The sequence below is a fragment of the Phragmites australis genome, chromosome 9 (genome assembly GCF_958298935.1).
Source record: "Phragmites australis chromosome 9, lpPhrAust1.1, whole genome shotgun sequence".
NCBI classification, from domain to species: Eukaryota; Viridiplantae; Streptophyta; class Magnoliopsida; order Poales; family Poaceae; genus Phragmites; species Phragmites australis.
This window is the reverse complement of record NC_084929.1, coordinates 14,876,849-14,948,937: the sequence shown is the minus strand read 5'-3', so window position 1 is coordinate 14,948,937 and position 72,089 is coordinate 14,876,849. Positions and strand designations below refer to the sequence as shown.

General features: G+C 42.3%; 2 protein-coding genes and 1 pseudogene across 2 annotated transcripts; 2 read left to right on the top strand and 1 right to left on the bottom strand.

The window, feature by feature from the left end:
* LOC133928013 (putative pentatricopeptide repeat-containing protein At5g08310, mitochondrial) overlaps positions 1-4,447 on the top strand; it is a 6,054-nt pseudogene extending 1,607 nt beyond the window's left edge.
* Positions 4,448-22,173: 17,726 nt separating this feature from the next.
* Positions 22,174-26,176, top strand: LOC133929820 (putative MO25-like protein At5g47540). Its single transcript, XM_062376586.1, has 11 exons — positions 22,174-22,386; positions 23,208-23,375; positions 23,538-23,656; positions 23,902-23,976; positions 24,235-24,328; positions 24,523-24,582; positions 25,014-25,082; positions 25,267-25,365; positions 25,644-25,688; positions 25,781-25,883; positions 26,118-26,176. Exons 1-11 carry the CDS (start codon positions 22,174-22,176, stop codon positions 26,174-26,176), a joined length of 1,104 nt encoding a protein of 367 aa, XP_062232570.1.
* Positions 26,177-28,506: 2,330 nt separating this feature from the next.
* Positions 28,507-44,965, bottom strand: LOC133928667 (uncharacterized). The gene is made up of 6 exons (XM_062375103.1): positions 44,543-44,965; positions 31,731-31,839; positions 30,437-30,528; positions 30,084-30,342; positions 29,367-29,510; positions 28,507-28,859 (listed from the first exon to the last, which is right to left on the bottom strand). The coding sequence occupies exons 1-6, from the start codon at positions 44,887-44,889 to the stop codon at positions 28,770-28,772; spliced, it is 1,041 nt and encodes a 346-aa protein (XP_062231087.1). The 5' UTR covers positions 44,890-44,965; the 3' UTR covers positions 28,507-28,769.
* Positions 44,966-72,089: the final 27,124 nt, after the last annotated feature.

Here is a 72,089-nt window from a genome sequence, read left to right as displayed (position 1 = left end):
TCTACTATAGTAAGGTAAATTGTAAGTATGTAAATTTGAAAACATAAATAAGGTAGAGAGATAAACTCGACACAAAAAATTTTTATCCTGTGGTTTCGGTGGCACATAAGCTACCTCTAGTTCACGTTAAAGCTTCACAAAGGATATGCTCTCGGTCGTCAATTCTCTTCCGGTCACGGCTCTTAAGCTACCAAATCACCAAGACAAGGTCTCAAACACGATGAGCCATCAAGGCAATGTCTCACCACTAACATCTCTTCCGGTCATTTGTGCACCATCTTCACTTCAGAGCTTTAGTCACAAACACAAGAGCCTCCGTGTGCTCGCACAATCTTCTTGCCGCCGCTCCACAATAAGTCGGAGGGTCAATAAGTTACCGACGAGTCACAAAGACTCCAAGGTACCAGCGTACCTCTCGAAACACGGTTGGATCACTCCTTGATCCACTCTCGAGGTTGCAGCACCTAGCAACACTTCTCTCTAGGCCTATAAGCACTAATCACTCTCTAATGGTGTGCTTAATTGCTTTGGATAAACACTTTAAGCACTTTGATAGTTTGGATGTCTTCTCAAGTGTGTATGGGATTCTCTAGTCTGCAGCACCTTCAAATGGTTGAGTAGGTGAGTATTTATAGCCTCAAACTCGCCAACTAGCCATTGATCTAACGCTCAACTTTACTGTGAACACCGGATGATCCGGTGTAGACAGTGGTATATGCACCGAACCATCCGGTGTGTAAGACCTCATAAACTAGCCATTAGAACTCACTTAGAACCACTTCTGAACACCAGATTGTCCGGTGTATTCTTCACTTCCATCACCAGACTATCCGGTGAGTAAATTTGAGCCTGATCAAGCCAATCTCTTCACTTCTAAAAAATACTCTAGTGTTGTCATTCCTTCATCGCTGGACCTTCCGGTGTGTACAACACTATCTTCTGGGAATTCTCTAACACCAAATCATCCAGTGTACTTAACTTTAGTTTCCTTCGAAGATCAACCTTTCTGTTAAATACTTCAGTGTACACTGATTCTGATCACCAGACCTTCCAGCGAGTACAATCTCATTTCGACTCAGTTTTCCATCCTTCTCGAAAATGCTTCGGTCGGTACAAACTTCTCTGCACCGAACCATCTGGTGAGAACAATTTCTCTGAGACTTTTCTAATTCAATCAAATTTTATCCCGGCTTCAATGACTTCTTCATGTATTACATCCATGAGACTTACTAACATATATTCTTAACAAATATGTTAGTCCCAATGACTATATTATCATCTCTACTACTTAAAACGTTTGTTAATTTCCTTCTGTCGTGCGTGGTTTGCCCGTCCCTTTCCCTCCTGCGCGCGCCGTCCTGGGCCACAACCGTGTCCTCGGCCCGCTCTTCCGCGACTGCATCGCGCGGCACTCGTGCCCCTCTCTCGTGTTGAATCAATCCCTCCCTTCTTCTCTTCGCCAGCGCCTGAACTCGAATCTCGTCGATTCCATGCAAATACAAGGTCAAGAATTGCCAGTCAATTCTTGCGAAGATTGCGCGCTCAGTCATTGGAAACCACCGCTCAATCACCGGCCTCCCCCCGAAGCTCCAATCAGATGCCCCTCCTCCTTTGGCCTATAAAAGACACCTAGGAAATCTCCCCAAGCACCCCATCTCCCTCGATTGGAGTTCCCCCACGTTCTCGCTGCCCAAATCGCCGCCCGAGAGGTCCTAGTCATGCTCGCGCCATTGCCGCACCCGATCTTCACCTCTGGAGCTGCTCCGTCGTCACCAAAAGGCCCCAGGGCATTGTAAGCTCGTGAGAAGGCTCCCTGTGGCGATCTCGTTGACTATCGGCCATCAGAGCACCGTCGTCGGCACGCACCAACACTTGCCACCGCACTCATCCGCGCCAGCCCTCTGGGTGAAGCCCCGACGCCCACACGTCCTACAAATGGGTTCGTCGTCACCCGAGGATGCTCCTTTGCAGCTCGCTGTTGAATCCTGAGCGCGGTGGCGAGGTCTCCGCCCACGCCGATGAGCGCGGCGCTGTGGGAATCGCCGCCATCGTCTTCAAGTTGTCGGACCAAAGGTAGGACCCATCCCCGCCGTTGGATCTCACGTTTGCGGCCCAGATTAGACACCCCATACTGTTTCGCCTTGAATCGATCTCATCCGTCGGTCATCCTGCCTCGTCAGCATGCCACGACAGCGTTGCAATTTCTTTTTCTTTTTATATCTCTTTGGTGACGTCAACCTTGCACAATAAACCTTTTTCAAGTAGAGAAAAATAATTCCCGAAAATCCTAAATTCCAAAATAGGTTTTCTTTAATTATTAATTTTTTGAAAATTCTCTAATAAATTAGAAAAAGTGAATGTTTACCTCGGTAAAATAAATAAAATATTTTTTAATATTGTTAATTTATTATATAGGTTTTTCTTAATAAAAATAAATGATTTAATTTTCAATTTTTTTAGAAAACTAAAATAATTGTTTTAATGTGAAAATAGGTTTTCTAAAATGTTTTTAATTCTAGAAAATTGAGAAATAATTATGATAAATAATAAAATGAGTGTTTCTTTAGTAAAATAATTTTAAATAATCTATTTTAATTATTTTTAGTGTTTTTAATTCCGAAAATTCCTTTTTAATTCCTAAAAATTCCTAGAAAATACCATGAGCCTCCAAAAAATTCCAGGAAATTTCCTATGCCCTTCTTTAACCCTTTTCAAGCCATATACCCACCTTCGTAATTCCGATCTAATCGTTTTCTTTGCTAATAATTCACCAAAAAATGAAACATGAAGATTTTTGCACATTGCTTGAACTTATGTATCAATCAATTTTGTGTTGTCAAATTAATTGTTGTTTTATTGCAATGCATGTGTTTCACCCGTCAATTATTTTATCTCGTGAATTTTTTTTGCTCCTGTTACAACGTACGGGTATGTAACTAGTTAATTATTAAAATCACAATCTTGATCTAATAGAGTCATTTTCGCTATAATAGCTATGATGACATCCTTTGATAGCCCCATGTTAGGGCAACTTTTAGACTTGCCAGAACCAGGTGAGGTGCTGTTGTAGCCACATTGGGCATCGCCATGGCACCCAACATGTAGCCCGTAGTGGATGGGACCACCTAGTACGACACCACGGCCACCGCAAGTATAGCGGATGCCGGTCATTACTGTTCACCCGCAGGTGGTGATCGGACGGTTGGTGATGATGCTACAGCTAGTGTGCATATGTTTGATATCAGTGAAGATGTTAAGGTAAACTCAGATTCGTTTAACATTGTTGTGCGTGGCCTTTGTAAGGTTAAGAAGCTGGATGTGGCCTTATCTCTCACAAAAGATATGATTGACCTTGGTTTCAAAGGAAAGCTTTTGATGTTCAATGATTTGATACTTGAATCGTGCAATTTAGATAGACTGGATGAAGGATACGAAATATTTGACCAAATGATGAATCTTGGTTTCGAACCCTCAGAGTTCACATACCATTCATTATTTTACGGCGTTTTTAGGAGAAAGATCCAAGTGCTACTATTGATTTACTGAGGGAGATGTGGACAAATGGGCATACCCCGTGGATAAAGAACTGCACAGAGATGGTGCAACAGCTTTGCTTTAGTGGCAGGATAACAGAAGCCCTGGAGTTTTCTCGATGAAATGCTAAAAATGGGTTTCCTTCCTGACATTGTCACGTACTCTGCAGCCATGAACGGAATGTGTAAAACTCGAGAGTTAAACAATGCATTAGGGCTTTTCCGTGACATTTCTTCAAAGTATGATCTTCCTGATGTGGTGGCACACAACATCTTGATAAATGGATTTCGGAGATCAGGTACATTTGATGATGCACAAGAAATTATGGAAGAAATGTTGAACAAGGGTCTGTTTCCTTTAGTTGCAACCTTATGATTGATATTTGGTGCAAGTCTGGTAGGATTAAAAAAGCAATCGTTTTCTTAAATAAAATGAATGATGAAGAGAACCCTCCGACAGTACTTACATATACAAGCTTAATAGATGGATTCTGCAGTTCTGGAAGACCTGCCGAAGCGATTGTTTTGTGGTCAAATTGACTTGGAAAAAGGTTGTGCTATGAGATTGGATATACTGCTTTTGTAAATGGGTTGTGCAAGTGTCGCTGGGTAGAAACTGCACTGAACTACTATGAAGAGATGATGACAAAAGGTTTTGACTTAGATTTTTTTCTCTATTACATTTCATAAACTTTTTTATATCACATGGAAATGCAGTAAAGGTTGTGAGCTTTTAAAAGAAGTTTTCCAAAAAGACGAGATAGAGAGTAATGATTTGAAAATGGTAGTGTTAATAAATAAAGCAGTTGAAGAGCTATCTAAAGATGGAAGAAACTCTTCATATCAAGATACTTGTCCATAAAGGTTTACTTTCAAGGGCTCAAACCATGCACAACGAAGATGGAAGCAACTGAGATTTGTTGCTAGTATGAATGTTGGATGTTTTGCTAAATTCCTTGTCAACTGTGAGGTTCCAACTTCGGCAGGCTGTTCTTTGTTTTTGTCTACATGCTTCATGCAACTTGATGCGTGTTTGTCTGATCTTTCGAAGGTAATAAGATAAGTTGATTGATGGAGTTTTGACGTTGATGATCTAAAGGCTCTGACCAAGACAGATCGAGAACCCTCGCAACTACTACACCACTACTACATGGTTATCAATCGTGCCAAGACGTGATTCACCTCGCCAAGAAGACTTTTTCTACAATCGAATCAAGAACACAAGCAAGAACAGGTAAATGCAATCTGAATATTGCTAATTACCAATGAAGTGCTTGAGTTGGGGTTCTTCAAACCGACAAGCGGCAAAACTGTATAAAACAGAATAATCTAAGCAAAACTCAAGAGTAAACTATGACGGCTACTATGTATATATAGGAGGAACATGAGGAGGTCGACCTAGGATTATGCAGCCATGGAAAGAGGCGTGCACAACTTGGACTCCGACCCCAACACGATTACAAGACCCAACTAGGTCCAAAACGGTTGCATAACACCTTATTTCTTTGACTCTGAATAAACTATAAGGAATTTTTTGTCAAGCTCATATCCATTGGAAAGGGATCGTCATAAGCTTTCCAGAATGTCCAAGACTGCATAAAACGGACTTCATATGAGAGAGTTATGCCTATTTTGCTGATGTGTTGTCTTGCGTCTCGACCACAACCACGACTTCGATCATGACCAGAGCTCAGCATCGAGTCTGAGTAGACATGTCCTTCAAGGGTGATGTCTGTGTAAGGTTGTAGTGCTTCTCCCACGTTCTTAAGCAATAAAACATCACAAGAATTTAGTGGTAATCCATCTAAGGAAGCATGAATAGCAAGAAATGAGTTCACCTTGTGGATTAATTGTCACGCATGTGCTTTTGTAATTGGACCTTGAATGATTTGAGGAATATTAATAGTATTGATCGTATCTGAAGGAGCCATGGGCTCATCATCCTCCCCTACTTGAGTTGGAGTCGTCCTCGACTCAAGCCCATCTTGTTCTCCCAAGTATGGCTTGAAATCTAAAATGTTAAATGGGAATAACCTCAAAATCTATAGGTAGGTCTAATTTGTATGCATTGTCATTGATTTTCTTAATTATCTTAAATAGTCTATCAGCTCTAGATATCAATTTTAACTTTCTTAGTTCTAGAAACCTATCCTTCCTCAAATATAACCAAACTAAATCACCCGGTTCAAAATTTATTTCTTTCCTACCTTTACTTCCAGCAATCCTATACTTTTCAATCATACTCTCTATATTCTTTTTAGTGGTTTCATGTAACTTAAAAATAAATTCAGCATGTTTCTTAGCATCTAAATTAAGTCTTTCAAAAGTAGGCAAAGATAGTAAATCAACAAGAGCATGCGGATAAAATCCATACACTACTTGGAACGGATTTACCTTGTTGGTGGAGTGTACCGACCTATTGTAAGAAAATTCAATATGTGGTAAACACTCTTCCCACATCCTCAAATTCTTCTTTATAACTGCCCGTAACATGGTCAATAAGGTATGGTTGAAAACCTCTGTTTGACAATCGGTTTGGGGATGATACGTAGTAGAAAACAGTAGCTTCATCCCTAGTTTATTCCAAAGTGATCACCAAAAGTGACTCAAAAATTTTGTGTCACGATTCGAGACGATAGTATTAGACACTCCTTGTAGTCGAACGATTTCCTTGAAAAACAAATCAGCTATGTTTGTAGCATTATCGCTCTTGTGATAAGGTATAAAATGTGCCATTTAAAAAAAATGATCCACAATTAAAAATATGCTATCCCTCCCCCTCTTTGTCCTAGCCAATTCTAAAATAAAATCCATAGAAATATACTCCCAAAGTGCACTACGAACAGAAGGAGGCATGTAAAGACCATGTGGATTTAAGTGAGCTTTGCTTTATTGCAAGTGGTGCAATGTGACACGTAGAGCTCGACGTCACATCTCATCTTTGGCCAAATGAAATGAGTGACCAGCACATTTTCAGTCTTCTTTGCTCCAAAATGTTCCATCAATCCTCCTCCATACGCTTCCTGCAACAACAAAAGACGAACGGAGCTAGCTGGAATGCATAGCTTGTTAGCACGATAGAGCAATCTATCATTCAGCAGATATTTATTCCATATTTTCCCTTCTTTACAATGTTCAAGCACTTCTTTAAATTGTAAATTAGCAGCATACAAGTCTTTAATGGTCTCTAAACCAAAAATCTTATGATCAAGTTGAGATAACATGGTATAATACCTAGAAAGCGCATCAACAATCACATCGTCCTTTCCTTTCTTATGTTTTATAACATATGGAAAAGACTCAATAAATTCTACCCATTTAGTATGTTGTTTATTCAGTTTAGCTTGACTTCTAATATGTTTCAGTGATTCATGATCAGAATGTATAACAAATTTTTTGGGCCATAGATAATGTTGCCAAGTTTCAAGCATACGAACTAAAGCATACAATTCTTTATCATAAGTGGAATAATTCAAACTTGTCCTACTTAATTTCTCACCAAAATAAGCAACAAGTTTACCTTCTTGAATTAGCACATCTCCAATTCTAATCTCACTAGCATCACATTCTAGTTCAAAGGTCTTACCAAAATCAGGGAGTTGGAGCAATAGAGCATGTGTGAGCTTCTCTTTCAACAACTTGAATGCTTGTTCTTGTGTAGGTTCCCATTTGAAAACTACTTCTTTCTTTGTCAACTCGTTTAATGGAGCAGTAATGGTGCTGAAATCCCGAACAAATGACTGATAGAAACCTGCAAGACCATGAAAGCTTCTCACTTATGTAACAGTCTCAGGAGTTGGTCATCTCTTTATGGATTCGATTTTTGTTTCATCCACCTCTATTCCCTGTGGAGTAACAATATAGCCAAAAAAAGAGACTCGATCCGTGCAAAAGGTGCACTTTTCGAGGTTACCAAACAAACGTGCATCTCTCAAAGCGTTAAAAACAACACATAAGTGATCAAAATGTAGTTCATATGACTTGCTGTAAATCAAGATATCATCAAAGTATACCACTACAAATCTTTCAATGAAAGCACGTAAAACTTCGTTTATCAATCGCATGAAAGTACTAGGTGCATTAGTTAACCCAAAATGCATTACTAACCACTCATACAAACCAAATTTAGTTTTAAAAGCAGTTTTCCATTCATCTCCAAGTTTCATCTTAATTTGGTGGTATCCACTTCGCAAGTCAATTTTAGTGAAAATTATGGAACCACTCAACTCATCAAACATATCATCTAACCTGGGGATAGAGTGACGATATCTTATAGTAATATTATTGATGCCTCTACAATCAACACACATACGCCAACTACCATCTTTCTTATTAACCAAAAGAATGGAAACAACACAAGGACTAAGGTTTTCTCGTACATACCCACGATCCAATAGATCTTGGACTTATCGCTGAATTTCTTTAGTTTTTCCGGGTTGGTCCTATACGCAGCACGATTTGGCAAAGTTGCTCTTGGAACCAAATCAATTTGACGTTCAGTCCCTTGAATAGGTGGTAATCTCAGGGTACCTCAGGTTAAAATACATCCACAAACTCCTACAAAAGGTTAGCAATAGCAGGAGATAAGAGCTAGATATATCCTTCGGTGAAACTAAAGCATCTTTGCATATCAAAGCATAGCATGACAACTCATTATCACAAATTTCAGTAAGGTTAGATTTAGTAGCAAGCATAACACACCCTTTTAGTCTAATTCCATCGGACTCAGAAGTTGTTGTTGCTTTCTCCTTTTTGGGTGATTTTCAGATTCATTCACAAACTCCTTTCTCTTATTTTCAGCTATCTTTTGTTTATATTTCACAATTTCAGCAGGGGTTAAAGATAGAAAAGTTATTTACTTTCCTTTATGCATAAGAGTGTACTTATTACTTCTACCATGATGTGTTGCATTAGTATTAAACTCCCATAGTTATCCTAACAAAAGTGAACATGCTTGTGTGGGTACTATATCGAAATCAGCATAATCATGGTATGAACCAATAGAAAAATGCATTGTACCTATTTGCATTACCTTCACCTTACCGCTATTGTTGAACCACTAAATATGGTATGGATGAGGATGTGTTCTTGTCGGTAAAAAAAGCTTCTTGATCAAATCTGATCACCAAATTGTTGCAGCTTCGTCCATCAATAATGACGCGAACATGATAATCCTTGACTATGAGGAACATTGAAACAAATTGTGGCATTGTAGCTGTTCCGCTTGCTCCATTTGAGTGCTTAGCACTCGCTGCACAATGAGTGTCCTATAATTCTCCGTAGCAGCTGTACTCAATTCTTCCTCATTGTCGATATCCGTCTCATGTCGTCCTCATCACCTACATGGTTAGCTGCAAGTGCATATTCATCATCAACATCACTAGCACTTACATACTCACCATCTTCTGTTGCAATGTACGCTCGCTGACTTGGGCAAGGGCAATCTTTCATGACATGGCCCATTCCCTTGCATCAGTGGCATACAATCCCGGTCGATCGGCCTGTAGAAGCAACCGAAGAAGAGCTTTTGGCTGGACACTGCACACTTCCGGATTTGCTTACCTCGGGAGCGTGCGACAGTGTCGAAGGTACTGCTGAACATGCTCTACTCGAGAAAGGGGGCACCAGACCATGTAGCTGAACGTGGGGCTATTTTGACTTGTCTCGGTGTTGATTTTGAAGTGGTTGTACTTCCAAAATTGCTCCTTGGCCTCTGTTGTCGTCCCTGTAATTCTTTTTCTGCCAGACATGCAAATTAGAACAATCTAGGAACACTATTGTATTCTTTATAATCAACTATATCCTGAATTTCACACCTTAACCCTCCATAAAAAACGTGCCATTGCAGCCTCTTCATCCTCAATAACATCACAACGCAACATACTGATTTGTAGCTCCTGATAATATTCTTCTATGGATATATCATCTTGGTTTAAGCGCTACAATTTCTTACACAAATCATGTTTAAAAGAGGGTAGCACAAATATGTTATGCATAGCAACCTTTAAAGCATTCCATGTGGTAAACACTAATCCATCGATGCATACTCTATTCCACCAGATAATTACAAATTCTTTAAATTCACTAGTGGTTTGCCTAACTTTATGCACTTCAGGAACTAAATGAGCATTAAACTTCTGTTCAACCGTCATCTCCCAATCTAAATACTTTTCAGCACAATAAGCACCCGCAAAAGGTGGTATGGTAAACTTAACTTTAGCAAATGGATCATCATTAACATGTAGGTTATTTTGCTAAAAATTGTTATCTCCCATATTTTGATGGTTGAAGTTTAATCGATCTTGTTGTCTTGCATCAAAGGTGTCTTGTTCTTGCCTCAAAATTTTATCATCTGCGACAGACTCCTCTTGATGATGGTCTGCGCTATGAGGATCCATGCGCCCATGGTTTGGTGGCTGATTAACCACTTGATCAAAGCGTGTATTGAGCATGTCAATACTACCATTAAGTCATTGCAATGTAGTGTTTATCTCTGCAGGCTTCTTATCGAAGTTGTCAGTAATAGCTTGTCAATGATCATTTAACACCATTGTGAGTTCTTCCCTCAAAATACACTCCTATGCATCCGATGCTTCTCCTGCCATGGTTAGTCAAATATAGAAAAAAATGATAGATAAATTATCCATATCGACTACTAGGTGGTGGAGGAGGTAGAGTCACATACTCTCAAGCGTCTTACCACACTCTTACAAGTGTTCTTACCAATCACCACAGTTGGCACAACCGGTCACTGGTTCGTGATACTTATTGGGTACAAGTGAGGTAGTTGCAAGGGGAGAAGCTGTTCTGATCGAGAGAAGGTGTAGCTTGGACATGCAGTATTTAGTAGCAAGGAATAGTAATAATTGAAATCAGATTAGCAAAGCTGAATAAAAGTCCACAATACTCGTCACAGTTGTTGGTCCGAACGCGTTCCTAGAACTAGCTCAAAAAAGGCGAAAACTATAACAGACATAAGCACAAAGGAACAAAATTCACAATGCAAACTGATTCTCTCTTTTTTTAATTCTCACTCTTTTTTTGCACTCTTTCCTTCTTCTTCTTTTTTTTTTGCACTCTTTGCTTCTGGCTTGCTTTTCTTTTGTTTCCCTTTTTTTGCGAATGTCACACAAACTCAAAAACTCTTCTACTACTTTTTCTAAGACCAGTGAGGTATGTGGGTTACAAACTTTTTTCGGAGAGTAGGGGTATAAAGGTAATAAAAAGATACTCTCTCTCTCTCTCTGAACTTTGGCTACCTCTATTTTGGCTATGGATTGCTACTCAAACTTTGTCGCACAATGCTCGATATGAAGGGTGTATGGGGGTGTCTGAGAGAAGCTAGAAATAGATATACTGGACTGGACTGTGGAGGCAAAATTGAATGGATAGTCGGATCCGAAAGGATGGTTGAATCCAACTAGTGGTCGAATACGAAGAGGTGGTCGAAAATGACTAGTGATCGAACCCAAGTAGATGGTTGAAGCGACTAGTGGTAGAACCTGAGTAAATGATCAACTCGACTAGTGGTCGAACTCGAGTAGATGACTGAAGCGACTAGTGGTCGAACACAACGATGGTCGACTCGACTAGTGGTCAAACTCGAGTAGATGATTAAAGTGACTAGTGGTCGAACACGAATTAATGGTCGACTCGACTAATGGCCAAACTCGAGTAGATGGTTAAAGCGACTAGTGGTCGAACATGACTTGATGATCGACTCGACTAGTGATAGAACTCGAGTAGATGGTTAAAGCAATTAGTGGTCGAACACGACTTGATGGTCGACTCGACTAGTGGTTGAACTCCAGTAGATAGTTAAAGTGACTAGTGGTCGAACACGAGTTGATGATCGACTCGACTAGAGACACAATCTCGACTATAGCAAACAAGGCCAGGCTGGGATACCCGACGACTATAACAGCGAAGACTCGACACTAGAAATTAGAACACGATGACCAAGACCAGCAACAAAGACACCGACAATGGACTCGAACTCAACAATGCGAAAACTAAAAATAAAATTGCAAAAAGGCACAAAGTGGTTTGGACAGCGGAAAACTAAGATCTAAATCTTTTTTGTGGGGCAATTTTCTAGACTATAAGTAATGGAACTCGACAAAACAAAAGGGATAACTGAGATTACCTAACGGGCAATCGAGGCTCTGATATCACTTGATGCGCATTTGCCCGATCTTCCGAAGGTAATAAGATAAGTCGATTGGTGGAGTTTCGACATTGATGATCCAAAGGCTCTCACCAAGACAGATCGAGAACTCTCGCAACCACTACACCACTACTCTATGGTTATCAATCGTGCCAAGGCGTGGTTGACCTCGCTAAGAAGGCCTTTCCTGCAAGTAAATCGAGAACACAAGAAAGAATAGGTAGATGCAATTTGAATATTGCTAATTACCAATGAAGTGCTCGAGTTGGGGTTCTACAAACCGAACAAGCAGCGAAACTATATAAAACAGAATAATTTCAGCAAAACCCAAGAATAAACTATGATGGCTACTGTGTATATATAGGAGGGGTATGAGAAGATCGACCTAGGATTGTGCAGCTGTGGAAAGAGGTGTGCACAATCTGGACTCCGACCCAACACGATTACAAGACCCAACTAGATCCAAAATGGTGGTGTAGCATCTTATTTCTTTGGCTCTGACCAAACTATAAGGAATATTTGGTCGAGCTCATATCCATTGGAAAGGGCTTGTCGTAAGCATTCCAGAATGTCCAAGATTGCCTAAAACGGACTTTATATTAGAGAGTTATGCCTATTTTATTGACATGTTGTCCTGCATCTCGACCACGATCACGACTTCGACCACGACCAGAGCTCAGCCTCGAGTCTGAGTAGACTTGACCTTCGAGGGTGACGTCCAGGTAAGGTTGTGGTGTTTCTCCTACATTTCTAAGCAATTAAACATCACAAGAATTTAGTAGTAATCCATCCAAGGAAGCATGAACAGCAAGGAACGAGTTCACCTGGTGGTTTAATTATCGCGCACGTGCTCTTGTAATGATTTGAGAAATATTAATAGTATTGATCATATCGGAAGGAGCCATGAGCTCATCACAACTACTTTTGGTGGGATGACATTTCTTGATCTACCTTCAAGGTATGCTTGATCTAAAAACACTTCTCTGGTATCAATCCTCATTTTATATCTGTAAAGTAAACAAATTGCTTGACAAATTATAAATATGATTTTTATTGATGCATCATATATGTGTTGTTGGGGCTTGTAAAATGGTTAATAGGATACTTACTAACTTCTCTCCCTATGCCTCATCACTGATGAGCTTACTCTACACCATAATATAAAACAAAAATATCTAGATAAGTAGATGTCTTAAATCTTATAGGTGTTCTTATGATCGTGTTTCTCAATTGGATGGATACCTTTTGGTTAGATTGGACACATGTTAGATTTCTGTTTTAGGTCCAATTGTGTCTAGTTTTAGGGTTGATTTGTTTTAGCTTGGGAGTTTGAAAAGCAACTATTAGATTGTAGATTTTAAAAAGCTGGATTGTAAAAATCTAAGGGTTATTTGGCATCCTAAATTCAGCAGTTGCTTGGATATTTGCTTTGGTTGCGTAATGTCCGTAATACCCCTAGTTTTTCGAAGTGCATATTTATGTCTATTTAACCTTTTCTTTCATTATTTTTCATATTTGATCCTAATTATACGATAATTGAGTTGTGCGGTGTGTATGTATTTGTAACTACAACATTTTGGACTTGTAGCAAGGTGAGAAATACAAATTTTTGTAATAAAAACCATCTAAAATAGCAAATGAGTAATCTACCCTCTCATATCTTACCCTGCAGTTAGTGAAAAGAAGGCACATCATGTGAGGGTTACCGTGCTAATTTCAATGTTGGGGTGGCGGCTAAAGGGGACACGACATGGGCGGGTGTAGGGGTAGCAGGGAGGGGGTGGCGACTGCGACTGGTGGGAGGAGGGGTGTTGGCAACGGAGAGGGGTGGCAGGGATGGGGCGGCGCCAGGAGGTGCAGAGACACCTGGGAGGGGGCAGCGGTCAGGAGGAGACCAAATAGAATAGAAGGACAGGGAGGAAAAAAAGAACGGTTTGGAAATAGTAATGGTATTGGTTGGTGGAAACTTCTATTTTTCCTACAGTCACAATCTGTAAAAAGCTGGTGGGAGGCAGCTTGTGGATTGTGGTAAAAAATGAGGTTAGATTTTGAAAGACTGATTGTATAATCTATTCAATTTTTAGCTTCAGCTTTTAAAAGTTGTTTTTTAAATCTCAAGCCAAAACAAATAGGCTCTTAGATGAGCCTAATAAGTTTTGGAACTAGTGGTATGACAATAAATATTACAAAAGCGATGACAAATGCCAAAACCATAATTGACACCGTGGCAAAAACCTAATTTTTCCTTTGAAATACCATATGGATCTTTACATGCTACTACCCATTTTTACTTCGGTTTGGATTGGTCTTTGACAGGTTAAAATTGAGATGGTTGTGTTTGTCTTGTGTGGATACCTTTCGCTTGCATTAGACAGTGTTAGATTCCTTGTTTAGCTCCATTTGTGTCCAACAATTCGGGTTCTAATTTGAAATCATATGAAACTCTACATGCTACTACCCTTTTTTATCCCGGTTTGGATTGATCTTTAGCAAGTAAGAATTGAGATGGTGTAGACTCATGACCCAATTTTGTAGTTTAGCCTGTTGTTTCATTTCCCTTGATGTAGTTCTTGTTTCTAAATTGCAATGAATATGTCTCAAGTATGTGCATAGTGTGTTTTAGTACTTGGATTGAAACCAGTTGGGTGGTCTGTGTTTAATCACTTTTGCCCTCTGTGTGCTTACATTCAAGGCTGATTCACTCTTTTTTGTAGATTATGAAATACGCCTAGAATAGTACGCTTCATTCTTTCTCTTCTAATTACATTATAATCATAAATGCAAAATACAAAGTCACCCATGTTACTCCAGAAACAGAATTGATTTTTAGTACCTTATGGTTCTTTCTTTATATTTGACACTGCCAATATTTGCCTGAAGTGTCCTCTTGCTGTACTTGTGGGGCCTATTATGCTAGATCAGGAGTCAGCTTACAATAATTCAACCATCATACCAGTTCCGTGCATTCTATTTCTTTAAATAAGGTTTTTGACAATGCATTCGTGAGGAAATATGTGTTATGTGTGACCGGTCATACGCACGCCGCAATAGGAAGGAGGGAGCGGTGGCAAGACCAGCAGTAGTAGATCAAGATTAGGAGATAAGTTTCCTTTCAATAAGAGATAAGGTTTAGTAGGTATCAGTTTTATGTGGTTCGGAGATTTAGTTTGGGTTAGTTTCCAATTCACCAAGAGATAAATTAGGTAAGTTGGGATTTAGAGTTAGATTTGTATTGTATCCTCATCCCTATATAAGGAGAGACAATATTCATAATAAAGCAAGCAATTAGAAGTCATATCTCCCTCTGTTACTGATTATACGACACATATGAGATAATAGTTGTTCATTTACACTCTGCTACACATATTAGCAAGTTTTTACTTCTTGTTATGAAATTTTGCTTCTTCAAATAGTTAAGTAGCTTGACTGAATAACTAGATTTGCCTGAGAACGAGCAAATAAATAACTTGGATACTAGAATTACATTACTGTCAGTTGTTCCTTTGCATGAAACACAAGCATGATCCTGTAAAAAAGGAAATAAGCATACATAATTTAGGATATTTGTGGCATATCATTTCACAAAAAATGCACAATATATGAGTATATAAATGTTGTACATATGTCATTTCAGCTCCATAGCTATAACACGCTATTAACATCCATCTACCACTAAAACAAAAAAAGGTAAACCATCACTACAAAACTTATATGAAAAATCACTATTGCACATCATTTGTTAAAAAGACGTTATGGTAAGAGGCAAATTTGCTAGAAGGAAGCATATTTTGCTTTTTACACATACCTAATTTGCCTTGGATTCACTATTATTTGCCTGACAGTGAATGCAAGCAGCAGCAAAAAAGTTCTGAGTCTTGGGGTAGATTGTTGGTCTAATTTACTTCCTGTAGGGCAGTAGCCAATAGGGGATGTTCCAAATGCAGAAAATGCAACAATTCATATAGCAGATATGCTAAGATATAAACATTAGAATGTTAATTTAATTTATTTATATAATGAACAATAAGGTGGTTTATTGATTTGAGTGCTTGATGCAGTTTACTTCATATTTGAATATCAGGTTGCTTCTCGGTTTTTGAAAATATACTTCTATATAATATTACATTTTGCTTCTACATTTTGAAAATATGCTTCTCTTACATATATCAAAATATTGAAGGTCTCATCATGCAAGAAAATGGTAACTTATTGAAGTTAATAAAAATGCTTTATGAGACTAAACCATATAGAATTTAGGCTATCACTAACTCAATATAGATTAGTATGGAATTGAATTGGTATTGATCATCATAGTGCTGGTGCACATGGCTTTCTTCATTTAAGTGGGAGAAAAAGTAAAAACTTCCAAGGTTTGACACAACCATACAGATTAATCTAAATGACTCATGAATATAACCAGATAAAACAATGTCGACAATTCACATGATCATCGTTTTACTCGTAAAATTTAGATGCATCAAATCTCTAGGGGGAGGGGATGCTTCTAACCTATACAAAAAAGCTTAACATTAAAATAGAACTTGCCTCAATCATTATCAAATATTGTTTAAGCTTTGCATTTATAAAAAAATGCTTACCTCAAAACTCAATCATAGAAGAATTGCTTATGATGAGTAAAAAATTGCACGTGAAAAGATACAATATTGATTTTCGAGATAAAAAAGGCAAACAAATGTTTATTGAAACCATATTATGTTTTTTGAGATACAATACTGCAGGAAAATCAAACTCATATTTACAACTATTTCCCTAGTTAATAAATTAAAACTGTATTATGTTTATTGAAAAATTACTTCCAGTTTTCATCGATACGCAATAAGAACATAGAAATACCTCTAATGTGCTTACAAATGCTTATTAATGTGCAACAATATGCTCATCAAAATGCAATAAGGTCATAGAAATTAAGTAAATATATTATATATTATCAGTCCTAGTAGCAACATCACATCAATACTATAAGGAACATCGATGGTTTGGAAAGAACCAGGATAAAATGATTAATTAAAGCATCCAAATACCAAAATAACCCTAACCAAAGCATCTAGTACTAGTGTCACATTGACTGTTCAGAAAGTACTAGCCTACCAGTATTGATCATACCAATAAATTAGAGATAACTAAAGCACAAGGGGGGCTGAAACAGGTATGTAACTTTTATTGATACCCGTTAAACTTAGCAATACAATTGGTCTACTACCCATCTCTCCTTAACCATGAACAGCTCAACATCCAACATAAGAGGAAGCAGTGACAAAATCAGACACCAAATTAAAAGCATGTGCAAACTCAACATTACCTACTTTGCTCTTGGCGTACAATCACTAGAGCTCTGATCTCCTTTTTGTAAGGATCCAACCTGTCCTACAATTTCACATTAGAATCAAAACACCACACCTCCATTGCATGCGAAAACAAGCATCACAATCACATTAGTAAAATGAACATATGTAGGTCTCTCACCTTTCTCCCATCTCAATCCAAACCCTAAGATCATTAAAAAAATGTGCAATCAAAATCACCTACCATGACAAAAAACAACCATAAAAAACTCCATTAGATGAGCCACACGCGCATAAAAAAATCACCATGATAAAGAAAATCCTTGCTATGCTCACCTTGGTGCCCCATCTTTTGCATCTTCTCATTGCTTTTCCTCACGTGACCACCAGCTCCATTCATCTCTGCTCCACTGGATCTAGCAAAATTCTAACACGATTACCAAGTTAATTGATTTGCAAGCTAGATGAAGAAACATAATTTTTTTTGCCAGGATTATAAAGTTGAGGGTTGTCTACTCTAGAATCAAATTGGCCATCACCATTTCTTATAGTCCAGGCCACACCATTCTTATAGTCTAGGCTAGCTAATCTAGAACAGGTGCAACACTAACACACCATGAACTGACTAGGGTAGTTTTTCTTATGTAATATGTGGCACGTTTACTACCATTTCCCCTCAAACATGAACAATGGAACATATCCAAAAACAAGATCCAACAATGTGGACCAAAACATTCCACACGGGACACAGAAATTATATAAAGCTGACCAGTAGAAACGGCTCAAACCAGTCCAAATCATATCTTGAGCCACCAGAGGAGTTGGAGAAAAAAAAATGATGCGTACCGTAGTGTGCCCAGAGCTGGTGCACTCGCAGATGAGGAGGGGGAGGGAGGGGTTGTGGGCCTTGATGTCCTCGTAGTTGTTCTTCATGAACTCCATGCGGATGACCAGATCACCGAGACCACCACATCAGAAGAAGTAGCTTTAGGGATAGAGAGAGAGAGTTGGATGGGGAAAGAGTGGTGAGGTTGGTACCAGGCAGCGGCGCTGGCAGGGGAGGACTAGCAGAAGAGGACGCGGATCTCCTTCACGCTTCGAGACAGGCTCGTTGTAGCAAAAATGGCCTTATTAGACCATGATTGTAATTTTGGTGATTAATGACAACATAGTCAATTGGACTAACATGTTTGTCAAGAATATATGTTAGTAGGTCTCATGGATGCAATACATGAAGAAGCCACCACAGTCGGGACAAAGTTACACTGAATTAGAGAAGCCCCAGGAATATTTGCCTCACTGGATGGTCCGGTGCTCTGGGTGTTTGAACTCACTGGAGTATATTTGTCAAATGGGAGAGAGGCATGAAGACCTCACCGGAAGATCCAGTGTTTGAGCAGAGTGCTCACCGGAGCAATTCTTACAGAGAAGGTGATGTGCTGAAGAATGAAGGTTAAGCTTCACTGGATAGTCCGGTGATCAGTGAGAGTTACACCAGAGCATTTTTAGAGAAAAGAAGAGAAGGCTCAACCCACCGGATGGTCCGGTGTTAAAAAGGATGAATGCACCAGAGCATTATTACCAAAGAAGGATGCAGCCAGTGGAGATCGAATGTTCAACCTATCGGATGTCCCGGTGTGAATAGAATGAACAACAGATAATACACCAAATAATGAACAGTGCAAAGAAACAGAACGAAGTTCAAGACATCGGATGGTCCGGTGATGAAGGATGTGTAACGCTGGAGCATTATTTTCAGAGAGAGTTGCATTAGCTCAGTTGGCTGAAGTCAACTCACCGGATAGTCCGGTGATGAAGTGATGTGCACCGGATGCATACACCAAAGCAATTTACACAGAGAAGGAAATACTCGGATGGCTCAGAATAACTCATCGGATAGTCTGGTGATGAAGATGAAGTATACACCGGTGTGTTCGGTATTCACAGAGGCTTGAGTGGGGTTCCAATAGCTAGTTTATGAGAGTGTACTCACTGGATGATCCGGTGTTAGTACTATTGTTCTCACCGGATCATCCGGTATTAACAACTTTTCAGAGCTGTTAGGGTTAACGACTAGTGCACGAGTTTGAGGCTATAAATACCCACCCACTCAGTTATTTGAAGGTGTTGGAGTCCAGAGAAGTTCATGTACACCTGAGAAGACATCCAAGCTATCAAAGTGCTTAAAGTGATTATCCAAGGTGGTTAAGCACAATATTAGAGAGTGTTTAGTGCTTATAGGCCTAGAGAGAGTGATGCTAGGTGATTGCTGCCTAGAGAGTGGATTAAGGGGTGATCCAATCTTGTACCAAGTAGTACGTCGGCACCTTGAAGTCTTAGTGACTCGCTGGAAACTTGTTGACCCTCTGACTTGGTGTGGAGCGGCGGCAAGGCGATTGTGCAGGGATGTAGAGACCTTTTCCTTGGTGGTTCAAGCTCCGAAGTGATCATGGTGGCAAGGAATCAGAAGAGAGGCTAGTGGTGAGATCTTGCTTTGGTGGCTTGGTGTGGTTCATCCGGGTGGAGGCCTTGTCGTTATGGCTTGGTGGCTCAAGAGCCGTGACTGGGTTCCGGTCGAGATCATATTCTTTGTGGAGCTCCAACATGGACTAGGGGTGGCATTCATGCCATCGATACCACGAGAAAAATCCTTGTGCCGAGTTTGCTCTCTCTACCCTATTTACGTTTCCATATTTACATTATTGCAATTTACCTTCTTAGATAAGTTGCAAGTGATTTGATCAGTAGAGTAGACACACTTGAAAAACCTAAAGTACATTTAGATAGAAATTGATATAGGTTTATCTTGTGTTATTTTTGGAGCCGAAATAGTTCTAAGTGTCCTAATTCACCCCCCCCCCTCTTAGGATGTCACCAATACTTTCAATTGGTATCAAAGCTAGGGTTCACATCTATCTCTATAGTTTGTGTTAGAACTTCACACCATTCACAAGGTTTCGCCAATTCAAGTGGCATTTAAGCCTTAGTATCACTGTGTTTGGTTAGGCTTTACTGCTTAATGAGTTGTGACGTTCGGGGTTGTGATGAATTCCTATAGTGCTATACTTTTCGATGGCACAAACTTCCCCTGATGAAAAAGTCTAATGACTTGTTATTTGCAAGCCCAAGGGTTAGATGTTTGGAGAGTCATCATGGAAGATATGAGACCTTGCATCACCAACAAGGAGAGGTAATTATTGGTAAAGAGTATCCTTTTATCATCTATATGTGTTGATGCATTTAATCGTGTTCATTCTTTCACCAATGCACATGATATTTGGACTAGTTTCATTGAAATACATGAAGGCACAAAGAATGTGCATAATGAGAAATATCATATGCATGTTACTAAGCTCAATGGCATCAAGCAACTACCCCATTAAAGTGCTAATGATATGTATTCTCCTTTGAACATTCTTATTAATGAGATCAATGAGTTAGATTTGACGTAAATTAAAGATGATCAAGTGGTGAGAAGAATATTTCAAGCTCTTCTTCCAAAGTACAAGTTGATAGTCTTCATCATCTATGATAACAATGACATCAAGAAGATGATTCCAAGTTAAGTGCTCAATAAGATCACCACCTATGAGGTGACAATGAACATGGGGGTGAAAGCTTCTTCCTCATCCAACATCAAGAACCTTGCTCTTACAAACAAGTAAACTCAATACCAACATATTCACCTCTGCGCATACCCCCAATTACGATCCCAAATGCAGTATAATTGCGATCTACAAGATATGTCAGTTACTACAAATATGTATGGTAGCAACTTGGTAACCTTCTCTAGTCGTAGTTATGTATATTTTGTTATGTGATCGTAACTTGTTCACCTCTGCACATATCCCAAGTTACGATCCCAAAAGAAATATAGCTGCGATCCATAAGATCGGTCAGTTACTATAAATATATATAGTCGTAACTCGGTACCTTCTTCGATCGTAACTCAGTAACTTCTCTGGTCATAATTATGCACTTTTTTGTCATGCGATCGAACTTGTTCACCTCTACGCACACCCCCAGTTATGATTCCAAATATAGTATAGTTACGATCCACAAGATATGTCAGTTACAACCCCAGTTACAAACTGCCAAGCGTACAATACAATGCCTCTAGTTGTAGAATACTCACTCTTATACTGGCATACAGTTCATGCCATTGACTGGAGTGATTAAGAACTGTCACAAAGCACCATAGTTACCACTACCAAGACATCAACCTAGCTAGCATAGCTAATTTACCAAGTACACAGCGAAACAAACAAATCGCATGAAATAATCATACATACTAGCAGCATTAGCATAGCTACCAGCTTCATAGGGTGCAGTCGTAGAAGAGGAAGAAGCAGCACATCACGTAGACGAGCGTGACAATGCCCCAAGCGCGACATCCAAGAGGAGCGGGACGTCCGGGACGAGCTCGGGCCACCACCGCATCGCAACCCCTAGTCTGTTCTGTGCCTAGACGCAAAATAAACTTGCTGATATATATATATTATAGATCCGCCCCTGGGAGAATGTAGTGACTAGATGATATGGCATGAGAAGATCTGAGTGCAGTGGCATGGGAGAGAGTAGAGAGATGGCCACGCTGGCACGCCACATAGCCATGGATATGCTAAATAGTGATATTTGAACCTCAAGTGGACCTAGATGTACAAATTAATAATTTAGGGACCTATGTGACGCTCCGAACAAGTTTAAAGACTGTTGGTACACTTTACTCTAAACAAGACACAATCAGAGAAAAATCATGCTGCTACAAGAATCAATAAAAGATAGTATTATGTGAACCAGTCAAATATGGAAGCACACATGGAAATAAAAAGGTAAAAAGTAACAACAAAAACTAGTGTTGCAGCGCATGTTACTCAAGGGCCATGCATGGACAAGGGGGGTGCATGCAAAAGGATATGTCAAAAATAGAATGAGGCTAGCAAGGAAGCTAATCAGTTATCCAAACCTTCCTCGCCTCACCCCTATTTTGGTTTGATCCTGGACCTGCTGTGGATGAGATACAAAGGTAAATACGACATGCAGAGAATGAATTGGTGAAGACCAAAAGGATCACAGAACAACCGTGGATCATAGCCGTAGTGCAGGTCCGGTGGGGCCGACATCGCCTTTGGCGAGGGCCTCACCGGGATCCAAAATTTAGTAGGGGAAGATGACGGGGTGCCTGTGGCCATGTGCCGCCGCAGCCATTGCCACAGTAGCTGCTGCAATGGGGAGTGGCGCAGGAAGAAGAGGCTGGGGGTTGTTTCGATCGAAGACGAGGAGTCCAATGGAGGTGGTGCGGCATACAAGGGACCTGCTTAGCTACGTTGCCGAGAACTTGGAGGCTTGCAACAGCAGTCGCGATGCCAAGCGTGAACAAAAGGTGCTAAGCCTTTCGTTGCAATTGGTTGTTCCTGTGCATCTTTTCTTGATATATATCTTTCTTTTTGTCATAAAAAAATGTTGTGATGGGGGTCTTGCTCGTTGGATGGACTGCAATACGGCCTTCCATTGATATTAATTATCTCTACAGACGTTTCGTTGTTGTGATGTGGCTTCACTACTTTGTTTTTGTTCTCCCTCATTTAGTTCAGTGAGAAGATAGATGCGATTCCTTTTCCCCTTTGTATGTCTTGGTTTGACTGGGCTAGCTCATTCAATAATAAATGTCCTTTTGTTTTGCATACGTTTCACATTTTCTTGAATTTGTCCGATTGTTCGCATCAGTTGATGACAAATTTGCAACTGTTTCGTGTACTTATTATTCTGTTATTACATCTGGTGATTGAAATACCTTCTACTTTAAGATCAAAACATTTGATCATATATGTTCAAACAACTAGTATGAAATCATTGAGGGTGTGATGATCAACGAATTGCTTAATCAGTGTCTGACATTTAGTATCACCAAGAACCATGACTGAGGCCGAGGCATATGATTTGGTATGACTATCCATGATAATTCACTTGGGAATGGTGGATTTCTGGTACCAATTCGTTTTTTTACATGAATAGAAGCCAATTGCAATTTGTTTCTATGGAACATCCTAAAGGAGGTGTAACTATGTTTGGTAACAAATATTTAGATTACATGCTTCATTTCTCCACTTACAGTTAGTCTCAGTTTGTAGAACCATTTGTTATTGAAACTTTAATCCAGAACTTGTGCGTTAGAATTAAACCCACGCTTGAATTGTCTTGCAGATGGCAGATCTAAGAAAAAACATAAGGGAGATGAAATGCATTCTCTATGGCAATGGCGAGGCAGAGCCTGTCACTGAAGCTTGCACGAACTTGACCAAGGAATTCTTCAAAGAGAATACTAACACCCTGCGTTTACTAATTGTTTGCCTTCCATATTTGGACTTAGAAGTATGTCAAGGAATTCCTTGTTTATCTTTGCTAAGCAACTTATTGCTTTCCTTTTTTCCATCCAATTGCACCAATGGATAATAGCATCACATATAAGTGGAGCTACTTATCCCACACACTAATTTAGATGATGTTCTTATGCTTTTTCATCTGCTTGTTTAGACTCAAAAGGATGTTACTCAAATTGTTGCAAATTTGCAAAGGCAAAAGGTAGATTCAAGGATTATTGCCTCTGATTACTTGGATGCTAACAAAGACCTTCTAGATACTTTAATGTTTGGGTAAGTAATTAGTCAGCCAGTTAATATACACGTAGGTGTCTTCCAAGCTTCCTTCATGTATCTGTTGGTATCCTTGTTTCAAATTGTTGCTGTGTGCTTAGCATTAACTGTACTATTAAATCATGCAGGACCTCAGTTGTCTTCTTCATTCAAGGATTTGATACTTGGACATTGTTTTATTTGTATCCTTGTTGATTATTTGGGATTAACAACATAAGATTTGTTCCATTGCGACCTGTTTGCAGGTATGATAACCTGGACATTGCAATACATTATAGCACGATATTGAGGGACTGCATACGCCACCAAGTTGCTGCTTGGTATGACCATCATTTCCATTGCTCTCTCATAGATATAAATTGGACATATGTACCTAGAATTTTGTTTATCAAAATCATCTTATTTCAATTTATCTAGAACATTAAAGATCATGCATAATCCAAACTTTGATACCGTTCTTTATCATTATTATCGAAAACATAATTATTTGCACTTGTGAATACCTGTTCTCCACTTTCTAGTTTTGACTATTCTTGTCTGGGATTTCGTGCTTAGATTTATTAAATTTTATTTTGTAGGTATGTATTAGAGTCTGAACATATGAGAAAATTCTTTGATTACATACAACTTCCAGACTTCAACATAGCATCAGATGCATTCAGGACTTTTAAGGTAATTATTTACTCCTCGAACTCGACTTTTCAACTGAAAAAAAAAGTGTCACAAAAAATTTAAAACTGACTGAAGTAGATTCCGAGAATATTATATTACACTGGGCTATACACAGACATTATAGTACACTGTCTGATCAAACATTGTTGTAATGTGTGGGTGATGGCAATTGTTCTTTGTTCAACTTGTAACAGGAATTACTGACAAGGCATAAATCAAGCGCCGCTGAATTCCTTTCTAAGAATTATGATTGGGTAAAATTTTCTAGCTGATTGTTTGTATATGCAAGTTTATTGTGTGCATGCTATATTTCCTGTGATGTGAACATAAGACAATTGAATACTACTATGGCTGCATAGCTGTAGCTTGCATATTAGAAGCCTTTTCAGATCTGCAGGTGCATACATCGAATAATAGTCCATGTAGCATTAAAATAAATTTCAGCAGCTGCCATTTATCTTGTAATGTGCTAAACCAGTGTTTTTCTGTTTGAGGGAAGTAATAATACCTACGGTTGATTTGCCATGTCTCAATCTGTGGGTTGGCGTAAATCTGCACACATTGACTCATATTTAAGAAATGGCACTTTCTGATAACCTTCTACAGCCTTGTCAATACAAGACTATATCAGTTAACTTTTATTATAGAAATCCTGGATCATCTCTAATTGCAATTCATGTATCAGTTCTTTTCAGAATTTAACTCTAAATTGCTATCATCACCCAACTATATCATCCGAAGGCAAGCTACTCAGGTATGTTCCTCTTATCTTTGTTGTCCCTTGATTTACTTATTTCTTCTCGAGCATGGTAAGTATCAAATACATGCAACCTTTGGTGAACTTTTTATTATAATGGATTTTTTTTTTGCTCTACAATAACTTTGAGATGATTCCCTGGGCCTAGCTGATTTTTTTCTATGCACCCGGTATCTTTCAGCTCTTGGGAGACGTTCTTCTGGATAGGTCAAACACCACGATGATGGTGTGCTATGTTAATTCAAAGGAGAACCTTATAGTTCTAATGAACCTTCTAAGGGTGAGATATTGTTTCTGCTTCTTAACTATATGTACTGACCATTATTTGTTCAACCAAAAGCATGCACTATTTATGTCCCCCAATAGTCGTACTACTTCTCCTTTCAAAAAATAAAATAAAATAGTCGTACTACTAGATATTATTTGTGTGAATGAACTCTTTGTGTGTTATCTCATATGTGTGTTTTAGTTAGAAATGTTGTAAGACGGAAATATTTGCATTGCTACTTTGTATCAACTATGCAATTCTTTAACTTCTTATCCTATTTGTATAACCAGGAACAAAGCAAAGTTATTCAAGTAGAGGCCTTCCATGTCTTTAAAGTATAGTATCAAATCCACTATATTTTCATTTTTGTGTAAATTTATGTTTTTAATTAGAAGAAAATGCTAAACATCTTTCTTTCTTCAATCAGCTGTTTGCTGTCAATCAAAACAAGCCACGTGAAATTGTCGGCATATTGTCCGCTAACAAAAACAAGATCCTTAGATTCTTAGCAGACTTCACCCTAGACAAAGGTAAATCTATACCTTTATACATACATATATATATAAATATGTATATGTATATATATATATGTATATGTATGTATATATATGTATGTACGTATATATATGTATGTACGTATATATATGTATGTACGTATATATATGTATGTACGTATATATATGTATGTATGTATATATATATGTATATATATTCAGGATAAATCAAAATCGGTACTCTAAGAGAATTTTCTTATGTTTTACCAGAGGATAATCAGTTTGAGGTTGACAAAGCTAAGGTCATTGCAGAGATCTCTGCGCTGTAACCAACAAATTGGAAAAGTTGACATGCAGAATGATGTGTTACTATGTTGGTTTCAGAAATTTGTTGTCAAGTTGTTTCCTCCTGCTCGTTTTGGTTGCCTAAACATGATGGGCAACATGCATCCCCACTTATCAAGTCAGAGTAAATTCCTCAAACTACATGTAGTTTTGTAACTATCATCGGAAAACTATATTTAATATTTCTTTTTTTTAGACTACAAATAATTGGGTAAATATGTTTAAATGATGTCTATATGTGAGAATTCCATTAGATGGAAGGAATTTGACATATGGAACCCCTTGTTGTCGGTGTAATTGACATGTCAGACTGCACTATACGAGGCCACATTACGTGAAAAAAACTTAAAAGTGACGGATCATAATCGTCATGGGTGACGGGTGTCGCACCTATCACCCCGAATACGTCACTGATGACTAATCATAAGTGATGAGTAAAGGGGTCAAAAACTTGATCAGTCACTTATTAAGGTCATGAGTGACGGATCACAGCTATGACCCGTCACTTATGACTGATTTACGTTTTTCGCGTTTTTTGATAGAAAATAGTAAACAAAAAAATTTCACCCGAGCCATTCTAACACATGCCTATCACCACTGGCCATGGGTCACTTCTATTTTTTCAGCACTATTTTCAGTCTTTGTATCAAGCGGGAATCGAACCCACCACCTCTCCTCGCCCACGCGTTACCACCTCAACTATCACGTGTTTGTGATGGATATTAGATATTTTATCTTTTTACCTTCTCAGTTGAAAGTTCATAAGTGACGGGTCATAATCATGACCTGTCACTTATGAAGGTTATAGGTGACGTGTCGTAATCTTGACTCGTCACTAATGACTGATTTTTTATTTTATATATATAATTTGTATTATATAAAATATGTATTAATATTTACATATAAAATTTGATAGGTGACTGGTTATAATTTACCTATAAAATTGTATTAATATTTTATGAATTTATGAATATTTCATACAAACGATCGCAATTTAATAGGTGCTCCGGAGTAACTCCGGTAAAACGGGCGTAACTTTTGCATACGAACTCAAATTTCGATATTTTTTTACTCTACGCACATCTACAGAAACAGTTACATCCATTTCTCCCCCACTTTGTCGGGTTCGGTGAATTTTTTGAGGCCAAAAATGGCTTGGAAGATTGAGTTCTCGCTTCCAGAAGTTTCTGCACCGTTTTCAGAACGTGTGTTTGTGTCCATAGCCGCCACCTCTTACATCAAACTTGAGCAGAAATTATATATATTTCCTATTCTAATTCTACTGAGGTGATAAAAAATAAGAAAAAAATAAAATATAAAATATTAGTGAACTAAGTATTTATGACTATTATCATTAGTGACGGGTCAAAACATGACCCGTCACTGATGTCAGGTTATAAGTGATGGGTCAAATTGCCCAAGATGACTCATCATTTATTACTTATCATAAGTGACGGGTCACTTTAGACCAGTCATAAGTGACAGGTCACCTTGTACCACTCATAAGTGACGGGTTATATTGTGATCCGTCGCTTAACCTGACATAAGTAACAAGTCATGTTGCGGCCCGTCATTATTATCATAAGTGATGGATCATGTTACAACTCGTCTTTAATTTTATATCTTCTTTATCTGTTTTTCACATAGTACCACGTCTTACCATGTAAATTTTTGTGGTCTGATAATACTACTAAAGAAGCTACAATTAGCAAAATACGTAGTTCATGTGCTTTTCAATCGAAATGACTGGGAACTTTGAAAACATATTTAACTTTTGACTTGAAAATTTGAACAGAAGTATAAATTTGAATTGAGAATTTGACAATCTTCTTAGAAAATGGTAATCGGCCGGTCTTGTCCACTCGCCGCATCGGTTACAGGTTAGTGCTAAGGCAACCTACCCAGCCAATTACACGGACTATTTGGCTTGAAGCTTGCTTCATTGCTGCTGGTTATGTTTGTCTAGAGTTATTTGTCATGTCGCATGTGCCTATGTGAGAAGTAATTGATTTGGGCTGTGCCTGTTTGAAAGAGCTATCAACTATTTCTGTCATTTGTCATGTGAGGATAGCCTATCGTTTGATGTTCGGTCTGTTCGTAAGCTTGACTGCTTTAGTATTTTATATTTTCATGTCTGAAGCCGATAGGTACTAGCTAGACGCTAGTACACTTGAATTCGTACCAACATTTGCAATTTTCTTTTGTAGGTACATATACATGCCTATACGGATATTTCATATTTGTTGCTACTTGCTATGATGATTATTGAATGAAATATTGAAGTCGCATTTCTGCCTTTCTGGAGGGCATGCCGTAAAGTCAAATATAATATTTTCCTCATTTTCACTTACATAAATATACGGATATTTGTTAGTACCGTACAAACCCGTGTACACACTATCTAGTCGCTATTCAACGGGTGACCAACCGTATAGCGTTTGGGCGAACACTGATTGTACGTAACATTATTGACAGGGAAAGGGAAACTTCCTGTGCCTTGGATAATCTTTTCGCCTATCATGAATACAAGGGGTACATAGGTCTCATGATTCCATATAGAAGCACGTCTGAAGAGCATCAGAGCCTTGATTTTGCTGATGAGTCCATTACAATCATCACTTTACCAATCGCCTTCCTATCTCTCAGGGCAGCGAAAGCGAGATGGGCCTGTAGAAAATTGGACACCACAATTCACATTGCTCAAATAGCAGAAGTTCTAAAGCCCCAAAACAGTACATTTCAGACAATGTAAATTTGGTTGGAACCAATTTAGCAAAACACCAATATTGATGCAAGGTGACAGAAAAGTGCTAATAATCAGACGATTTCTTTGAAGCAAAAAATCTATAACATAGTTTCGGACATGGTGTTTGTATTATGTTCCAAGATGCACAGCAACACCGCATTAGCAGCATAGGCGTTACTTGCGTCGTAAATATAGTGGAGCTATTTTGACAAGCACCAACATAATACCAAAGTAATCTACATATAGAGAAGGCAAGATGGCAGTCAAAATATTTGAACCATGCTAGTAACAAGAAGTTACACCACCCTGGTTACCATAAAAAATAAAGCGGGCCATGTGATGTTAAACATGATAACTGTTCAATGTTATAAGAGCTTCCGCCGTACCGGAACCATTATGTTGTTTGAACTTGTATGAACCATGCTTACCTCACCGAGCCTGTATGCGTGTGAGATTTGAACTGTTATCAAACGCTTTGAAAGCCACAACAGGAGTTCATTGAGGGAGTCAATCAGTACCGCTGGACAATGACTTAAGTAGCTTCCCCAATACAGACCATGGATTGTCCAATTCTGAAACAGCATACCACAATTAGTTAGTGGTTTTTTATAGAAACATTAGTCCCTGGTTTCAGTATACATTAATTGCAAATAAACAGATTTACCAGCGATCAGTATCCTCATGGTTTCCCTTTAGTGTTCAAAATGCTAAGCGCTTTTCTTCAGTAGTATTTCCCAATATTGGGCATATTATATTTCTACCTATATCAACTTCTAATTCAAGAGACAGATCTTTGGATTTACCGACTATACTATTGTCCTTATTTCCTAGCAATCATTTTACTGCAAACAATATTGCTGTCAGTTTGCTACTGACTACTTGATTATTTTTCAAAAATAGCTCCAACGTAATCTTGTAGTAAGTCACATACTTTAGATGTTACTATTCAATTTAGCAAGAAAAGATTGCCACAAAAATTGCAAATTCTAGGGACGTGTGTCAGAAGGCTTTTGCTCTAAGAATGCAGTGAACATAAACAGGGTACATAGCAGTGAGCTGGCCCAAATGCTGAAAGCCAAATTTTAGTAAATACATAGACAATCAGAATCATCACATTCTTAATAGGCTTTTATGCATGAGTGCACCTTAACCAGAGCAATATTTGCTCGAATAACTGGTACATCACCACTGGCAAATCCGATGACCAGAATATGTGCACCCCAATTGAGAAGTTTCAGACTATCTTGCGTAAGTTTGCCCCCGACAGGGTCATATAAAACATCGACGCCTTTCAGGCCTCTAGCCTTTAAAAATGACTTGGTGCTTTCTATAACATTATGCTTGCTTGAGTCAATTACATGATCGGCTCCTATGGACTTGAGATATTGCATTTTCTCAGTCCCCCTGAAGTCAAAGAAATGGTATAGTTAGGAACAGAAGACTACATGGTCAAATAATATTGCAAGCAGTGAAATAGTTATCTCATCATTTAAATCACCTAGCAACTGCAATAACAACAGCACTGCAAACTTTTCCTATTTGTACAGCAGATAACCCGACACCTCCGGCAGCACCGAGAACAAGTAGCACCTGAAATCGTAGCCACAAATGAGAAGCAACTAAGTACTGGGACACATAGGTCACATAGCTGCATACTGGCCTTATTTTTTATATCTATTAAGGGTATTTACATGATTCATAAAGGTTAAGACGAGCAACATCTGCAACAAGCATCACTGCGAACATTCGTAAAACCATATCAACTAAGAGTAGGTGCTGTGGAAGGTGGTAGTTTCGTCCTTAACTACACAAGGAGAAAAGTCCCAGAAATTCCTACAAATAGGAAAAGGATACAAAACAATTAAATATGCATTATTTTATAGGACATGACCTATATTTATACATAATTAGAATGACATAATGATAATTGTAATGCATGCTGTCTCCATAGCTTCGAGACATTACAAAACTGTACAACTTGAATTGTCCATCTAGTGTCTCCAAAATTCAAAGAATAATCCCTGTATTCCAAATATGGTCTTTGACATAAGCCATCAGTGAATTATTGTGTAACCTGCAACATTTTCTGTGCATGATGATCACAACGGCACAATGCATAAAATGGAGGTGTGGTGGCCACTCAATGCATATTCAGGGAACAAAATGACCTACTCTCATAAACCAAGAAACGACTCTACAAGTGTCACATGCAGGACATAGGCGGGTTTCTGTCCACGTGAACAGTAACAGGTTTAAGAATTAAGAAATAAAGAAGGTTTTCAGATTAGGTACCAAGTAGAATTATTTGAGGAAGGAGATAGAGTCAGTTTAGGAATAGAATAGGAGTCGGTTTAGAAAAGTAATATTTGGAATACGGCATGGACTCTCCAGGCCAGCCATGTACCCGCCCTATTTATAGAGGGCGCATCCAGGAGATAAGGAAGAAAAAAAAAGAATTAACTAGTCTTCCCTAATATTCTATCTCCCCAATCTATGATCTAATCCCTCCTCTAGCAGCCGACACCACCCGGCTATCCTTCCGGCAGTATTTACATAGCAACAAGCATATTTTACCTAATGTATTAGTTAAAATCTACATGTCCCTTCTAATTCTTCCTGGAATTGTACCAGATTAAATTGATGCCTAGTACATCAAACAACATAAAAGGACAGTAGAAAGTATAATTTAATTTAGTAAAATATACAGACATATATTTCCAAGTAAGAATAACATCAAAATGTCCAAATGACATCATATCACATAGAAGAAAGAAGGTATATGGGGAGCCAACCTGGCCAGCCTTTAATTGAGCTCTGTGGACAAGGCCCAAATGTGATGTACCAAATACAACAGGTAAAGCCCCAGCAGAAACCAGGTCACATCCATCAGGCACTAAATACCTGATTCACAATAACAAGATTTAGGAACAGATCTCACCACAGCAAATAAAATGATCGATACATATATAACACAACATTTGTTTCTGTTCCGTACATAAATTCTTTACATCACACAGGTAATGACAGTACTTCAGTTTGAACCCATAAGTTTAGGCACTATGCCAGTAGTAATGCACATTAGGCATTATTCTTGACAAGAATGTGTGGATAAACAGGAAGCCTACTTTGTTGGTTTGTTAATGAAATTTCAACTAGAGTTAACAACTAAAACAAGTAGCCAGACCTCCACTACAAATTTAGTACCATCCATTTTCGAGAAAAACTCAAAAAAGTTAATGATCGTCTAAGGCAACTGGTGAATGACTCAAACAAAGTTCAACTGATGGAGTGGGCAGACAGAAAACATGCATTCTGCATCGAGCTTTACAAAAGTAGTCAATATTAATAAGTGCCAATACAAGAAAACAATAGCGAATTGCTTGGTCATTATTCCCCAACAGCAGGGTTTGGAGTATCTAAACAAAATGAGATGATCAATATATTTTTCTGCAGCATATACTTCCCTTCCAATGGCGAAGAAAGCATATTATTCCTCTTGAACTTGCCAATGTACCATCGGAATATTAGACGTAGCAAATGAAAATGCAATGTTACATTTACATGCTTGTGAGAGCGTACTCTTCCTCTCAAACTTGCTAATGTACAATTCTCTCAAACTTGCTAATGTACAATTCAGCGTAGCCTAAGAGACTGCAAACTCATATTTACATGCTCTTAAACAACAGAACAAGCATCTAACTACCACAAGTACAATGTCAACTATTCTGGTTTGTTGAAGCTAAAAGTTCCACTAAGAACCTCACGAAATGGATACTGAAAGATATTATTTGCACATTGACTACCTAACAATGGATATTGAAAGCGGCTCAAGCTTTCAAGGAGAGGGTAATTAAGGAGGGCTCTTGGGAGGAAGGAGGTGATGCAAACAATATGTGGATAAAGATGGCGACTTGCATTCGGAAGGTGGCTTCCGAGGAGTTTGGGGTGACGAGGGGAAGTAGAAGCGAAACGAAAGATACCTGGTGGTGGAACGAGGATGTCCAGAAGGCTATCAAGGAGAAGAAAGAATGTTTCAAACGCCTACACTTGGACAGGAGTGTTGACAACGTAGAGAAGTACAAGGTGGCGAAGAAGACCGCAAAGCGAGCAGTGAGTGAAGCAAGAGGTCGGGCGTATGAGGACCTCTACCAGCGGTTAAACACGAAGGAAGGGGAAAGGGACATCTATAAGATGGCCAAGATCCGTGAGAGAAAGACGAGGGATGTCAACCAAGTCAAATGCATCAAGGATGGGACAGATCGACTTCTGGTGAAGGAAGATGAGATTAAGAATAGATGACGAGAGTACTTCGACCAGCTGTTCAATGGAGGAGGTAAGAGCTCTTCCATTGAGCTGGACGACTCCTTTGATGATGCCAACAGGCGTTTTGTACGAAGGATTCAGGAGTTTGAGGTCAAGGAGGCTTTAAAAAGGATGAAAGGAGGCAAGGCTATGGGCCCTGATGGTATCCCTATTGAGGTGTGGAGATGCCTTGGAGACATAGCAATTGTATGGCTAACTAAGATTTTCAACCTCATTTTTTGGGCAAACAAAATGCCCAAAGAATGGAGGCGGAGTATATTAGTACCAATCTTCAAGAATAAGGGGGATATTCAAAGTTGTACTAATTACCGTGGGATTAAGCTGATGAGCCATACGATGAAGCTACGGGAGAGAGTCATTGAACACCACTTACGAAGAATGACAAGCTTGACCAAAAATCAGTTTGGTTTCATGCCTAGGAGGTCGACCATGGAAGCTATCTTCTTGGTACAACTTATGGAGAGATACAGGGAGCAAAAGAAGGACTTGCATATGGTGTTCATTGACTTAGAGAATGCCTACGATAAGATACCGCGGAATGTTATGTGGTGGGCCTTGGAGAAGCACAAAGTCCCAACAAAGTATATTACCCTTATCAAGGATATGTACGATAATGTTGTGACAAGTGTTCGGACAAGCGATGGTGACACCAATGATTTTCCAATTAGAATAGGACTGCACCAAGGGTCAGCTTTGAGCCCTTATCTTTTTGCTTTGGTGATGGATGAGGTCACAAGGGATATACAAGGTGATATCCCATGGTGTATGCTCTTTGCAGATGATGTGGTGCTAGTCGACGATAGTCGGACGGGGGTAAATGGAAAGTTGGAGCTGTGGTGACAGACCTTGGAGTCGAAGGGTTTTAGGCTTAGTAGAACTAAAACTGAGTACATGAGATGCGATTTTAGTACTACTAGGTACGAGGAGGATGAGGTTTGCCTTGACGGGCAGGTGATACCTCAGAAGGATACCTTTCGATATTTGGGGTCGATGCTGCAGAAGGATGGTGAAATCGATGAAGATGTGAGTCATCGAATCAAAGCCGGATGGATGAAGTGGCGCCAAGCTTCCAGCGTCCTCTGCGACAAGAGAGTACCACAGAAGCTAAAAGGCAGGTTCTATAGGTCGGCAATTAGACCTGCGATATTGTATGGTGCAGAATGTTGGCCAACTAAAAGGCAACATGTCCAACGGTTGAGTGTAGCGGAGATGCGCATGCTGAGATGGATGTGTGGCCACACAAGAAAGGATCGGGTTCGGAATGATGACATACGTGATAGAGTTGGTGTAGCACCAATTGAAGAGAAGCTTGTCCAACATCGTTTGAGATGGTTTGGACATATACAACGCAGACCCTCAGAAGCGCCTGTACATAGCGGAAGAATAAAGCGTGCGGATAATATCAAGAGAGGTCGAGGTAGTACTTGACATGGGAGGAGTCTGTAAAGAGGGTTCTGAAAGACTGGAATATCACCAAAGAACTAGCCATGGACAGGGGTGCGTGGAAGTTAGCTATCCACGTGTCAGAGCCATGACTAGACTTGCAAGATCTTATGGGTTTCATCTCTAGCCTACCCCAACTTGTTTGGGACTGAAAGGCTTTGTTGTTGTTGTTGACTACCTAACAACACAGCAACAAAAAATCCTGACAATAAGCTACAACACTTATGCAATTAGCAAGCTAACACAACTACACAACAAGGAGCCATCTTTCCATTGTGAACTTTCAGCGACATGAAAATAACCAATAGATCCAGGTTCATGTTCACTGTTGAGCCATCAATTATGGCAACTACTAACTATATGTTGGGAAAAACTAGACCAGCCTGAGTATAATGGTTGACGATCGCTATCAAAGGTCCCTCCAGAGCCTTCACCTCCGAACTCGGCAAGAGGCCCTATCCCTAGAGGCTGCGGACCCCTTCAGGCCACCTCTCCGGCACGTACGTAGCCTTCCGAAGACTCAAAGCTACAGCAAGTACCCTCAGAGCCTTCGGCCTCCGAACTCAACAGGAGGCCTTGTCCCCGGAGGCTGCGGACCACTTCGGGCTGCCCCTCCAGTGCCCATGCGGCCTTCCGAAGCCTAAAGGCACGACCGGCCTCCGGAGATAATATCAGGGAAGAAAGGACACCCCCCTCTGCAGCCGACCTGATGCGAGATGACGAACGATTAATGCCGGTGCAAGTAGTGCTTATCCTAACACCCCAACACGATGCAAGTTGTCCTAATACTCTCGACAGAGCGGCGCCGGGCCGTAATTGGCAACCGGCTCACCCCTCAGGGGGCAGGCACCAAAATAGTTACCACGGTAGATATTTATCTTCTATGTAGGGTAAAAGATAGTTATCTAGGATAAGACCTAGTAATTTGGCTAGGTCCTAGATATTTATACATCGTGATAACTTGTACATTAAGCTACGTACTACCTTATAAATAGGGGGTCATGGTCACCTGGAAGGGGGTTAGAGGGAGAGAAAGGGCACGCTCAACACAACACGGAGGAGCACAATCACAAGTCTTCATGTGATACTCCCTCTAGTCCAGTCCATATTTTTACTATCAATACATTTATGGATCCTCCTTAGAAAAAATTCTCACTATACTTGCTAGGACAAGACGAACTCTTGCTCCAACACTATACCAACTAACAAAAAGTACATCTGTTTCAGTAAAAAAGTGAATATCTGTTAGCAACCACCATTGTTGATTCCAAATAGCAACCAAATTGATAGAGTAACACTTGAGTTCAAGGTATAATATGATATAATTGGAGTTTGGGATAGGTAGCAAAGCAAGGGAATCGAAGGAGGAAGACTAGAGGTACATCAGTGAAGAAGATCAGTTGGGGATTTGGAGGAAGAAGAGAAACAGTAGATGAGAGGAAGAACAGGAAAGGAGTTTTGTTCTGTTTCCAGTTGTTTGATGCCGTTCTATGCTGACGAGCCTGGCTCTTCATACTCCTTCAACGTAGCTTAATTGGGCCCTGACTTGGCTGGGCCGCCCATCCAATACCATATCTGGGCCCTAGCATTCCATCCCCCTTTAATTTCGGCTTGTCCTCAAGCCGATGTAGTAGATCATTGATGCACAGCAAGAACTCAGTATCATGAACAAAATGTAGTGCTCCAACATCAGGATGTACCATGAGAGCTGCAACCATGCAACAAGTAGAGAAAGAGCCTTGTGAATCTCACGGTTGCCTCGTGAAGAAACCACTTCAAGCAGAGCCACTGAAGTAGTCCATAGCTGAACCCTATCTCTCTGAATCAACATTATGAAGGAATCATGCATATTGCCACCACATTTCTGCTGCCGTGACTCTTGTATTAGCTCCCAGCCTAACCATGCAGGTTGCATATTCCAAGCCATTGAAGTTGCAGGAAATAGCCCAACTGACAGAGGATTCAACATTCCCCAGGATCACCTCAAGAACAAACATTGATGTACCAATCACCTCACACTCACAAATAGGTAGCAGACAAAGTGGTACAGTCGTTGTGTTCATGTGTTCAGAAACCAAAACGGAATCAGCAAGAATATATACTTGAGCTGAATAATTTCTGAGTAACACACAATACAATTGCATATAAACTCCAAGATGCCAGTAATAATGCAAGGGATACTTTGCCTGAGTCAATGTCTGAAGTGATGACTTCCTTTCACTGCTCTGAAAAACCAATTTTTGCTGTACAATGTACACTATAGACTGGCGCTGCTCCTTGCGGTCCACAATTGATTTGCTTGTATTATCACATAGCTCCAGCAGGTAACTCAGGCACTTCCAAAGTATTTGACCACCAGAAATAACCAACCAGTCATCAAACTTACTCTGTCCAGAAGCTTGTGTTGTAGGTCATGTTGGCAGCATCCAACAGCCCCATTTCTTGTAGTACTGTCATAATAGCTTACACAGAAGATATACTATTGGACTTGAATGCTTCAAGATTGAACAGTGCCTGGAATACAATTGCATTTCCTTGTGGTGGTGACCTTGTTGACATTAGCTGCATTTTGGTAATGGAAATCGTACTAACATTGGCTGCTCTTGTGATTGCACTCCAGCTGCATGGCAGCAGAAGGATGGTCTTGGCATCTGTTGTAATCCAGCACCACCGTATCAGAACATCACCATCATGCCTGCGCTGTGCTCATCGTTTAGGAAGTCAGCCCACCATGACATATGAATAACGGCCATGGTATTGGAGTTCTGCAGCGACACACTCGATATCAAATGGCACTGGTGCCGGCCATGGTTGCCATTCGGCACACTTCAGTGGTGGTGGCCATAGAACCAACACATCACAAATGCTCCCCAACACTTCATGTGCGGCTCACCTCCTGAGTCAAAGGGGCTGGTGACCATGTCGCGGCTGCCACCAAGCAAATCCTTTCCTGGAAGCATAACAATGCCAAACACCATGGTTGCTGTCGGTGAAGCCAAAGGAGTTGTGGAGATGTTCATGGACACCGTCATGCTGATGTTGCAGTTGGAGAAGGTGCCAAGACTCCAAGGCATTTTATTGAACACTTTGTGTGACCATGTCGCCAAACTCGACAGCCCGGGGCTCATGGTGAGGTCCCTGAGCAGTGTAGAGGTAGACGTCGGAGTAGCGCCTTGACATCCATGGATGCCGGAACACAGCGAATAAACATTGTCAAACAATTTATGGCCACCTCGATATTGACGTCAATGGGTGCGGTGTCATGGACCAGTGGAGTAGCTGCGCTAAGGCCAAGATTGAGGATGGCCTCTTTGGCGATGGTGGAATTAGCAGAAGCTTAGAACAGAGCGGACAATAAGCTTGTTAGCAATAAGCCTGGATGTGTGCAGATTTCTAGCTAGCAGATTAGGAAGAATAATAGCCAATTAAAACAGTAATGGCTGTAGTTATTAGCTATTTGCACCAGGGATTTTCAGCTAGCAGATTAGAAAAAATAATAGCCAATTAAAACAGTAATGGCTGTAGTTATTAGCTGATTGACCCAGGCCATATTGTAGTGGTCAACAGTGTATAAATAGAGAAAAAACAGAAAAGGCAGTAAGCCATTGCATCACCAAAAAATACCACTGCTAGTGTACGTGTCTTAGGTTGAGTTCATGGGCTACCTGTGAGACTGTAGACCTTTCAATTGGTATCAGAGCGGGGTCATGGCGGGTGAAGATGGCCCTTCTGCAGCTCCTGCGCCTGTGGTACAGCGCGTGCTAAGAGATGTCGGAGGCGCGTACCCGCTACTCACCAAGCACAACTACGCCGAGTGGTTGGTGATAATGGAGGTGATGCTTAAAGCCCGCGGCCTCTGAGAGGCCGTGGACAAGGGCGGCGTGGACAGGGTCGACGATAGGTTGGCAATGGAGGCCATCTTTCGCGTAGTCCCGCCGGAGATGGTCACCTCCCTTGCGAAGAAGACGACGAAGGAGGCCTGGAACGCGATCAAGACGATGTGTGTCGGCTCCAAGCGCTCTCGCAAGGCGACTGCCCAGAAGGTGAGGAAGGCTACGAGGCGATCTCCTTCCGCGACGGCGAGTCAATCGACGACTTCGCCATGCGCCTCACCGGGATCGTCCACCAGTTGGAGGTACTCGGTGATCCGGTCGAAGAAGCCAAGGTCATGGCCAAGTACATGCGGGTTGTCCCGCCCAAGTTCGCGTAGGTCGCACTCTCCATCTCAACGTCCTCGACATCTCAACGCTGATGATCGAGGAGGTCACGGGACGGCTCAAGGCGACGGAGGACCGCCTCGACCCGGACCAGGTGCTGCCATCGACATTCGATGGCAAGCTGCTGCTCACGGAGGAGCAGTGGCTTGCGCGCTAGAAGGAAAGGCGAGCTAGCGAGGGGGGGTCGTGGTCTGCCAAAGGCGGCGGCAAGAATCGCCGCTCCCGTGGCTCGCGCAAGAAGGGCGCGGCTGATGGCAACACTGCCCGCAATGATGACCGTGACGCCTACCACAATTGCGGGCGTACCGGTCACTGGGCTCATGATGGCCGCCAGCCTAAGCGAGGTCAGGCGCACCTCGTGCAGGACTACGAGCCTGCGCTACTGATGGCGCAGGTTAGCGCGCTAAACGATGACACCGCGTCGGCATCGACAACAGTCCACCTCGATGAACCGCGAGCCTAGGCATTCCTCGGCGAGGTGGACGCCGGTGAACTCTAGGAGGGCTGGTACCTCGACACCGACGCCACCAGCCACATGACGGGCTGCAGCGACATCTTTGCCAAGCTTGATCGCGCGATACAGGGAACCGTATGGTTCGGCGACGGATCGCTCGTCGAGATCCACAGCTACGGCATAGTGCTGTTTGCCGAGAAGAACGGCGAGCACAAGGCGCTCTCCGATGTCTACTTCATCCTGTGCTTGAAGAACAGCATCAGCGTCGACCAACTCGATGAGTGTGGCTCGAAGGTGCTGATCGAGGATGGCGTGCTACGCATCTAGGATCGCCGACGCCATCTCATCGCCAAGGTGAACCGCGGGCAGAACCGGCTCTACATCCTATGCCTCAACGTCGCGCGCCCCATCTGTCTCACGGTGCAGCACAACGACGACTCGTGGCGCTGGCACGCCCGCTACGGCCACATCAGCTTCGACGCGCTGCACCAGCTTGGCCGCCAAGACATGGTGCGTGGTTTTCCGCGGCTAGAACACGTGGAGCAGCTCTGCGACACCTGCGTCATGACGAAGCATCGCCGAGCCCCGTTCCCAGCCAAGGCGAAGTACCACGCAGAGGGCGTCCTAGACCTCGTCCACGGCGACCTCTGTGGCCCCATCACGCCGGCGACGCCAGGCTGGCGCCGCTATTTTTTACATGTGGCTGGCGCTTCTCACAGCAAAAAAGTGATGCTGCAGCGGCCATCACAAAGTTCCAGGCTGCTATGGAGGTGGAGAGTGGGCACAAGCTCCGCGTTCCACGCACGAACAATGGTGGCGAGTTCACCTCCGTTGAATTCACGCACCACTGCGAGGACCACGGCGTGCAACGGCACTTCTCCGCGCCGTACACGTCACAGCAAAACGGCATGGTGGAGAGGAGGAACCAGACCATCCTCGCTACCGCACGCGCCCTCCTGAAACAGTGGAAGATGCCTGCTGAATTTTGGGGGGAGGCTGTGACCACGGCTGCCTACCTCCTCAACCGGACGCCGACGAAGAGTCTTGATGGCGAGACGCTATTTGAGGCGTGGCACGGGCGCAAGCCAGCAGTAAGCTACTTGCGTACATTCGGATGTCTTGATTATGTAAAGGATGGGCCTGCAGAAGCTCGACGACCGCAACACTCCGATGGTCTTCATAGGCTATGAGGATGACTCCAAGGCGTACTGCATGCTCGAGCCCTGGTCCCGGCACGGCCACATCTCCTGTGACGTCGTTTTTGACGAGGACACCGGCTGGGACTAGGAGGTGGTGCTACAAGGCGGTGGAACAGCCACACCTGACTTCCATGTGGATGCAGTGGTCAACTACATCCACCCAGACACGTTGGCTCTGTCCGCAGGCAGCGCAGAAGGCGCTTATCCTGCTGCGCCGACGCCCACAGGGGCTATCTCGTCGCCCACGCCCGTAGGGGCGTCCTCCGCAGCGGACCCACCCGCAGGTCCGCCCGTGGGCCGCACATCGACAGCGCCCGCAGGGGCGTCGGGCCCCCTTGCAAGCGGCACATCCGCACCGTTCTCGTCCTCAGAGGCAGGGGCCACGCCCATAGGGGCTTCTCCCACGGCGGCCTCGCTCCTGGAATTCGTCTCTCCTCCGCCAAACGACTCCGCCAGGCTGGATGCGTACCACGACTCCTCCCCTCTCCGTTCCCGTCGCATCGACGACGTGCTTGGAGGGGGAGAGGCATCAGGCCTTGCCAATCGCGTCGTCGATGGCGAGAAGCTGCTGCTGGCCAGCGAGGTGGGAGAGCCATGCTCCTTCGCTGAAGCAGAGCACGATCCAGCATGGCAGGCGGCCATGCGCGAGGAGATGGACTCCATCAAGCAGAACGAGACATGGTCGCTGGTGGAGCTTCCTCATGGGCATCGACCTATTGGGCTGAAGTGGTTCTTCAAGCTCAAGAAGAACGAGGCAGGAGCAGTGATCAAGCACAAGGCTCGCCTCATCGCCAAGGGCTATGTGCAGCAACCTGGCATTGACTTCGATGAGGTATTCACACCCGTTGCTCGTCTTGAGTCCATTCGGTTGTTGCTAGCTGTTGCTGCGCAAGATGGCTGGCCGGTGCATCACATGGATGTTGGGTCGGCTTTCCTCAACGGCGATTTGGGGGAGGTGTACATAGCGCAGCCGTCGGGTTTCGTCGTTGCCGGAGCAGAACAGAAGGTGCTGCCCCTGCGGAAGGCGCTCTATGGGCTGCGGCAAGCGCCGCGGGCTTGGAACGAGAAGCTGCACATGACATTGCGAGCTCTCGGGTTCGAGCAGAGCCCGCAAGAGGCGGCGATGTACAGACGTGGCCATGAAGACTCGCTGTTGATCCTCGGGGTCTATGTGGATGACTTGATCATCACTGGATCAGCCGAGGCGGAGATCAACCGCTTCAAGGAGGAGATGAAGGCGAGGTTCAGGATGAGCGACCTTGGGTTGTTCTCCTTCTACCTTGGCATCGAGGTGCACCAGAGTAACAGTGGGATCACGCTGTGCCAGGCGCATTATGCCAAGCGCATCCTAGAGATGGCGGGGATGCAAGACTGCAACCCTGCGCACACTCCCATGGAGGAGCGGCTCAAGCTGAGCCATGACAGCACGGCGGCGGAGGTGGACGACACTCAGTACCGAAGGATCATTGGAAGCCTCTATTATCTTCTCCACACGCGGCCAGACCTCGTTTTCAACGTGGGGTACGTGAGTCGCTTGATGGAGCGGCCTACGGAGGAACACATGACGGCAGTGAAGAGGATCATGCGCTATGTGGCTAGGACGTTAAGTCTCAGTTGACACTACGGGAGGATAGCGGAGGCACGGCTTGTCGGGTACACTGACAGCGACCTTGCCGGCGATGTTGACATAAGGAGTACATTCGGCAGTTTGTTCTTCTACGGCAGCAGCTTGGTGAGTTGGCACGCTCTCAAGCAAAAGGTGGTAGCACCCTCGTCCTGTGAGGCGGAGTATGATGCTGCCACTACCGCAGCCATACAGGCGGTGTGGTTGGCTCGGCTGCTCGGCGACTTCAAGGGGAGGGACGCCGACACCATCGAGCTGAAGATTGACAACAAGTCAGCCTTAGCGCTGATACAAAACCCTGTGTTCCATGAACGTAGCAAACACCTCGATGTGCGCTACCACTTCATCAAGGAGTGCCGGGAAGATGGGAGGATTAGTGCTGATTTCGTTGGCACTAAGGACCAGCTCGCTGACATTTAAACGAAGGCACTTGGGCAGGTCAGATTCCATGAGCTTCGTGCTAGGATTGGAATGGTCAACATCAATTCCAAGTCCACAAAAGGATTAGGGGGAGATTGTTAGCAATAAGCCTTGATGTGTGCAGATTTCCAGCTAGCAGATTAGGGAGAATAATAGCCAATTAAAACAGTAATGGCTGTAGTTATTAGCTGTTTGAACCAGAGATTTTCAGCTAGCAGATTAGGGAGAATAATAACCAATTCAAGCAGTAATGGCTGTAGTTATTAGCTGATTGACCCAGGCCATATTTTAGTAGTCAGCAGTGTATAAATAAAGAAAACAGAAAAGGCAGCAAGCCATTGCAGCACCAAAAAATACCACTGCTAGTGTACGTGTTTCTTGGGTGAGTTCCTGGGCTACCTGTGAGGCTGTAGGCCTTTCAAAGCTCATCGTGGTGTTGTTGCGGCTGGTTACTGGGATGGCTTCCTACTCCTAGGATAATCCATACTTGATGTCCAGTTGACAGTAGTCATCATAGATATTCTGGTCATGCAAATCCCCGTAAGCTTATGCAGCATCATGCCTTGACTGAAATACAACCCGAGCCAACATAGTCTAATCATTAAGAGAAGGAAAAGAAAAAGTAACCCATTTACAACACACACCCAAACTCACACGCACTCACCCAAGACAATTCTAGGGCATGAGCACCACAGTGAAACGACCCGAACTCCTTAGGAACAAGAGGATCTCTCCCTACACAGCCAGCAAGACCTGAAGATCCTTGGCACCAACAACACACCAAAGTACGCATTCTTCAGAAACTAATCTCAGCACCTTGTCAATAGCCGACACATCCCCGTTAAACACAATCATTACGGTGCTTCCAAATCTCCCAAGCGACTAAAATAATAAGGGAGTTGAGACCCTTCTTATACTGTTTATCAACAGCCTTTATGGCTTGGCACCACCAACTAGAAAAGACCTTGAACCCAGCTGAGGAGCAACAGATCAGAACCCAACCTGCTGAAGGATAAGAAACCATACTTGTCTTGCAAACACACAAGATACTGGCAGGTGCTGAATTGATTCATCATCTTGATCACAGTGAGGACATGCCGATTGGTGCGCGAGACTAAGTGCCTTCTCAGTGATGGGACATCAAGCCCTGTGATCACCAAGTCTACAATTCGCTTGTGGACATTTCTTCGAATAGGTTGCGGGTCCCAGTCTTGTAGTCATGATTGTTGAAACAATCCAGCCCCAAATCACACATGCTGCTCCTCTGCATCTTCCACGCCATCTCCAAGCCAAAAATCCCTCAAACTGAACGGCTCTGGTACCAATTTGTTAGCAACCACCATTGTTGATTGCCAATAGTAACCGACTTGATAAAGCAACACTTGAGTTCAGGGTACAATATGATAGAATTGGCGTTGGGGTTAGGTAGAAAAGCAAGGGAATGAAGACTAGAGCTACATCAGTGAAAAAGACCAGTAGGGGTATTGGAGCAAGAAGAGAAACAGTAGATGAGAGGAAGACCACGGAAGGAGTTTGGTTCTGTTCCCAGTTGATCGATGCCGTTCTATGCTGATGAGACTGGCTCTTCGTACTCCTCGAATGTAGCTTGATTGGGCCTTGACTTGGCTGGTGCACTCCCAGCCCTTCGTGCAACCCATCCAATGTCATATCTGGGCCCTAACAATACCATTTGTGCCCAAACGATCCCACCAATTCGCGGAAAACAACAAAAAAGAAAAATCCCCTTTCTGCACCTACCCTTCCAAGGAGGAAGAAGAAAATATCTATCTCTGGAGCCAAATCTCACGTCTTTCCTCGTCCCGTACAAAATTCAAGCTTCCGATCGGATCACCGCCACAACATACATGCAATTCGAAGCTCCTAAAAGAAAATAGAAACACAACAAATCGAGACAAGAACTCACAGTTGCTTCTCCTCGGCGACGATGAACTCCGCGAAGGACCCGAGGCCGGTGAAGGAGCAGACGCGGTCGCCGGGCCGGAGACCGCGCACGCCGGGTCCTACGGCATCGACGACGCCCGCATAGTCAGATCCGGGGACGAACGGTAGCGGCGGGCGCTCCTGGTACTTGCCTTGAACCTGGAGGAAGGTGGCGAAGTTAAGGCTGGTCGCCGCGACACGCACGCGGACGGCCGTCGGCGACGAGAGCTCCGGAATCGGGTGGTCCCTAGAGACCGCCGCGAACGGGGAGGCCTCGCCGCCGGGGGCCAGCGTGGGGTCGCCCAGCCGCCGCACCACGAGCGCCTCCATTTCTTGGCTGGGGTTTGGAGACTTTTGGACGTTTTTTTCTTTTTCTTTTGCGGATTCCTTTTGGACGTATCGGAATCAGACCAGCAAGAAGAGAGAACAGGGGACTTGAGAGTTGTTAGGTGGGCCAGGCAAAAATACAGTACCGTTATTCTTTTATTACAAGAAAAAGAAAAAATTTGAGGATTTGCCTCTTAATAAAGTGAGCTTCTCAAATTTTCCACCAAAACATGGTACTTGATAAAATAAAATGTCACTAAAAGGGGCCCGCCTTTAATCATATTTCACTTTAGATATTTAACCATATCTCTAGTCGCACTATTAGGGACCCGCCTTTAACCATATCTCTAGTCGCACTATTAGGAAGTGATAATTAATAATTAAGAATTTATTAGAAATACGGTACATCCTAAAGCAAAATCACTATCAATATGTGTCCTTCATTCGATACGGTATATTTTATAACCGTCATGAGATAAATAAGATATATGTCGATATTCCAATAAATTTATTATGTTATATACAAAAACTGATGGGAGCATGGTCTCATCTTCCGAAAGATAATGTGATATGTCGATTGGTAGAGTTTCGAGGTTGATGATTCAAATGCTCTGACTAGAACAGATCGAATTCCTTGTAACAACTACACCACTACGATATGGTTATCAACAGTGCCAAACACGGTTGACCCAGCCAAGAAAAACTTTCCTTGCATAGAAATTGAGAACACAAGCAAGAAAATAGAAGATACAATCTAAAATTTTATTGCGAATATAAATGAAGTTCACAAAGTGAGATTTCTCAAACTAAACAAGCGGTGAAACTGCAAGGTGGTAAAATAATCTAAGAAAATCCTAAGTCTAAACAATGATGGTTGTTGAATATATGAGAGGGAGACGTGAGGAGGTCGATCTAGAATTATGTAGCTGTGAGAAGGGACACACTCAACTTGGGCTTAGATCCCATCACGCTTACAAGGCTCGACACAGCCTAAAATGGTGATACATCACATTATTTCTTTGATTCTGATCGATTTTCAAGGAATCTATGGGTGGGATCAGGTATGTTGGAAAGGGCTCATTGTAAGCTTTTTAACAAGTAAAACAACATCTCTATTAGACTATGTATGCAAAAAATTATGGCTGTTTTATTTGTGTGGTGTCCATAGACATCGAATCGAACTTAGAGCTCAAATTGAGAACAACTTGGAGTTTGGTTTGACTTGTCCTTCGAGGGGTGGCATCCAGTAATGTTGTGGTGCTTCTCACATATTGCTAAGCAACAAAACATCACAAAAGTAGCATCACATCTTTTACCAAAAAAGCATGAACATCAAGGAATGAGTTCACCTTATGATATAATTGTTGTGCATGTGCTCTTATAATTGGACCTTATATGTTTTGAGGAGAAATATTAGTATTGCATGTATATGAAGGAGTGATGTTCTCATAAAAAACCATCTCTGGATTAAGAATTAGTCCTCCAAATATTCGATATTAATACAATCCGAGAAGGTTATATAAAAAACTCAGAGTATGATACGTTTTGCCAACCCGACTACATAAAAAGGGGAGAAGGTATGTCCAAAATGAGGATTGAGCCAAGAGAACAAAGATAAGCAAGAAGTCGGATAAGCAATATGAAGCAAGCCTAGTCGGATAAAAGCAGAAACAACCAATTGAGATCCACAGCAGATTCAAGCCACAAATAGATTCATCCGACAATAGCTTTGAGATTGAGAACACGAGAGAACTCATCGAGATTTTTAGAATTTGATCTAGACACATCTCCTTGTAATTATCTTCTCCTAAGATTAATCAAAGCAGAACATGATGTAGGGCTATAATACTAAGTGAGGCCTGAACCTGTATAAAATCTTTTGTCATTCTCTTCCCTAATTTAATTAAGTATTTGTATAATAGACTTTATTAATTGTATGATAACTGACACTGTCCATGGGCATAATGAAAAGACATGTTTTCATCAACTAAGTGCATAAAGTCTCGGGCAATAGGCTATTCTAATGACGGGTTCTACAATGACTTTAGGCCTGACATGTACGTGAAGCTTAACAAGTTGATAGAAGTTTGTTGATCTCTGATTGTGAATTTTGATCATCAAGACGCAGGGTTCAAGGGTCAAGATGATAACTCACATGATCATATGACTTGTAGGTCAGAAAATCCGACTACGACGGTGGCCTCAAATTTTCGTAGCTCTCGATATCGAGTAATCGCCAATATAGAGAAAGAGGTTACGTAGAATGAACTTCACTTCACATAGTTTGATGCACCCTTTTACAAATGTTGTAGCGAAAATGGCCATATTAAGCCATAATTGTGATTTTGGTGATTAATTATAATATAGTCAATGGGACTAACATGTTTGTCAAGAATATACGTTAGTATGTCTCATGGATGTAATACATAAAAAAACCACCACAGTTGGGACAAAGTTTGACTGAATTGGAGAAGTCTCTGTAATATTTGTCTCACCGGATGGTCCAGTGGTCTAGGTATTGAACTCAACAGAGCATATTTGACAAAGGGGATAGAGGCCTGAAGATCTCACCAAAAAGTCATGTGATCAGAGAAGGTACACACCAGAGTATTTTGTCCAGAGAAGGTTGCAGCCATTGAAGTTAAAGATCAAAGCACCGGATGGTCTTGTGATCAATGTGTTGCACACACTAGACAATGAACAGTGCAGAAGAGGTAGAACGAAGATCAACGCATTGGATGGTCCAGCGATGAAGGCTATGCACACTGGAGCATTATTTTCAGAGAGAGTTGCATTGGCTTAGTTGGTTGAAGTCAACTCACTGCATACCCTGGTGATGAAGTGATGTGCACCGGATGTTTACACCAGAGCAATTTACACAAAGAAGAAGGAAATGCTCAGATGGCTCAGGATAACTCGCAGGACAGCCTGATGATAGAGATGAAGTATACACTAGAGTGTTCGGTATTCACAGAGGTTTGAGTGAGGTTCCAACGGCTAGTTTGTGAGAGTGTACTCACTAGATAATCCGATGTTAGTACTATTGTTCTCATCGGATCATCCGATGTTAACAACTTTTCTGAGCCATTGGCTTAACGGCTAGTACCTGGGTTTGATGCTATAAATACTCTTCACTCAGTCATTTAAAGGTGTGGCGTGCTGCTAGAGTTCAGATAAATTCATGTACACCTAAGAAGACATCCAAGCCACCAAAGTGCTTAAAGTGATTATCAAAGGCGATTAAGCACAAGATTAGTAAGTGATTAGTGCTTATAGGCCTAGAGAGAGCTTTGTTAGGTGATTGCTGCCTAGAGAGTGGATCAAGGAGTGATCCAACCTTGTAACAAGTGGTACGCAGGCACCTTAGAGTCTTGGTGACTCGCTGACAAGCTTGTTGACCCTCATACTTGATATTGAGTGGTGCCAAGGTGATTGTGCGGAGATGCGGAGATCCTTGCCATGTGGCTCAAGCTTCGAAGTGATTACGACGGTAAGGAACCAGAAGAGAGATTAGTGGTGAGACCTTGCCTTAGTGGCTCATCCGGGTGAAGGCATTGTTTTTGTGACTTGGTGGCTCAAGAGTTGTGACCGGGTGCCGATAAGGAGCATATCTTTTGTGGAGCTCCAACGTGGACTAGAGGTAGCATTCATGCCATCGATACCACAAGATAAAATCCTTGTGCTGAGTTTATTCTCTCTACCTTATTTACGTTTTCGTATTTACATTCTTACAATTTACCTTCTTAGATAGGTTGCAAATGCTTTAATCGATAGGCTGGACACACTAGATAAACCTATAGTACATTTAGATAGAAATTGATACAGGTTTATCTTATGTTGTTTTAGAGTCAAAACAGTTCTAAGTGTCCTAATTCACTATCGAGACTGGTTCAAGAAACAGACCAATCTCATCTATATGTTGAGCCCAGAAATCAATCCCAACACACAATGAATTCGTTCATGATAATCATTACAATATCCATACTTAATCGAATTAACCGTCTTACAAAAGTGACCTTCAAGGGTCAAAGAACCAAATAAACTGCAGCGGAACTAAACGAACTACGAAGACTATAATTCTTTACGACTCTCCCACATGCATCATCAACGTAGAAAGCATCTTAGAACGAACCACCTTCAGCGTACTCCTCGATACCTTTCTCCATCTGGGTGTTTAGTGATAGCAAGAGTGAGCACTTGTCATACACAAAAAATTGTGAAGGAATAATACGCATATGAAGGCTTGACAAGGATAAGGCTATATGGCTCACTTGCATAAATCAGCATTTAAGTAAAAACATTTGAAAAGAAAATATAACTAAGTGAATAACCACCCATCTCAAGATTTCCATCCATCTTGACTTAACCCATGAACCAACACCTCAACCAAAGTTCGATCCATTAAGTTTGAACCCTCAATCATAATTCCCACCACTATAATTGACCACCCTCAACTACGATTCCCACCATCATAGTTGACCTGACTAACCAACACATCCAGTTATAATCATGGTAGGTTTTCAGTGCCGCTCATTATAACATCCTGATTTTCAGATTTGTAAAATTTTCGAAGATTATTGAATAGCTTCACTAGTAGTATAGGTTTAAAACCTATTTTCTTAATCAATCAATCAATATAGGTTAATATTTGTGTGCATTGCATGATGAGTATTGCTAGGAGCTAGGTAAATGCATTAGAATTCTTTTTCTTTTTCTTCCTCTTTGGTGTTTTCAGTGAAAAAGATTTTGAAAATGTTTTTATAAAACTCAGTAGTGAATAAGTTAATGATCTTAATGGTTGGAATGCAAAGTCTTGAATTCATCATCTATTCAATCCTTGATTATATCTGATCCTTCTCCAGTTCAATTCAAATCTTATCCAAATCCTTGTTTAAAGCCAATCACTCCTCTTTCTCAAAATTCTACCCAAATCCAAATTCAAATTCCTTATCTACTCCTATTCTTGTTCAACCCCATTTTTTGTTTCTCTTAAATTCACTCCAAACTCAATTCAAATTTAAACTTTATTCAAATTTCTCTACAAAAGTTTCTTTTCTAAACCCTAGATATACCTAAAGTGTCTTTGGGCTCAATCTTGCTCAAGTCCAAACCCTTAGCCAAGTCTTCTAAATGGCCCAACAAAGGATCCACGAAATCTGTAAATTTTCGCGGAGTTCTGGATAGCCTCATCTTTGCAAGACGTTTCGGAGTTTAAAACAGCATCAAATGCAAATTTTGACAATACCAAAGTTGTAGGTCTCGTCGAAAGATTCGATTTGAACCTATGAAAGTCCTCTTTTGGATAATGGAGCTAGAGGTTATGGCCCCCGAAATCAGTGCTGCACAGATAAGTTTGAGTTCAAACAGTTTATCTTGTGACGCATTTTTGGAAATTAAGATGGCATTTTCAGAAGTTCCAATGACTAAACAAGTTGTTGATATTTTCGATTAATAGAATTTAGAATCAAGAAACGTCCAATTTGGAGTCCGGACGATGGAGATATTATCCTCGTAATACAGAGCTGTGAAAAAGGAAACCGTAACAGACTCAAACTCTAATCCAATTCGTGTTCGGTTTGGACTCCACCTCAACCAGCCGCCCCTAGCCCTATAAATATGAGTTGCACACCCTCTCCTACCCCTATTCCACGGCCCTAAGCCCTAGAAGTTGCTGCTGCCCTGTCCGTGCGTCGCCGGAGCGCCGCCATTTGCCGGAGCCGCCGCCTCCGTCGCACGTGATGCGCTACGTCGTCTTCTCCGCGAATCCTTCATCCTCGACCACCAAAGAAAGGTGAGGACCCCTTCTTATCCTCCCTTACTACTGTTTTAGCATCATACTAAGTCCCTAGCCAAGCTCTAGCCCCAACCAAAGCCCGATCTATGCTGCCACGGTCGTCGCTGTCGCGGACAGCCGCGAGACAGCCACGCTGTAGCCGATTGGCATCGACGTTCCCGACCGACCAGAGGTCAAACCACCAAGCCCTTTCTCTGGTGCATGTCCCATGATGTTCCCCACGCCCTCACCAACCAGGTCAACTAGTAGAGCAGCCAAACTATCAAAATCAAGGTCGACATATCCGCTGTCCAGTTTCTGGACGTGTTCTGCACGCGCACCGAATTTGTATTCGCGTTCCTCGTCAATCCGAAAGCCGTATGGATGCACCAACCATGTCGCGGCGTGTCCCATGGAGTCTTCTACGTGACCCTAGGAGCCCATCCCTGTTTGTGTAGTGACACGACCAAGACGCCATTGCCAACCACAGCACGTCGCAGCCATCACCCATCTCATCTCTGCTGAATGTTCTTTCTCTCAGTGGATGATCTACCCAAAAGTATGGCGTAGCATTGTGTTCCCGGGATATATGAACATCTCTATTCGAATGGTTTCTCAAATTTGATAGCCAATTTCCTGGAACGCGAGCGTCTTCGTTCCTACATCTATTCGCGGTTACCACCAAACCTAGAAGCAGTCATCGCTGTTTTGCTGCTACCTCGGATGACCCCTTCCAAAACCAACCATACCGCTGAGTTAGTGTTTCCGCGTCCTACGCTATGCTTCCCTTGTTTCACTGAAACACCACTGAAGCCGACATCGATGTCTGTGGCCATGCACCCGATCGCCATCTCGACGAAACCCGAACCACCACCGCTACATAGAGTCACCAGTAGTATCCTTAACCTAGAAGTGCAACATTCGGCCTTTTTTGATCCATCATAGGTGATCGATACTAGATCTCTGTGTATCCCTTCTTTAATCCAAGATGTTACTTACATAGCATGCCAAGTCAGCGCCCCATCATTCTCCTTAGCCTAGCCAGTGAAGTCTAGTCTACCTTACACTTCTTGAATCTTACGCAATGATGTTGTCAAGCCTGACATAGTAATTTTACAATAAAACATTCCCATAGGAAGATAGTTCCGGTAAATCAGCATTTCCTTTTCAGTTTAATCCATCTCTCAAAAACTGTTATGTTTTCATTTTAACTCCAATTTAGGCGATTCTTGCGTCTAGATGTTTCTAAAATCATCCCTATCCAACCATAGTGTTTTTAAAGTGTTTTAATGATGTTTGGTATGTTTTTCTTAGTGTTTTCCTTTGTGTTGTTTGTCAATAATTCTCGCGGTTAGTCGATAACGTTCCGGAGTAGTTCGAGGGACTTCAATACCAAGATTTCGATAACACTGAGCAGCATTGGGAAAAAGGCAAGTATCCTTGATCATCTTGAACCTATATTTTTTTAAATATTTTATTTTACAAAATTGCATGCAGTGTCAATATGATGGGTAGTCACCTATGTTAGGGTTTTCCCTATATTTTCTCTTATCATCCCTTGGAACCTAGATGAGTTATGGTTATGTGTCTTTGTGGGTAGATTGCTTAGCCATGCTTTTGGGATGTTGAGAAGTGTCATAATCTTGACTAATGAATATATGCAACAATGGTTGTTAATGTATTAATGGCCTAGCAACATGGAATCTTAGGCCTTGAACAAAGTGGTTTTGATGGTTATCATGGTTATGATGTTGGTTTATTGTTTGCTCAAGTAATCTAAGTAAGGACCGGTTCGTTGAGCGACAACCCAAGAAGTAATGTTGGTTTAGTGTTTACTCAAGTAACCTAAGTAACCCTAAACCCTAACGTACCAACCACGAGGCTGATATGGGTAAGGCGTGACATACTGATTAGAGTCTATCCAGTGTGTGTTGGGTCAGCGCAAAAGGGGGCTTTTGGGTAGGAGTTGAACTCGTGTAAAGCCTGGCGGTGAAACCTAGTGGGCAGACACATACTGAGTTAGTCTCTGGTTAGTGAAAAGTGTCATACAGTGGTTCTTGGTGACACACCACTAGCGTGTGTTAAGTGTCTTGCAAACACGACAACATGGAATTCACTGACTCGTGGGGAAAGCTGGACAACCTCTACAGAGTGTAAAACTGTTATACTGTGCTCACGGTTATGAGAGACTTGGATCCTCACATGATTAGATGGTTGTGGTTATGGTTCTGGTACAGGAAGTACTAGATGGTTGTGGTTATGGTTCTGGTACAGGGAGTACTAGATGGTTGTGGTTATGGTTCTGGTACAGGGCGTACTAGATGGTTGTGGTTTTAGTTATAGTATAGGGAGTACTAGACGGTTATGGTATGCAAGGTGGGGAGCCTTATATGCTGGGTGTTGTACTGTATGGATTACATTCACTTAATAATTGCTTAATGCTTTTGAGTCCAAATATGTTTTTATTACTCGTATTTACGCAAATATACCATATGTTAGTCTATTCTTGATATAAGCCTGCATATCATTATCTTTCTCACATTTGCTGAGCGTGTCATATGCTCACACTTGCTATTTTTCCTATACCATGCGACATGTGTGCTGCTGCTCAGTGAGTGAAGATGTTGAAGACTACCAAGACGAGGTTGTGACGTTCTAGGTGCGTGTCTCCTGGTCAGTTGCCTGCGGTGTTGTTGGGTACTAGTGCTTCTGTTTCGCTGCAGATATCTTCATAGAAAACAATATATGTCAATTGATGTAAGAGTTTAACGTTTATTTAATAAAAGTATTACTTTTGTTACTTCACCTGTGACATCCTTATGTGTGTTGAACATCCTAGGTACACATAAGCTGCATCTGGTTTAGCCGTTAAAATCGAGTGTGACAGAGGTGGTATCAGAGCCATACTGACCGTAGGACGTAAGTCTAGATAGAATGGTCGTGCCATAAGGTCATATTTTAAAAGGCTATTTTGAAAAACCCATCCCCATGCTTTTCTGACCTCTGAGTTTCTCTCTCTACTTATCTATTTTACTCTTTTGAGAAAAAATAAATTTCCAACACTCCTCCTTTCAAACTATTAGTTGTTGAACCATTCCAGTTACTCTGTTTGAGGAGGATGCACTTGAAGATCTCTCTTGGTGCTCCTACTTTACATGAAGATTTATATGATAAAGATGAAGATCCATCACTACGATTCCCACCATCATAGTTGACGTGACTAACCAAAACATTCAGTTATAATCATGGTAGGTTTTCAGTGCCGCTCATGACCGTGAGCACGGCTGAATATTCAGTTTTAACTCTGCAGAGGTTATACTTTACCCACAAAACGTATCATCCCGTTTTGTCGACCATCCATTGACCGACAGATAGCTCTTACACACTACCGAGGTGTGCGCTAGGAATCCACTACAAAACCTTTACAATGCTCCCTCCCAGCACATGTCTACCTACTAAGGTTTCATTGTCGTATGATTCCACCTCAACAATAGAAGCCCCTCTTGCACCTTTCAGATCCCAAGACATCGTCCATTCACCACTCTTCTGCCTGGTCTACACTATGATGAGAGTAAGCATATTACTTGGTTAGGTTCGTCCCATTCCAGGCTTGTGGTTGTACTATAAATACAGAAAGGTCACCCCATGAACCGGTCCTTAGATTTGAACAAGATTACCACGTTCCAAACCATATATCTCATTATACCACATGCTCAAATTCCTATACTATGTTGCTACAAAAGTTATTCCACCATATTTTATTATTGTTGCATAGGACTATTATCAAGTTCGTAAAGCATTAATCATGATCACCATCCCAAAGCAAGGCTAAGCATCATCTACCCATCCATAACCCAAAACCATACAAAGGCGACAAGGATGATAAGAGAAAACTAGGGTAAAACCTAACTCTTGGGATTCCCAACAATTTATTATCATGCATGTTTATAAAACAGAACATTTGTAAAATTAGGATAAAAATGATCAAGAACACAACTTGTCTTCTCTGAACTCAGTTGGGTCTTCAAAATCTTGATCCTGCAGACCTTCTAGTTCCTCCGAAATGTTGGTATCTATTCACAACATACACAAAAAGCAACAAAACATAAATACCAACATCAAACAACAAACATCATCATCACAAGATTACACTATTTCGGACAATTCGGGGGAAAGAACGGGTTAAAACGGAGCTACGATTTACAAGTTATCTATAATTGAATTTATGTTTCTAGGAATTTTCTTGGATTTTTCCAAAGCTATCTATGATTTTCTAGAATTTTTCTGAAATTTTCTAGCATTTATTTGAATTATTAAACTATTTAAAATGATTAAACAAAATTAAATAAATCTATAAAACATTATAAATTTTTTTAGAAATTAATTTCCTATTGCTTATTATTTTTTAGAATTATTTTTATACTGAAAACTATTTATTACATAATATTTAACTATTATGACATCAGGGTGGCACGGGGAACTCACCTAGGGTACGTGTCAGCGTCGGAGATGCTCCATGGAGGCTGGCGACGGCAACGGGCGGCACAAAGCTTCAGAGCTCGTCGGAACTTGGTTCTGGGCGTCGATTTCTTCTCAGCGAGTTAGGTAAAAGTTGCCTAATAATCTAAGGAAGTTCTGGGGTCTCATATTTATAGGCGGGTGGCTACCATATCTTCAATTCGAATCAGATTGGAAAGGAGATGCGGCGGTGGCTCAAACTCAATTCCGATGATCCAAACGCGCTCGGGTCTCTATCTCTTGGGCAAAATTGCACATATAGCTCCTGGATTCTTTCCCTTTTTGTTCCATAGCCTAACTCTATCTCTAACTCGCAAATTTGGTTGGGATTTGGGGCGGCCGGCGGATGATCTTGCGTGCACATCTCGTGATTGGCTCGGGCTCTTGCAAAACCGGCGCATGCTCAAGCTTCTAGATGCTCTAGTGAACTCTTTGGGCGGTTGGGCTGTCAAAATCCAACTCAAAGATAGCGGTGTCCATGCGCATGGTGGCCAGCAGCTTGCTGCTGTGATGCGCTGGGCTGAGCAAAGATTGAAGAAAAGAAGAGATAGTAGGCTAGGCTAGCTGGCTAGAGCTGGGCCGAACAAAGAGAAGAGAGGGAAGAGAGGTGGACTTTGGCCCTTTTTCTATTTTTAAAGCTTTTCTATTTCAAAACTATTTTACTCATGTATATGCACATGTATACATACAATGCATATACCCTACACATATTATACTAGCTCAAAAAATCCACAATCAATCAAGCAATCAATATATACACATATATATCTATAAATATTCTTTTTTATAGAAAAATAGCCCTCAATGCATATATGTATTTATACACATAACACACATATTTGCATATATGTATATACATGTATAAAACACTTATAGACACTTAGGGTTTTATTTAATTTTGCAAATTCTTTTATTTCTTTTGAAAAAAGTTTTTGACTTTCACGATTTTATGAACTTAGGCTGTTACAAAACCTACACCCCTTAAAGGAATCTCGTCCCCGAGATTCGGGCTGATCTGCAAACAGTGAGGAAACTCTGCCTTTAGCTCTTCCTCTTATTCCCAGGTTGCTTCATTCTCAGTATGGTGATTCCACTGAACTTTGCACATACGTATAACCTTTCTCCGAGTTACTCGCTCTGTTGTTTCTAGAATTTTGACCGTGTATTCTAAATAAGTCAAATCCTCTTGTGGTTCCACTTCTTCCAAAGGTACCTATTCCTCAGGTACTCGCAAACACTTCTTCAGCTGCGATATGTGGAACACATTGTGCACATCTTCTATCTTAGGTGGCAACTCCAATTGGTAAGCCACTTCTCCACGTCTAGCACTGACTCTAAATGGTTCAATGTACCTGGGTGCCAACTTGCTTCTAACTTTGAAAAAACAAAGTCCTTTTAAAGGCGAGACCTTGAGATACACATAATCTCCAACCTTGAAAGTTAACTCTCAGTGTCGATTATCCGCATAACACTTCTATCTGGATTGAGTTGTCTTTTACTTTTCTCATATTGCCCTGACTTGTTCCTCAGCTTCCTTGAGTATTTTTGGTCCAAACACTTAACCTTCTCCAGTTTCACTCCAATGTAGAGGTGTTCTACATTTCCTTCCATATAATGCCTCAAACGGGGTCATCTATAAACTGGACTGATAAATACTGTTATATGAAAACTCTGCATATGACAAGTTCTTATCCCAACTATTGCGATTCTAAAGAACACACTCTTGCAACATATCCTCAAGTATCTGATTCATTCTTTCTTTCTGTCCATCTGTTTGTGGGTGATATGCCGAGCTAAAACTCAACTTCGTGTCCGATGATTCATGAAGTTTCTACCAAAACCTTGAGGTAAATTGGGTCCCTTGATATGACACTATTCTCTTTGGAAACACACAATCCTGGACATGTATAGCTCTGCTAACTTATCCCCTTTATAGGTTGTTTTACCTAGAATGAAATGAGCTACCTTCGTGAGATGATCTACAATGACCTATATTGAATCATAACCTGATTGTTAATGAGGTAAATCGACTATAAAATCCATCCCAATTTCTTCTCACTTTCATTCTGGTATCTTCAGAGGCTATAGCAATCCTGTTGGTTTCTGATGTTCTACTTTCACACGCTGACATACATCACACACTGTCACGTACTCGGCTACTTCTCGCTTCATACCAGGCCACCAATAGCGATCCTTCAAATCTTGATACATCTTGGTACTGCCTGGGTGAATAGAATAAGCTGTCTCATGAGCTTCTCTTAAGATTATCTCCTTAAGATCCTTCTGGTTTGGTACATAGATGCGCTTGCCAAACGATACCATGCCTTTCTCGTCTTCTGAGAACTTTGGGGCTTTGCCTACTTTAATATTCTCTTTAATCCCTTTGATATTTTTATCTTTTGCCTGTCCCTTCCGGATGTCCTCATGCAAAGTAGGTTCCACTTCCATGGTTACTGCCTCTAAATCCGTGACAAAACCTAGGTTAAGTTGTTGGAATTCTTCACACAAAGTCGGTTGAGCTTCTTGCAACATAGACATAGTATTGTATACTTTATGACTTAACGTGTTTGCGACCACGTTTGCTTTCCCGAGTGATAATGAATTCCTACATCATAATCCTTGATCAATTCTAGCCATCTTCATTGCCTCAAGTTAAGATCCATTTGGGTAAATATATACTTCAAACTCTTATGATCTGTGTATATTTCACATCTTTTCCAAGAAGATAATGTTTCCATATCTTCAAAGCATGTACCACTGCTGCTAACTCCAGGTCATGAGTTGAATAATTCTTCTTATGAGTCCTCAACTGTCTCGAAGCATACGCTACCACTTATCCTTCTTGCATCCAAACACATCCAAGACCTTGTCGAGATGCATCGTAGTATATAAATTCTTCTGGATATCCGACAACACTAGTATTGGGGCTGTAGTTAACCTGTTCTTAAGCTCATTGAAACTCGCTTCACAAGTGCTTGTCCATTCATACCTCTTTTCCTTCTTTAGCAACTCTGTGAGTGGCTTGGCTATCTTCGAGAATTCTTCTATGAAACGATGGTAATAGCCTGCTAAACCAAGAAAACTTCTCACTTCTATAACGCTGCTAGGTGATTTCCAATTCAACACATCTTTCACCTTACTTGGGTCTACTGCAACTCCTCCGGCAGATAGAATGTGTCCAAGAAATGATATCTCTGTTAAACAAAACTCACACATGCTAAGCTTAGCATACAGTTGATGTCCTCTAAGTTTTCCTAGAACTTTTCTTAGGTGCTCCTCATGTTCTTCTTTACTCTTAGAGTAAATCAGTATGTCATCAATAAAGACTACCACAAACTTATCCAGATACTCTATGAAACTTTATTCATGAGGTACATGAAGTAAGCCAGGGCATTAGTTAAATCAAACGACATGACTGTAAGCTCATACAATCTGTATCGGGTGATGAATGCTGCCTTGGGTATATTTGATTTCCAAATCTTTAGCTGATGGTATCCCGACCTTAAGTCTATCTTCAAAAATACTCGAGCTCCAATAAGTTAGTTGAAAAGATCTTTGATTCTGGATTAAGGATACTTATTTTTTATGGTGACCTCATTGAGTGCTCTGTAGTCTATACACATCCTTTGACTTCATCTTTCTTTTGCACAAAGAGCACAAGTGCTCCTCAAGGCTAGGTACTAGGGTGAACATAACCGTTTTCTAACGACTCCAGTATTTACTTCTTTAGTTCAGCTAGGTCGTTAGCGGGCATCCTATTGGGTCTCTTATCTATAGGCGTAGTTCCAGACACAAGATCAATTACAAACTCAACGTCTCGGTCTGGTGGCATACCTAGCAATTCATCTAGAAACACATCTGGAAACTCACAAACTATCCGTATCTGATCTATTGTCGATCCTTCAACATGGTTCAACTTGCATTGCTCTGCTAACGATGTGTCTACCATGAATTCTACCTTGACGCCTTCTCCGTTTTCCAAGGTGACTGCCCTTCTAGCACACTCTATCACTCATTTGAAATTTTCTAACCAATCCATTCCCGGGATCACATCAATCCCATTTGATTCTAGGACGATGAGGTTGGCTGGGAACTCTACCCCCCCGGTAATTTAAGGTTTAACTTAGGGCAGAGGAGACTAGCTCTCATTCTCCACCAGGTGAGCTAATTAGCATCTTATGTTTCAAGGTTGTTATTAGCAAACTATGCTTGGCCACATACTTGGATGTAATGAACGAATGCGAGGCTCCAGAGTCAAACAAAACGAATGCAGGGGTTGAGTTGACAAACAACATATCGAGTACGACATCAGGTGCATCCTGAGCTTCTTCTGCAGAGACGTCTTTCACGTGTCCCTTCACATGGTTCTGCTGGGTTCTATTAGGTGGTGCAGGTGTTTGGTACTGATTGCGGTTCTGAGTTGGATAGGTGTCTTCGTTGGTGTGTTCAAGTTGAAGGCAACCGGTGATTGGTTCTACTCCCTCTTAGGACACTGATTGGCATAGTGTCCAATCTCATGACATTTGAAGCATGCACGTCCAGTTGGAGCCTGTGGGTTAGGGTTCTTGGCCAGGGTTGGTGTGTTGTAGCTGGTGTTGGAGCGAGGCTGCTAGCTCATTTAACGAGGTGCTGTGACTTGAGGTCTAAACTGAGTGGATAACTGCTGCTGTCCTTGGGGCGGCATGGTGCATGGGCGAGAGTTACTGCCTTAGTGTTTTCCTTGTGAGACCATTCGTCTCTTGTGATCTTCATCGAGCATACTGCGTTTGTCTTCCAATACTAGTACCTTATTTACCAAATGCTGAAAATCCGAGTAGTCATGGGGGCGATCGAGTTCGTTTTCATTTTTCTCGAAGAATGGCAGACTTTGTACGCTTTCTTTCTCAGCTGAGCGAAAGGTTTTTGGGATGATTGCGGTTGTCTCGGGAAGAAAGGCCACCCACCCGGTGTTAATCTACCCAATCAAGAATCAAGGACGGTGTGATCCCAAAGCAGTTATTGCTAACATGGGATAGCCAGACTCTACGCTACAATCTCTATTTTCTTATGATATTGAATCTGGCTTCTATTATTCAATCTCTAGTTACCGTGGGAAAAGAAAGAGACCAGAGCTCTTAGTCCGACAAGACAAGAGAGGATATGGCACCAAAATTTTCTTCAATAGCTACAGTAACATGATGATGGTTGAAGCACAACAACTTATCATGACTAGTGTCATAAGGTTAAAGCACATCATATATGAATTCCCCCTTTATATTAAAAAGAAGAATTTGTAGTACAGTCAGTTCACTCGAATCCACTGACTTCATGCACGGGGACTCGACCATCAATCCTTTCTTGTGACGAGCTGTGACTGGGTGCTCTGAAACCTCCTTAAAAGGAGGGGCTGTGGGGTAAGGTAATTGAACTAGCCAGTATTAAGATTAGGCATAAGCATAATAAACTGATGCATCCAAAGACGGTGAATCTAGAATAGGGGCTGGGTGGGGAAGCAAGAGAGCCTTTTTCCGGGATTGGATTTCACTCATTTAGTACTTGGGATGCGGACATGTGTGGAAGATGAACATAAGAGAGCTCTGCCCTTGCCTTGCACCGGTGAACAAAAGAAAGAAAGGAGACAAGGTTGGAACTAAGACGTCATATTTTAAGTGACGTATTCCTATCGGGAACAGCGAGCAAGGATAAAATGAGAGTATGAGCCCACACCCATATAGAAATTAGTCATATGTCTGATACGTTATATATTCTTTCTCAATGACAGTATTATTACCCGAAAACGATATGTACAGAGGAAGCAAGTTCTGTACTCTAGTTCTGTCCCCAGGGCGCGAGTGAAGCCCTTCTCCAGTATGGTAAAGTGAAACCGCTTCAGAGTTTATGGTTCGAAAGAAAGAGAGAGGAAAGCACTTATAAAGCGGTGGGCTGTTATAGTAAACAAGAGTCCCGTTAAGCTCTGGGACTCTGGGCAAGATAGCTGTGGTTTTGAAAATGTAAATTGACCGAAGTTTGTCTTTACTTTCCCCTATTCTATGTGTACCATCTCCGAGCCTCTCGTTAAATCGAATCAATTGATGAAAGATGCCCGTCCTTGCTAGGCCAGTTAGAAGTTCCTGGGGATGTGATTGACCTAGGAAGCCCATGTTATCGATAGATGTAAGTTCATAGTTGAGGACAAGGGAGTTTTAGCTTTATTTACCTCGCCCCGATGTCACTGACAGGGGAAGCGCAAGGTTGATTTATCTATTTTTGACTCGTGAAAGTTATCACAGCTAGCCAGCCTAAAGGAAGATTTGTGGGAAGTAAGTTACAAGACTTCTCCCCAAGCTCTATTTCCGGACCTAGTTCAAGGACAGGAGCTGGGGATTTGGCCAAGCCAGTTGTTGAAGTCGAGTGCATTCATGCCATTGTAGACGCAATAAGGTTTTTATGCGTGGAAATTTTTTTTGCAAAAATTCGTTAGAAATCACTCGTTTAAAACCCCTTTTGAATTTTTTTTTGAAATATAAAGAGAAAAAACTTTTCTAAATGGAAAATAGCTCTTGGGCCGAAACCTTTCTCCCGGGCCCAACCCCTTTCCCCTCCCTTCTTCCACTTGGGCCGCCATCTTTCTCCCCCGCGCCGGCCCGCTAGCGCCCAGCCGGCCTGCCCTTTTGGCTGAGCCGCCCCTCCCGCTCCCTTTCGCTGACAGGTGGGGCCCGGCCCAAGACGAGCCGCTTCGCCCGAGTCGCCTAACCCAAGCCGGCTTGCTTTCTTCTTCCTCCGGCCGGACGAGCCCTGAGCGCCCCCAATCTGCCGCACCAATCAAATCCCGCCGTCCCGGTCATTGTCTCACCAATTAAAGCGCCGGGCCAAAACTCCTACCCCATTTCCACTCCTCCCTGACTATTTTTCCACCTTCTATTGCCCCCATTATTTTGGAAACCGAAGCTTTAATTGAAAATCATGGCGCCAGCCGAATCCCTTCCAATCCGCCCTCTCCTCTCCCTCTCTCAGGTATTTAAGCCCCTCATTGTCTCCTTTGTGCTGTTCCCCACCCAAAACACCCATTTTCCTTTTGTTTTGCGCACAGATTTGAGCTCACCGTCGTCTCCGCCATTGCCGATGGTAAGAGCTTGCCGCCACCTGAAATTCTCCATAACCGGACCTTCTATGACCTTGGTTTTCCTGCCTTCGGCTTCGCAGGACCTCGAGCTTCATTTCCTGACGCATTTTGGAGCCTCATACATAGCCAGTCGCTGTCCCCGCCGTGACCGAAGGCCGCCGCCCATTCTTCCCCGTCACCGGCCATCTCCGAATCTCCTTCGCCACCACGGAGTCCACGATGATGACCCCCGTCCCCTCCTCTCTCTTTTGCGCCTAATCCCAACGAGATTGATGGCCGGAGGTGCCTTTTTGCATTGCACCGGCGACCTCCAGGTCGCCCACCACCGTCGGCCGCCAGCTCTCTTGTCCAGCCGCCCGCCACCGTTCGTGTTTGATCTCAGCCACCCGATCCAAATCCGACGGATCAGATTAGACCGGGCATAACCCTTTCAGCCCCGGTCCACCGTGGACCATGGACTGGCCATAAGGCGTGGTCCACGGGCCCCGTGAACCTTTTCCAGGGATTTTCCTTCAGAGAAATAATTCTGCAAATGTTTATGATGTCATAAATCCACTTTTTCAGTATAAAAACAATTCTCTTTATTCTCGGAATTCAACTAAAATTTGCAGATTAGTCCCTAGAACTTCAAAAGCTCAATACTTGTTGCTTGTAGCTCCGATTTGAGCGATTTTCACGCTCAAATGTTCGTAGCGATGTGTAGAATCTTTTTATAGGGTTTTTTAGAATCAGTTTTTTGAGCAACACTCCGGTGAAGCCCCATCTTTTTATAGGGTTTTTCAGAATCAGTATTTTGTCCAGAAATCTCCAAGACCAAGGATTTTGAGCAACACTCTGTTGAAGGCAAGTGTCCTTGAGCATCTTGTACCTATTTTTGGGATATTTATGTAGAATTTTTACCTTCGATGCATGCTTGCCTAAATATGAAATCCCATGTTAGGGTTTATTAGTGTTGAATAAATATTCCTTGTCGTTGTTGTTTTATCATGTTATAAAATGGTTAGATATGCTAGTGCAGTTAGGGTTGGGAGAAATGTTAACATTGACTAATGAACTATGCAACCATATTTGGGAAATGGTAATTTTGTAGCAACATGGTATAGGGATCCTAACATAATGATTTGTTTGAGGTGGTGTTGAATAGCAGGATTGTGTTTGTTTCTGTGTAGGGTCCTAAGGACCGTTCTTGAAGCCTATAACCAAGTTAAACTGCACAACCACGAGGCCTATATGGGTATGACCTGGCCAACTAATTAGCCACCCATTTGGTTCTGTGGGCACCGTTGGACGGTTAAGTGGAACACGAGGGGGCTTTTGCAGCGATGTAATCGTCTATTAGTAGTGAAACCTCAGTGGGTGCCTGTAGGTTAGAAGGAGCTTTGTAAAGGCCTTGTAGTAACACCCCGACTCCACACCCCAGAAGTGTGAAGCAACATGGAAATCACGATTCGTGGGGAAAGCTTTGCAAATTGGGAGAGTAACAAACTGGTCGATCAGCCGTTCTCACGGACAAGAGCGGCTTGGACTTCTTCAGGATTAGTTGAGATCTCGGTTTGGTATGGTTGGTCAGGTAGCCGGGTAATGGAATTTCCTGGTGAGTCTTGATAATCGGATGGAATCTGATGAGTCAATCCTTTTGATATAGTAGTGCCCTCATACTTAGTAAATAGGATGCCTGATGTTGGAATCTTAGGATAAGTTGCTTAGTGCAGTTAACTGTGTTTAGCCGTTCCTTGACTCAAGCTCCATATCATGTTTTCCCTCTACTTGCGGAGTACATCTTTGTACTCACACTTGTTGTCCCCTTCCTTGCATTCTTCCGCTGTTCAGAAGCTGTCAATGAAGCTTCAACCATCAATAAGGACGACTTCGACCCGAAGCTGCTGTTCTAGGCTGGTGTGCCCCCGGTCGACGCCTGTGGAAGATGGAGGCCCCGCTGGCGCTGAAGAGCTGAAGACCTCTTTTATTTTTGCTGTGTTTTTTTTAGACCCTCGGGTCCTTTTGTAATAAAGTTAAGTACGTTATTGTAATACTGGCACTATGATGATATCACTGATGATGCAAGCATATGTATGAAACTTGATCCTGGCATACATGCGTTGGGTCTAGTTTTGTTCTTTTAAAACTAGGTGTTACAGAAGTAGTATCAGAGCCGTATTGATCGTAGGACGCAGCCTAAATAGACTGGACGTGCTAAGGACTTTTGTTTGTACAAACTACTTTTGCAAAATTGATTTTCTTCCAGTTTTTCCTTTGTCTATTGCTCTTTATAAAATGGTTGCTGATTTCTATCTTTCTTCAAAATTTTAGATGGCCCACACGAAGATCGCCCCTCACAAGCGCATGCTGGTTCCAGACGTGGAGGTTCCTGCTGGTGCAGTCTGGAGGCACCAACCCCTAGCTGAGTTCTACTCCGACGGACAGCTTGCCGGATACTTCACCCGCACACTTTGGTACCTCCTGCAGGGTCTCGGCTACCACGACGCTCCTCTCTTCAAGGGCGTCAGGGTTCCGCTTGGAGCACGTGGTTACTCCTGGTCAGTGGAGGTGACCATGTTCGAGAAGCCCTCCAACGACGGTCTTCGCCGAGTTTGCCAAGTCCACACCGCAACCGCCCTCAGAGCTATGTTCGAGGCAGGGATCGAGGATGCTGCTCGCCAAGCTTTGGCTATTCTCTACCGAGAGATTAGACAGGACCTCAGCTACACCTAGTTCGGGAAGTTCCCGCAGTGCCCGTCACGTAGCCTGTAGGTCACCTTCATGTCCGTGGGCAACAGAGCAGATCTTCGTCTGAGAGAGTAGGTCCGTCTCACCGCCGCCCTCTACGCCGAGCTGGACAGAGCACTCGACGAGTTGGATGATCTACACCAACGCCACACCGAGAATGAGCAGATGATCTATGAGCTGGAGATGATGCTGCAGGACCTTGACCAGCTCCCCGACGAGGCTCCCTCGGCACCGGCACCCGTGCCTGCACCGCCCCGTTCTCCTCCGCACAAGAAGCTTCATCAGGCCAATGTTGCAGGCCCTTCAGGCATAGTAGGCTAGGAGTAGAGTCGAGATAGAAGGATGTCCCTAGCTGAATAAATCATTTAGCCTCATGTGTCATTGGCTCCAGTGTGTGCTTGTGTTTGTAGTGTGAACCTTGTTATAATTTGGGTCTTTGCATGTGTGTTGGTGTGATGTAGTGGTTTCCCCTCTACATTTCATTAGTTAATAATATAATAATAGTTGGGAGTCCTTTCTATCTGTTTCTATCTGTTTCCTTCAGTTCCTATCTGTTCTTTTCTATTCTTGTCTTGTTTTTCCACCCTTGCTTTTTTCTTATGCTCCTCGTACCTTGGCGACAACAGATGATGAACATCAGGCGCAGCACCACCACCAACAACAACGACAACACTGCCAACCAACGTGACCTTCCTCCCTCGCCACCCTTCATGGACGCCAAACAAGTCATGACCCTTCTTCAGGGCTTGGTTCAGGCAATCAATCAGCAACCTCAAGCTCAGCAGGCACCACCGCAGCAACCGCAGTCCAAGCTCATGACTTTCTTGAGCACCCAACCACCTACCTTTTCTTACGTAGTGGAGCCCATGAAAGCAGATGACTGGCTGAAGCCAATTGAGAGCAAGCTGCAGATAGCTCAGTTCAATGGAAGGGAGAAAGTTCTCTTTGCATCCCATCAACTGATTGGGCTAGCTCAGGAGTGGTGGACCGCTTACACCGCCGCTCATGAGGATCCCCAGGAGATCACCTGGGCAGAATATAGGAACAGTTTCCGCGCTCACCATGTCCTTGCCAGACAAGTAAAGCTAAAGAGGAAGGAGTTCCTCAGTCTCAAGCAAGGCCCTATGTCTGTGAGAGAGTACCTCACCAAGTTTACCCAGCTGTCTTGCTATGCCCCCAACAACATTGATACTGTTGAGAAGAAGCAGGATTGCTTTCTTGACGGTCTCAACACTGGTCTGCAGTATGCCCTCTCTGCCAATGAGTACCCCAGCTTCTAGAAGCTGGTAGATAGAGCCTTCTAATGGAGAAGAAGCGCTAGAATTTGGGAGAAGAGCGCAAGCGCCATCTGTAGGGTCAGTCTTCTGGCAGTAACACTCACCCCCCTTCAACCTTCATGCCACTGGTCCTATATTCTGCCATGGAGGGCACAAGACAGTAACAGAATCAGCAACAAAGGACATAGCAGAAGATGCAGAATCAGGTTATAGGGTCATACAAGCCGCCAGTGCAACCAGCGCAGCAGCAGTCTCGCCCCAGCTTCCAGTAGCAGAAGTGACCCAACAACAACCAGCCTCAGCAGCAGAACCGCATAGGCCAAGGGTCAAGCAACATTGGGACGTGTTTCAGTTGTGGCAACTTTGGGCATCTCGCCAACAAGTGCCCCAAGAAGCAGCAAGGCTAAGCACAGGCCTAGGGCAGCAACAGTCAGTAGCAGTAGCCTTGCCAGAACACGATGCATGGTCGCGTCAACCATGTTGTAGTGGAAGAAGACCAGGGTGCTCCTAACATGGTTGTGGGTATGTTCTCTGCCAACTCTCATCCTACTACAGTATTGTTTTTTTCTGGTGCTATGCATTCATTTATATCATGTCAGTTTGTGAACACATATAAATTACCAAGAGCATTAATGAAAAATTGAGTGCTAGTAAGTTCTCCTGGAGGAGAAATGAAATCAAGACATGTATGCCCTAAAATAAGTATATGCGTAAGAGGAGTAGACTTTCTTGCCAACCTCATCATTCTGGAGTTCAAGGGTATTGATATCATTCTGGGAATGGACTAGTTGACCAAATACAAAGGGGTCATCGGATGCGCTACAAAGTCAGTACAGTTGACGAATACAGATGGTACCAAGGTGGAGTTTCAAGCCACGACAGAGTCAGCTATCAACGCCAGTTTAAACAAAGCCAATGCAGTGGAAGATAGCAGAGTGGTCAATGAGTTTCCTGACATCTTCCCGGAGGATTTGCCAGGTATGCCACGTGATCATGAAATTAAATTCATCATTGAATTAGTACCTGGAACGGCTCCTATATACAAGAGGCCATATAGAATGGATGCTAATCAGTTGGCTGAGCTCAAGGAGCAAATCCAGGAGCTACTAGACAAAGGGTTTATCCGCCCCAGTTCTTCACCCTAGGGAGCCCCAGTAATCTTCCTCCTGAAGAAGGATGGTACATAGAGGATGGTATTGGAGAAGCTCAGAGAAAACCAGTTGTATGCTAAGCTAAGCAAATGTGAGTTCTGGTTAAAGCAAGTTCCCTTCCTTGGTCACATCAGATCAGTAGGAGGTGTGTCTATAGATCCGTCTAAGGTGAGAGATGTTCTAAACTGGAAGCCACCGAAGAATGTGTCTGAGATCCGCAGTTTTCTGGGTCTAGCAGGTTACTATAGTTGGTTCATAGAAGGTTTCTCCAAAATAGTGAAGCCAATGACAGAACTTCTAGAAAAAGGAGCAGAGTTCAAGTGGATAGCTTCTCGAGAAGCCAGTTTCAATGAATTGAAGAAAAGGTTGACCTCCGCACCAGTTTTGAACATGTCAGATGCTCAGAAGCCGTTTTCAGTGTATTGCGATGCGTGCCGACAAGGTTTGGGATGTGTGCTCATGCAAGAAGGTCATGTCGTAGCATATGCATCATGGCAGTTAAGAAAGCATGAAAAGAATTATCCAACACATGACTTGGAGTTAGCCGCAGTGGTTCATGCACTAAAAATCTAGAGGCATTATCTGATTGGTCAGAGATGTGAGATCTACTCAGATCATAAGAGCTTGAAGTATATCTTTACTCAGCCGGATCTTAACCTCAGGCAATGCAGATGGTTAGAGCACATCAAAGATTACAATCTGCGTATCAACTATCACCAAGGAAAAGCAAACATAGTAGCAGATGCTTTGAGCAGAAAATCTCAAGTTAATGCTATAACTCTTCAAGAGTTGAGTCCCAAGCTATGCAAGGAGTTTGAAAGGTTGAATCTGGGTATGGTATATAACACAGAGATGGTTGCAATGGAAATAGACTTGACGCTTGAACAGGATATAAGAAAGGGTCAGCTTGAGGATGACAAGATTTTGGAAATCAAGCAGTTGATCAAAATTGGCAAAGCCCCAGATTTCACTGAAGATGAACAAGGCACAGTGTGGTATAAGCACATGATATGTGTTCCGGATGTGGAAGCTATTTAGGATACAATTTTAAAAGAAGCTCATGATTCAACAAATTCCATTCACCTAGGGAGTACCAAGATGTACCAAGATCTTAAAGATCAGTATTGGTGGTACGGAATGAAACGTGCAGTAGCAGAACACGTAGCTTTGTGTGATATCTGTCAATGAGTCAAAGCCGAACATTAAAGACCAGCAAGACTGCTACAGCCTTTGAAAATACCTGAATGGAAGTGGGAAGAAATCAGCATGGATTTCATCGTGGGTCTACCTCGAAACCAGTCAGGATATGATTCTATATGGGTCGTAGTTGATCAGCTGACAAAAGTAGCTCATTTCATTCCAGTCAAGGAAACCTATAAAGGTTTGAAGCTAGATGAATTGTATATGTCCAGAATTGTGTCTCTGCATGGGGTACCTAAGATAATTGTATCCGATCGTGGCAGTTAGTTTACCTCACAGTTCTGGCAATGTCTACATGAGTCTATGGACACAAGGTTGAATTTCAACTCAGCACATCACCCGCAGACAGACGGACAAACAGAAAGGGTAAATCAAATCCTTGAAGAAATGTTGAGTTCATGTGCTTTGAAGAATGGTAATAGTTGGGACAAGGATCTGCCGTTTGCAGAATTCTCGTACAACAACAGTTATTAAGCTAGTCTCAAGATGTCCCTTTTTCATGCTTTGTACGAAAGGAAGTGCAGTACCCTGTTGTTCTGGAACCAGACTAGAGAAATCCAAGTTTTTGGTCCAGAAGTTCTGAGAGACGCAGAAAGACAAGTGCAAGAGATCACAGATAATATGAAAACAACACAATCAAGGCAGAAGAGTTATGCAGATCATTGACGTCGGGAACTGACTTTTGAAGTAGGAGATTTCGTGTATTTCAAAGTATCACCGATCAGAGGTCTACGTAGATTCAAGGTTAAAGGCAAGCTTTCACCTTGGTTTATTGGTCCGTATAAGATATTGGGCAAATGAGGAGAAGTAGCTTACCAGCTTGAGTTACCTCCTCAACTCTCGGGAGTACACGATGTTTTCCATGTGTCACAGTTAAAGAAGTGCTTAAGGGTTTCCAAAGAATAGTTGCCAGTAGAAGAACTGGATGTGCGAGAAGATCTCTCATATTCTGAATATCCGGTCAAGATTCTCGATACGTCAGAACGAGTGAACAGAAACAGGCGAGTCCGTATATGCAAGGTGCAGTGGAAGCATCACTCAGAAGAAGAAGCAACCTGGGATAGAGAAGATGATCTACAGACTGAGTTTCCCCATCTCTTCTCTGATCCTTCTGAATCTTGAGGGCGAGATTCAGCCTAAGGGGGGTAGGTTTGTAACACCCTAAATTTCAATTTTCACAATAATTTAAAATTTTGCTAGAAATTAAATAGGTGGTTGCAATTTTGTTCAATAAGGAAATTGATTTCTAAATTTAAATTGGCATAGGTTATATGTTTAATGCATTCATGCCGTTGTAGATGCAATAAGGTTCTTATGCGTGGAAAAAAAGTTTGCAAAAATTCGTTAGAAATCGCTCGTTTAAAATCCCCTTTGAAAATTTGTTTGAAATCTAAAAAGAAAAGGCTTTCCTAAATGGAAAATAGCTATTGGGCTGAACCTTTCTCCCCAGCCCAACCCCTCTCCCCTCCCTTCTTCTGCTTGGGCCGCCATCTTTCTCCCCCGCGTCGGCCCGCTAGCGCCGAGCCGGCCTGCCATTTTGGCCAAGCTGCCCCTCCTGCTCCCTGTCGGTGATAGGTGGGGCCTAGCCTGAGCCGAGCTGCTCTGCCCAAGCTCGGGTCGGGCAGCTTGGGCGGAGCAGCTCGGCTCGGCCCAGGCCCGGCTGTGACCGAAGGCCACTGCCCATTCTTCCCCGTCGCCGACCGTCTCCGGAGCTGCTCCGCCGCCGCTGAGCCCACGGTGATGACCCTCATCCCCTCCTCTCTCTTTTGCGCCTAATCCCGTCGAGATTGATGGATGAAGGCGCCTTTTCGTGTTGCGCCGGCGAGCTCCCGGTCGCCCGCCACCGTCAACCGCCATCTCTCTCGTCCTGCCCGCCCGTCGCCTCCCGTGTTTCATCTCGGCCACCTGATCCAAATCCGACGGCTCGGATTAGACCGGGCATAACCCTTTGAGCCCCAGTCCACCGTGGACCGTGGACCGGCCATAAGGCCGTGGTCCACGGGTCCCGTGAACCTTTTCCATGGATTTCCTTTAGAGAAATAATTCAGCAAATGTTTATGATGTCATAAATCCACTTTTTTAGTATAAAAACAATTCGCTTTATTCTCAGAATTCAACTAAAATTTGTAGATTAGTCCATGGAAGTTCAAGAGCTCAAATGTTTGTAGCGACGTGTAGAATCTTTTAATAGGGTGTGTTTTTTTAGATTCTGTACTGTTTGGTGTACTATCCTTAGAGTTTTATTTTGTGTGCTTTTTCAGTTTGTCGAGTAGGAGCTGAGCTGTCCGGAAACCTTCAAGACTAAGTGTTCGAGGATTTTGAGCAACACTCCGTCGAAGGCAAGTGTCCTTGAGCATCTTGCACCTATTTTTAGGATATTTATATAGATGTTTTACCTTCGATACATGCTTGCCTAAATATGAAATCCCATATTAGGGTTTATTAGTTTTGAATAAATATTCCTTATCGCCGTTGTTTTATCATGTTACAAACTGGGTAGATATGCTAGTGCTGTCAGGGTTGGGGGAAATGTTAACATTGACTAATGAACTATGCAACCATATTTGGGAAATGGTATTTATGTATCAACATGGTATAGGAATCCCAACAGAATGGTTGGTTTGAGGTGGTGCTGAATAGCAGGCTTGTGTTTGTTTCTGTGTAGGGTACTAAGGACCTGTTCTTGAAGCCCGTAACCAAGTTAAATCGTGCAACCATGAGGCCTATATGGGTACGTCCTGGCCGACTTATTAGCCACCCCTTTGGCTTTGTGGGCACTGTTGGACGGTTAAGTGGCACAAGAGGGGGTTTCTGCAGCGATGTAATCGTCTGTTAGCGATGAAACCTCAGTGGGTGCCAGTAGGTTAGAAGGAGCTTTGTAAAGGACTTGTAGTGAGACCATGACTCCACACCTCAGAAGTGTGAAGTAACATGGGAATCACAACTCATGGGGAAAGCTGTGCAAGCTCTGCAGAGTAACAAACTGCCGATCAGCCATTCTCACGGACAAGAGCGGCTTGGACTTCTTCATGATTAGTTGGGATCTGGGTTTGGTATGGTTGGTCGAGTAGCAAGGTAATGGAATTACCTGGTGAGTCTTGGTTGTCGGATGAAATCCGATGAGTCAAAGCTTTTGATATAGCAGTGTCCTCATACTTAGTAAATAGGATGCCTGATGTTGGACTCTTAGGATAAGCTGCTTAGTGCAGTTAACCGTGTTTAGCCGTTCCTTGACTCAAGCCCCATATCATGTTTTCCCTCCACTTGTGGAGTACATCTTTGTACTCACACTTGTTGTCCCCTTCCTTGCATTCTTCCGCTGTTCAGAAGCCGTCAATGAAGCTGCAACCTTCAACAAGGACAACTTCGACCTGGAGTTGCTGTTCTAGGCTGGTGTGCCCCCGGTCGATGGAGATATTACCAAACCTCCCACAAAATGGAGGGACTTCCAAAAA

Coding starts and splice junctions, on each gene's coding strand:
- LOC133929820 (XM_062376586.1), top strand. CDS start 22,174: ATGACGGGGTGCCTGTGGCCATGTGCCGCCGCAGCCATTGCCACAGTA. Junction 25,083..25,266: donor TCCGAAGGCAAGCTACTCAG/GTATGTTCCTCT, acceptor GGTATCTTTCAG/CTCTTGGGAGACGTTCTTCT. Junction 25,366..25,643: donor TTCTAATGAACCTTCTAAGG/GTGAGATATTGT, acceptor TTGTATAACCAG/GAACAAAGCAAAGTTATTCA.
- LOC133928667 (XM_062375103.1), bottom strand. CDS start 44,889: ATGGAGGCGCTCGTGGTGCGGCGGCTGGGCGACCCCACGCTGGCCCCC. Junction 30,343..30,436: donor GTTGTTATTGCAGTTGCTAG/GTGATTTAAATG, acceptor CTTTGACTTCAG/GGGGACTGAGAAAATGCAAT. Junction 29,511..30,083: donor CAAATATTGCTCTGGTTAAG/GTGCACTCATGC, acceptor ATGCTGTTTCAG/AATTGGACAATCCATGGTCT.